At 54.9% G+C, this 57901-nt stretch overlaps 1 protein-coding gene across 1 annotated transcript; it reads left to right on the top strand.

Moving 5' to 3' along the window:
* The first annotated feature begins 21333 nt into the window (after positions 1–21333).
* Positions 21334–57659, top strand: SCN4A (sodium voltage-gated channel alpha subunit 4). The gene is made up of 24 exons (XM_055102143.2): positions 21334–21934; positions 22033–22151; positions 22278–22367; positions 22653–22781; positions 23250–23341; positions 26168–26500; positions 27979–28042; positions 28281–28422; positions 29847–30056; positions 30699–30852; positions 33100–33338; positions 35092–35265; positions 36998–37354; positions 42613–43089; positions 44999–45134; positions 45761–45915; positions 46464–46637; positions 47345–47467; positions 48866–49144; positions 49445–49498; positions 49695–49836; positions 50657–50757; positions 51425–51695; positions 52516–57659. Exons 1-24 carry the CDS (start codon positions 21662–21664, stop codon positions 53736–53738), a joined length of 5511 nt encoding a protein of 1836 aa, XP_054958118.2. The 5' UTR covers positions 21334–21661; the 3' UTR covers positions 53739–57659.
* Positions 57660–57901: the final 242 nt, after the last annotated feature.

The following is a 57901-nucleotide window of genomic DNA, read 5'->3' as shown; positions in this document are numbered from 1 at the left end:
AATTAGCCAGGCTTGGTGGTGGGCACTTGTAATCCCAGCTACTCAGGAGTCTAAGGCAGAAGAATTGCTTGAACCCAGGAGGTGGAGGTTGCACTGAGCTGAGATGGTGCCATTGCACTGGGCGACAGAGTGAGACTCTGTCTCGAAAAAAAAGAAAAAGGAAAAATTGAACGTTACCCAATATCTAATAATAGGGGGATGGTTGAGTGAATTAAGGCAATTCACTCAAAAGAATATTGTGCCATTATTAGAAACCATGGAACTGTGAAAATAAGCTACCTCCTCTTTTCCTCAGATGGAAATGGAGAAAAAAGGGCCCTTTCTAAGAATTCAAGTGGAAATTTCAAAGCTATTTTTGGCACAGTTGAGGAAGCATTGTTCAGAGAGTGACCCCAGCAAATCAGCCCTTTCCTTGGGTGCAGTTCCTAAAGATACACAAATTGGAAGGAGCTGCAATATCAAAGTTGAAGGAAAGGAACTAAGTATTGCTCTGCAGAATTATGTTATTGACTGGATATGCGGGAGAGAGGGAATCTTGAAAATTCAACAGTGAAGAAACCTCAATTTTCTGCCTAGAGGCTCTAGCTGCACTGTTTCTGCAAATTATGGTTATCCTGGTGAGATACTCGGGTGTGCTTTTGTCCAACAGACACCTGCAGGTACTCTGAGGACTTACAAGTGAGCGCATTGCATAGGTGGGATGCCCCGTGATGGGGACCTGGCTTTGAGGTCCCACTCCATTGGAACTGCACTGTGGGGTGGAGTACCAGAGCCTCCCCTCCCGGCCCCCTGGAGTCAGGGTGCCACCACCCATGGGGGAGCATCCTGATGCAGCTCCCAGGAAATCACCCCAACCAAACCATTCATGGAGGAAGCTGACTGAGCAGGCTGGGGTTGGGGTGGAGTGGGGTGTGACCAGGCCAATTCCTGTGTGTCAGGTTCTGAGATGTGGTTCTGTTTTGCAGAATTATTTTGTTTGTGGGTAACTGAAACTCAATTTAAACTAGGTTAAGAGAAAAGGGTGGGCTTTTTTGGCTCATGTGACAGGACAGTAATGAAGTTGGTCTATAGTTTAACTGGTTCAGAGACTCAGTGTCTTCAGGTCCCTCTCTCCTCCTTCCTTCCCTCCCTCCCTCCTTCCTTTCCTCCTTCCCTCCCTCCCTCCTTCCCTTCCCTCCCTCCCTCCTTCCCTTCCCTCCCTCGCTCCTTCCCTTCCCTCCCTCCCTCCTTCCTTCCCTCCTTCCCTCCCTCCCTCCTCCCCTTCCCTCCCTCCCACCTTCCCTTCCCTCCCTCCTTCCCTTCCCTCCCTCCCACCTTCCCTCCCCTCCCTCCCTCCCTCCTTCCCTTCCCTCCCTCCCTCCTTCCTTCTTTCCTTTCTTCCCTCCCTCCCTCCTTCCTTCCCTCCTCCCTCCTTCCTTCCCTCCTCCCTCCTTCCTTCCCTCCTCCCTTCTTTCCTTCCTTCCTTCCCTTACCCTCCCTCCCTCCCCCTTCCCTCCCTCCTTCCTTCCCTCCTTCCCTCCCCTCCCTCCTTCCCTCCCTCCTTCCCACCTTCCTCCCTCATTCCCTCCCTCTTTCCTTCTTTCCTTCCTTTCCTCCCTCCTTCCTTCCCTCCTTCCTTCTTTCCTTCCTTCCCCACCTTCCTTCCCCTTCCTTCCTTCCTCCCTCCTGACTCTGCCCCTGCCAGCCTGGATGCCAGCTTCCTTCCTTCCTTCCTCCTTCCTTCCCCTCCTACATCTCTGCTTCTCTGTTTGATGTTCCTGTTTCCTCCTCCTACAGACAAGCTTCCTCCACAGGTGGGAGACACACCATGGCTCCTTCAGACACATTTAGAAACTCCCAAGACCAAAGAGATTGTCTTTCCTCTAATCTCAGTACACATAACTCCCAGGGAAGGACTAGGATTGGTTCAGCTTGAGTCTTGTCCCCAGGTTTTGGATGAACCACTATGGCCCAAAGGATTGGCCAGAGGTGGGTAACATGCCCCTCCGTGTGTTAGGGGAGGGGGTCATCCTTTAAGCAGCAACTCCACAGAATCACATACTTGGATGGAGTAGGAGAGGAAGCCACTTCCCAAAGGAAGGAGTCAAGGGAGGGAAGCATTCGTTCCCCTTAGGTTGTGGAGAAGAAGCCATATTTAACATACAGCTTTTTTGTGCAATCATTCCCATCCCTAGTCCAAAGGCACTTTGTGCAAATTAGAAAAATTAGCCCCTTCCCCTAGGTGTTTTGCTGCCATCTTTCAGAACATTATCATCTTAAGTTATACTAATCTACACTGACTTCAAATGTGCTTGGTGCCCAGAATTGTGTAGTATGCAACCCATGCAACTGAATGTAGCAGCCCTGCCCGCTCGTATGTGGTAATCCCCTTCAATTAGTCCAATTGCTCTTTAAAAAAGGTCTTGCCCTGTAGCGCTTTGGGCAGTGGAGAGGCAGAAACCAAGGAGTAGAGCCATAAATGGGAATGACAGCAGCTCCTACCCCCTCTTCTCCCATGCCCACAGACAGGGAGCAGCGGCCCAGTGATTATCGGGGTGGTGACCAGCAGTCCCAGATGGTGACCAGCAGCAAAGTGAACTGAAGCCACAGCAGGGCTCAGGGTAATGAGAGGGCCCCCGAGGAGCAGCTTCGGGAAGACAGCATGAGAAGGAAATGGGAAAAAACATTTTCTTTTCCTCCGAACGCTAGAAGAAGCAGACCCTTGCAAAGAAGAGGTGGGGCTGGGCAGGCACTTGGATTACATCAGTGATGAAACTCCAGTGGGTGGGAGTGGATATGTGTGTGGCTGTAGTTGTCGGTATCTGGGCTTGTGCTGTGGTGTGTGTACACACATGGGCACTTGGTAAGAGTCTTGTGTCTGTGCAATATGGTGTTTGTGTTGCTGGGGGCACAAGTGTGCCTCTGGGCGCATATAGAAGCCGTGTGTGTGTGCACAAGCCCGCTCTGCAGGTGCGAGTGTGTTTGGGCGTGTCTCTTCAGTGAGCAGAACCAGAGGAAGAACCATGTGCATGTGCCCCTCCACTTACCATGGGCTCTGTCCCAATAAACCCATCGTGAAGTTGAAAAAATCCTAAATGGTCCAGGCACTGTGGCTCACACCTGTAACCCCAGCATTTTGGGAGGCCAAGGTGGGCGGATCACCTGAGGTCAGAAGTTTGAGACCAGCCTGGCCAACATGGTGAAATTCCATCTCTACCAAAAATACAAAATTAGCTGGGTGTGGTGGTGGGCACCTGTAATCCCAGCTACTTGGGAGGCTGAGGCACGAGAATCACTTGAACCTGGGAGGCAGAGGTTGCAGTGAGCCAAGATGGCACCAAGGCACTCCAGCCTGGGCAAAAAGAGTGAAACTCCATAAAAAAAAAAGAAGAAAGAAAGAAAAAGAAAGGAAGGAAGGAAGGAGAAAGAAAGAAAGAAAGAAAGAAAGAAAGAAAGAAAGAAGGATCCTAAATGGAACCATCACAAGTCAGGATTCTCTGCATAGAGAACACCAGTGTCACACCTAGGTTTAGAAAACAGCTCTGGGGGTGTGAGGCAACTCCGTGGGGACCACAGGCCACAGACAGAGGAGGGCTGGGCAGAGATGGGCATCGGGCCTGGCAGGAACTTCTTGAACCACGGGCAGGCCTGGCCCCCAGGAGGGGCTCGGCAAGGACTGAGGCTGTGTCCACAGGGTCTGGGCGGAGCTGCTGTGGGGACGGGGGGTGGGCAGCCCCTCCCCAGGCCTCCCTATGCTTCTGTCGAAGGCTGCTCTGACCTGGGCTCAGCTCACTCGGGGCCCAGGGCAGCTGCCGGAGCTCTGGGCTGCCAGGAAGGATGGTGGCACGGGACTGCCAAGGCTGACGGATTTGGGAGAACAACGGTTGGGCGACAGAACTCCCCAGGGGTTTCTCCAGCTGGCAGCCAGGGGGCACTTCATAGCGGCTCCACCAGGGGTCACCAGAGCCCCGGAGTGGAGGGAGGAGGTGAGGTCCATCAACCTGGCCCCCCAGCACAGCCCTCCCTCAGCCCGGGACGGATGTCCAGCCAGGGGGGTGGGCGTGGGGGTGGAGAAGGGACCTGGATATGTCTGTGTGGTCCAGCTAAACAGCTGGGGGCGGGGGTGTGCATGCACTTGTGTGCGTCTGGTGTGCGATGTGAGGGTACGGCTGTGGGTGTACAGATGGGCATATGCTTGGCGCACATCTAGTGACCATGCTAGTGGTACTTCTCCACGTGAATGGGAGCATGTCACATGCATGAAATCCATAAATACAGGGGCATGGCTGTGTGTGCGCGTGTGTGTGTGTGTGTGTGTGGAGTGGGTGTGGGTGTGTGTGGCTGTAGGAGTGGATGTGGCTGTGGCTGTAGTTGTGGGTGTGAGTGTGTGTGCTTGTGCTGTGGTGTGTGTACACACAGGCAGGCACTCGGTAAGAGTCTTGTGTCTGTGCAATATGGCATTTGTGTTGCTCAGGGCACAATGTGACTGTGGGCACAACTAGAAGCCATGTGTATGTGCACAAGCCTGCTGCGCGGGTGCGAGTGTGTTTGTGCGTGTGAGCTGGCGGCATGTGTGTGAACGGGTGTAACAGCAGAGGAAGCATCTGCGTGAACGTATGAAGGGTGATTTGCACATGACTGAGCCTGTGGGAGCACAGCTTTTGTGTGGGTGCGTCCGTGAGTGTGCACTCGAGTGACTGTGAGAGTGAGCCAGCGACTGTGTGAGTGTAAGCCAGCGCGTACCTCAGGAGTGCTTCTGGGAATAAGTGTGGAGATTCGAGTATGAGATGAGCCTGTGTAAACTGTCGAGGTTGGGAGAAGAACCACCTATGTGGGCTAATACATGTGTCCCAGTGAGTGAGTGTTTGTGTGCCCTTGTGAATGGGTGCGTGTGCCCGGGAGTCTGTCACTCCTGGAGCAGTGAGGCCGGAGCCCAAGCGGTCGCAGGCTGAGCCTAGAGCACACCCGGCGAGGGAACTGTGGCTGAGGCTCCCACCTGAAGATTGGCCCAGTCCTCAGGTTTCACTCATGACCCTGTGACATCAGCGGCAGCAGCTGTCCTCGCCGGCCCGGCCCCCCAGCCAAGTCCCCCAGAGTTCCAGCCCCAGCCTGAGGTGGGCACGGCGCTCTGGGCTTGTCAGCAACCGCTCTGCTCCCGTCCAATAGTGAGTACTGCACCCCCACACCCGCCCCAGGCCGGGTACCCCGAGGGGCAGGCCACCCCGAGGGGCAGGCCTCTCTGGCCCCAACCCCAGCCTGGCTCCAAGGAAGTCACCACTTTGTTCTGGGTACTGCTGACCGCCTGCCCACTCTGCGGCCCGACCCTGCTCTGTCCCGCAGCCTCTGCCGAATCTTCTGGTGCCTGGACCCTCTCTCCAGCCCCAGACTTGCCTCTCTCTGTCCCGTCATCAGTTCCCTCTGCCCCTGCCTGGCGAGCTGTCCTTGCCCTCAGCAAGGTTCCTTGTTCTGGTCACAAACAGCCCAAGGGCTAAGGCTCGGCTCCGGAGGGGCATGGGTGACCCAAGGGACACAGAACGGGGCTGCAGTTTCTTCAGGAGAGGAGAGCAAGGAGCCGAAACAGTGACTTTGCATGGCCTGTTTGCATGGCTCAGAGGCAGGGCTGTGGGGGGAGGAGTGCGGCAGGAGGCCGGGGTGGGGGGTGCTGGCGGCTCCTTTGCTCTGCTGAGAACAGGAATCTGCGAGATGCCAGCAGAGGACACATCCCAGGCTCTGCCCACGTCCCTGCCCCTCCCCCAGCCCACCCGGCACGGCTGGGCTCTTTTCCTAGAGAAGTCAAGAGCGCTGAGCCCTGCCGGGAAGGCGAGGGGGACATGGGGACGGGAGCCAGAAAGCCCAGCTTGAGGGGAAAAATATGTGACCACAGCAAAAAGGGTACTCTGGGGGACCAGAAAGGGTTGCGGGGGGGCGGTCTTAGGAGGAGACACAGGGCCGGAGAGTGGGGTCCGGGGGTCGGGGCTGGCACAGAACACAGCCCCCTCCCTTCCTCCCTGTTGGGGTGGGCCGTGGCTGGTGGAGAAGGCAGAGTGGCCTGAGTGGAGTTGGGGGGATGTAGTTTGGAGGCAGGGAGGGCTGGTTCTACCAGGACCCTCCGGATTCTTCTGGGCCATCCCCAAGTCCCCTGCCTGTGGCCAGTGGCCTCACTCTGTGTGGCAGTGGTATGGACAGCTATGGTCACTGTGCTAGCATTTGGAGCCACATCACCTGTGCGGGACCACGTAAATAGACCCAAGGGCCTTGGAACCTGTGTCAGGCAGGGCGACCGAGCAAAGATGAGCTGGGTAAGGGCCTGCCCAGCCCCCTGGCCACATGTGCCCTGCCCCCGGGCTCCTCAGCAGCCCTCCCCCTCTCCATCCCTGGCATCTCTCAAGGAATTGTGCTGGGATTTTAGGGGGCTTGGGGAAGGCAACGGAGGGTCCTTCCTAGGTGGCTCCCATCCCAGCCTGGCCCTGCTCATCATTTCTGGTTGGAAACCTGCATGGGGTGCGAGCTCAGCCTCAGGGGTCTTCTCCTCAGCTCCAGGCTGGCCTGAGTGTTGGTCGAGACCTGCTCTGCTGACTTACGTTGCCAGGGTCTCTGCCATGACCCCAGGCCAGGCCCAGGGAAGCCCCGAGTTTGATGCTGAAGGCATGGAACTCCTTGTCAAGTGTTGGGGTGGTTCTGAAAAGGTGTCTGCCTTTTGGGGGCAACTCTGGCCATCAGAAAGGAGGACAGATCTGATGGTGGTGCGGGTGGGGACAGTGCATCTTCAGGGCAGGGGCGGGGTTCTGAGAAGGCTCCTGGAGGAGGCATAACCAGAGAGGCAGGAAGGATTGGAACCTTCAGGGAGGGGTGGAAAGGCTCTCTTCAAACGGAAAATCTGGCCCTGAGGCCTCAGAGAGCAGCTTGGGAGAAGGGAGGGGACGCTGGAGGAGGGTGTCAAGGACCAGGGAACAGGTTATAGAAACAGTCAGGCCCTTGACTCCTGTCACTTCCCCGGGGCGCACAGCTCACGAGTGGACAGGGCTCTGTCCACAGAAGCCAAGGCCCCCGCTCCCTGGGGAGGAAGCTGACTGGTGCAAGGCAGGGTCAGGGCAGAGGGCAGTGGGTCTCATGGGCAGCCCTACGGCTGGGGCAGATGTGGGGCTCCCAGCAGTTCTGGTGACTTCGGCAGGGGTCCCCAGCCCTGCTGTGGCAGGGACAGGCCAGGTCCCCCGTGGCTCCATTGGAAGGTGCTCGTTGGGGCTGGGGGATCCCAGGTTCCCTGCAGCACCCTCACCCCAGCCTTTCATGCATTCTGGCCCCCATTCTGCCTCATCAGCAACAGCTATTTTTATTCCCTGCAGTTTTCAGTCAACAGCCCTTGTTGGGGGGATGGGGCTGCTGGAGGAGAGAGGGGGGCTCAAGGAACCCAGGGACAGTAGAGGTGGTGGGGAAGCCACAGTGCCCGGGCAGGGCCCTCTGCCAAGAGCCCTCGCGTAAAAAGAAAGAGTGAAACTCCAATAGTTGCTGGCCCCCATCCTGTTTTTGAACTGGATTGTGAAACCAGGCACCCCCACCTACCCCATAGGTGCTTGAAGGTCATGGTCCACCTCCTGATTAAGAGCCCAAGTTTCTTTCAAACCCTGAGGGCCAGGCTTCCAATCCCAGTTTACTATGTAAATACCATCTGGTGAGTTACTTAACTCCCTTGTCCCTCAGTGTCCTCATCTGTCAAAATCGGGGTGATAACAGGATCAGGGTGAGAATTTAATGTGCTCGTGGACATGTGAGGTGCCTGGAACAGTGCTTGGCATGTAACCAGCTCTACATACGTGTTCAACAGTATTATTGTGGCTATTGCCAGTCTGTGACCCTGACATAAAATGTCTCATCCCAGGGAAAAGAAGAGAGAAAGAGTTACAAGAAGGATGGCTTTGTTCAGTTCTGGGCACCCTTCGGAGCTGGGGGTCAGGGATGGGCTTTTTTTCCCTATCTGGTCTCCCTTGGGTGAGGGACCTTTTTTTTTTTTTTTCAGATAGAGTCTCACTCTGTCACCCAGGCTGGAGTGCAGTGGTGCAACCTCGGCTCGCTGCAACCTCCACCTCGCAGGCTCAAGTGACTGTCCTGTCTCAGCCTCCCAAGTAGCTGGGATTACAGATGACCGCCACCACACCCAGCTAATTTTTTTTTTTTTTTTTTTTTTTTGTATTTTTAGTAGAGATGAGGTTTCACCATGTTGACCAGGCTGGTCTCTAACTCCTGACCTTCAGTGATCCACCTGCCTCAGCCTCCCAAAGTGCTGGGATTACAGGCTTGAGCCACCATGTCCAGCTGGGTGAGGGTCCTTCTATAAAGTGGACTGCAGAGCCCCTTCCATGAGGACCTGTGGTTTGCAGATGTGGCCATGATGGCCATGACGCCAGAGCGGCAGAGCAGGGTCCTTCCAGCCCACCTTTCAGTAAGCTCTGCTGTCAACATTTAGCTTTTTTTGAGGTTGGCAAGTTCGTGATCAGTCTAGCTTTGGAGAAGGCTCTCCAAAGAGTAGCTGGGGAGGAAACACCCCTGGAGTACTTTCTGCAGTGGAGGACTTTCCCAGAGCGAGCAGCAGGGCGCAGCTCCTGAAGGGGGCGTGCTCGTGGTCGTGGGAGCAGGGGAGCTGGGTGTCAGCCTTTCCTTCCTCCAGGTTTCAGGCTGTTACTGAAAAGCCTCTTCTCTAGTGCTGGTGACTGTGCCCCCAGCTCCCCTGTCTCAAGTTGGGAGGACTCGAAGGCCACCCTCCCTGGATGGCTGGGGACAGATGGAGGGAATGGGGAGCCAGGTTGCCTGGAGTTCTCCAGGCCCAGGATCAGGTGTGAGCAGGCCTCTTGGTGGCCTCTCCGTGGACCCACTGCTTTGAGGAGCAAGCAGGGGAAGGGAGGTGGCTCTATGTTCAGGGGCGATGTGTCTAAGGGCAGGGGAGGTGGGCTTAGATGTGTGTGTAGAGGATGTACACACACCAGTTTGGGGGGCCATCATGCTCAGGGGCTCCTTAAAAAGATCTGATGCCAGGCATGGTGGTACACACCTGTAGTCCCAGCTATTTGAGAGGCTGAGGCAGGAGGATCAACTGACCTCAGGAGTTTGAGCCCATCCTGGGCAATATAGTGAGACCCTATCTCTAGAAAAGATTGTAAAAGAAAGATCCAAGCCAACAGAGGGCAGGAAGCCCTGGGCCTGAGTGGAACAAATTAGCCTCCCCACCCTTTTGAGCAGCTGGGAAATGACTCATAGAGGCAATGAGTGTGTGTGTGTGAGAGAGAGTGTGTGTGTGTGTGTGTGTGTGTGTACACTGGCGAGGGCATGTGCATGCATCTAAGTAGGCCATATGGGGGTCAGGGGATATATGAGGGTGAATTGGTGCAAATTGACCTGTGGTTCTCTTCCCCCCACTGACCCCTGCCACACACAGCTCCCAGCACAAAACCCCAGGAGGCCTGAGCACGACCCTGCCAGGGCCTACCAGATGCCGACCCCAGCCCACACCTCTCAGGGGCTTGGCCCAAGGATCTGGTCTGCCCTTCGAAGGGGATAGATGGTTGAGAGTCAGGCCAGTCCAGGAAGCAAACTGAGTGGGACCTCAACCTGGGCGGGCCCCGTGCTGAGGGAGGGCAGCTATGCCCAGCCGAGTTCCCCAAGGGGCTGGAGGGAGGCCGAGTCTGTAGTAGCAGGCGCAGGGGCTTGGCATGAGAGAGAGCTGCGTTCAAGTCCTGGCTCCACCGCTGGTTAGCTAGGATGATGAAAGCGAAGTCCCTGGGACAGTGCCTGGCACGTGATAAGCTCCAAATAAACATGTCCATGATAACTTTTCATCTAGAAATATTTCTTAAGCCTCCACCTCATGGGCCTGTGCACGTCAGCACTACAGGTGACTGCACGGAGATTTGGGGGCCAGAAACCAGCCCCTCCCACGCTATGGAAAATCTTTCCCAAGCTGACTGAAGCTCAGAATTCCACATCTTACAACAAATTCTTTTAACTTAAGGCTCAGACTTGGGAGGAGAAACCCACTCTGGAACCTTGTGTCTGGGGAGAAAAGGCTTCTGGGGCCGACAGATGAGCTGGGAGAAGTTAGTGGGAAGTGGGCACGGTGCCTGAAACCCAACCAGCATGTTTGTGGGCTTTTATTTCATCAGACCTGAGCCTGCTAGAAGCACTCTGGGTAGAGGAAAAGGGTCAGGTTTGGGAGAGGAGGAAGAAAGTTGGGGAAAAACTAACCAGTTGGCAGGGTGCGGTGGCTCATGCCTGTATTCCCAGCACTTTGAGAGGCCGAGGCAGGTGGATCACTTGAGTCCAGGAGTTCAAGACCAGCCTGGCCAACAAAAATTAGCCACGCATGGTTGTGGGCACCTGTAATCCCAGCTACTTGGGAGGCTGAGACAGAGAGAATCGCTTGAACCCGGGAGGCAGAGGTTGCAATGAGCTGAGATCGTTCGTGCCACTGCACTCCAGCCTGGGTGACAAAGTAAGACTTTGTCTCGAAAAAAACAAACAAACAACAAAAAAAAACTAACCACTGTTCTTGGAGAGCCTTTGGAAATTGTCAGGGAATGGGGCTGATCGTGAAAGGAGGGCCTGCCCATGCATCCTGAATAGGAAACCAACCATACAGTAGGTGCAAAATAAACATGGCCACCACTGTTACTCTTATCCCTTGGGTAGAACAAGTTATTAGGCCAGTTGAATCAGGAGCTTAAAACAGGGAGGCTTGTTCTGACCCAGTGAGCCCCCATGGAAAATGCAATCAGCTTTAGCCCACCCCTCACGTAGGAGCCCACACCCACATCACCCAAATTGGTTTCCGGAACTCTCTGGGCCTCTGGGTGTCTGGAGGTTTCCATCCGAGGCTCCTGGCTCCAGGCCTCCCTCCAAAGTCTCTCAGAGCAGATTTCCTCTGCAGAGTGTCAGGCCAGGAGGGGAGGGCCACCTGGGGTGACTTCCTCTAGGCCCCTGCCTGCCAAGGCACAGGCCACTCTTCCTCCTCTCCAGGCCCCAAGCGCTGGCAGAGAAACAATACAGCTACCCCCTTCCCGTCCCCACCCCCAGCCTGCCCCAGCTGAGAAAATGTTGTGACTTGAGACTTACAACCCGGGGGACATAGGGATGGATTTTTCACTCCTGGAGCTGGGCCATAGCAGGAACATAGGAATTTGGGAAGTGGGCCACCCGGATGCCCGGTGCTGTCTTTGGCCAGGAAAAAGAAGTCTGGTCTGTTTCAGACTCCCAGGAAGTTCCAATTCTGAGCCCCCACTGCAGGTGAAGCTTGAGGGTGGGGGTGGGGTCTCCACTGGCCACAGATGGCACGGGATCATTTTGCTCCCAATCCATAGAGAAAACAGCTAGATCCTTGTGGGTGGCTAGCAGCTTTGCTAGAGATGAAGAGCATGCTTGGTTGGCAAGAGGGGAGGTGGCTGGTGCCTGAGCAAGGCCAGCAAGCAACCCGCCACCTTTGCATCTGGAAAGATGTGCCCTGGAGTTAACAGGGAAGGCAGTGAGGGGCAGATTACATTCATTCTCAATCTTCCAAAAGAGTACTTGTATTAGTTTTCATGCTGTTGATAAAGACATACCCAGACTGGGCAATTTACAAAAGAAAGAGGTTTATTGGACTTACAGTTCCACATGGCTGGGGAGGCCTCACAGTCATGGCGGAAGGCAAGGAAGAGCAAGTCACATCTTACGTGGATGGCAGCAGGTGAAAGGAGAGAGAGAGACCTTGTGCAGGGAAACTTTCCATTTTTAAAACCATCAGATTTTCATGAGACTTATTCAGTATCATGAGAACAGCACAGAAAAGATCCACCCCCATGATTCAATTATCTCCCACTGGGTCCCTCCTAACATGTGGGAATAATGGGAGCTACAAGATGAGATTTGGGTGGGTACACAGAGTCAAACCATATTAGTACCTTACAATGGCTTTTTTTTTATTATTATTATACTTTAAGTTCTAGGGTACATGTGCACAACATGCAGGTTTGTTACATATGTATACATGTACCATGTTGGTGTGCTGCACCCATTAACTCGTTATTTACATTAGGTATACCTCCTAATGCTATCCCTCCCACCCTCCCTCCACCCCACGACAGGCCCCTACAGTGGCTTTTATATTCCAGGCTGGCAGAGGCATGGCTGAGACCACTTGGGGGATTTCAGGCTGATGCACTTCAGCTGGGTGGATTTCTGGATGTTTGAAGAACTCTTGCCAAAAGTGTAGTTGTCCCATGAGGGAAGGTTCTAGAAGGATATAATGGGGATAGGGAGGGAGATCTGTCCTGAGATTTGCCTGGCCAATAATTTGGGACAGGATCAGAGACACTTAGCTGTGAGGGATGGCCTTGAACTGAAGGAAAATCAAGATCCAGCTGACCTTCAGAGGACTGGAGGTGAAGAGGTGCAATGAGCAAAAGGAACTTAAGTAAAGGAAGATGTAAAATCTTGCACCTGGATTTATATTAACCTTGTATTCTGCAACCCTGCTGTTATCATGATTAGTACTAGAAATTTTCGTGTTGATTCTGATTTTATACTTAGACAATCACATCATTTGTGAACAAAGATAGTTTTATTTCTCCCTTCCCAGTCAGAATACCTTTTATTTCCTTTTCTTGTCCTATTGCATTAGCTAGGACTTCCTGTCCGATGCTGGAAAGCTGTGGTGAGAGGGGACAGCCTTGCCTTGTTCATGATCTTAGTGGGAAAGCTTTGAGTTTCTCACCATTAAGAGCAATGTTAGGCCAGGCGTGGTGGCTCATGCCTGTAATCCCAGCACTTTGGGAGGCCGAGGTGGGTGGATCACCTGAGGTCAGGAGTTCGAGACCAGCCTGACCAACATGGTGAAACCCGGTCTCTACTAAAAAAAAATACAAAATTAGCCAGGCATGATGGTGCATGCCTGTAATCCCAGATACTTAGGAGGCTGAGGCAGGAGAATTTCTTGAACCCAGGAGGCAGAGGTTGCAGCCGAGATTGCTCCATTGCATTCCAGCCTGGGCAACAAGAATGAAATTCTGTCTCAAAAAAAAAAAAAGAAAAGAAAAGAAAAACAAAGCAATGTTAGCTGTAGGTTTCCTGGTAAACACTCTGTTAACTTCAGGAAGTTTCCCTCTACTCCTAGTTTGCTGAGACTTCATCATGAATGGGAGTTGCATTTTGTCAAATGCTTTTGCTGTATCTATTGATATAATTATGTGATCTTTCTTCTTTAGCCTGTTGATGTGATGGATTACATTAATTGATTTTTTTTTTTTTTTTTGGGACAAGGTCTCACTCTGTCACTCAGGCTGGAGTGCAGTGGTGTGATCACGGCTCACTGCAGCCTTGACCTCCTGGGCTCAGGTGATCCTCCCACCTCAGCTTCCTGGTTAGCTGTGACTATAGGTGGGCGCCACGATGTACAAAAAGTACACCCAGCTAACTTTTTGTACTTTTTGTAGAGTTGAGGTTTCACCATGTTGTCCAGGTTGTTATTGAACTGTGCTCAAGCAATCTGCCCGCCTCAGCTTTCCAAAGTGCTGGGATTACAGGGATAAACCAATGTGTCCAGTCTGATTTTCAAATGTTGGACCTGCCTCGCATACCTGAGATAAATTCCACTTGGTCATGGTGTATAATTCTTTTCATACATTGTTGGATTCAAGATGCTAATATTTTGTGAGGTGCACATGGGTTTAAAAGAAAAAAATCAGTTGCACAGTGCATAAGAAGGGGAAGATCTAATTAGATCACAACTCATGAGGAAAAGACCTAGGAGTGACTGCAAACCCCACCTTTGTTTGGGCTGCGGAAGAAGTGATGCCATCCCGGAATGAATGAACATAAAGGGTGTTCAGGCCAGGGAGAAAAGGCCTCTGTGATCAGACTATATCTGGAATTGGGTGTTCCGATCTGGCTGCACCACAGAGAAAGACAATGCAGGGCTGGACCCACTCCAGAGAAGAGCTGCCTCGCCCTCCAGCGTCCTCAGCCTCGGCTCCCTGCCCGCAGACAGCTGGCCCCAGCCTGGCTCTCTAATTCCCAACCCCTCCTCCCCCCACCATCCCTGTCTGCTCAGCACTTCCAGGCCCCCAGGACAGCCTGAATTTGCCCACCACTTCCGCCCAAAGGTCCATTTCAATGGAGGTTCCATGGGACTTTTCGCTTGTGAAACGGACTCCAGCCCTGGCTCCTGAGGAGCTGGGTTTGAGTCTTGGCTCAGCCTCTCATTTATCACTCTCTAAAATTATCTTATTTGCTTCCCTATTTACTGCCTGCCCCCTCCCTCTGGAATGCAAGCTCAGTGAGGACAGGGACTTTGCCACTGCTGCAGTCCGCCCTGGCACCCAGACCACAGCCCAGCACACTGTAGCAGGTGCTCAGAAAATGTTTGTTGAATGAATAAATATGTGAGCTCTGGGTGGGTCCTGGTCCTCTCTGGGCCTTAGTTTCTCCATCTGCAAAATGTTGCTCTCAAGTCCTTGTGACTCCAACATTCTTTTTTTTTTTTTTTTTTTTTGAGACAGAGTCTCACTCTGTCATCCAGCCTGGCATGCAGTAACACAATCATATCTCACTGCAGCTCAAGTGATCATCCCACCCCACCTCCCGAGTAGCTGAGACTACAGGCGCGTGCTACCATCCCTGGCTAATTTGTTTCATTTTTTAGTAGGGACGGGGTCTTGCTATGTTGCCCAAGCTGGTCTTGAACTCCTGAATTCAAGCAGTCCTCCTCCCTCGCTTTCCCAAAGTACTGGGATTACGGACGTGAACCACCGTGCCCGGCAGACTCCAACATTCTTAAATTCACTGGGAGGAGGTTGCTTGGAGCTCCCCCAGACCCTCAGCTGCCACATCTCAGGGGATAACCCAGGGGTGGAGGCGAGTGGAAGGAGAGCGGGAGCCGTCATCTTGGCCCCCATTACTCCTGCCTGTGGCCTAGGGACCCACATGGAGATGGCCAGCCCATCACCTGCCTTATCTCTGGGAGCTTTGTTGGTGCTTTGTCCCTGCCAGGAAGTCACGGTTCGTACATCCCAGACGTCCTTCCATTCCTCCACTGCTGCCTGTTGAAACAACACAGCTCATGCTCTCTATTCTAGACACACGGAAATTGTGGGCCAGCGGACCACACATGCTGCCAGTGATGGCACCACCCCAGCCCACCTGCCCTGTGAGGGGCTCTCCGAGGCTACAGGTTGAAGTCCAGACCCTCAGGCCTTCAGCAAGCCCTGGCCCAGCTGCCATCTTCCCTGCCCCCAAGCCCCTAAACAGCTTCTGTGCTACACATGAGTGAGTTCCCTGCGTCCTGCCTCTGTCTTTGCTCTGGCTCTTCTTGTCCCCTGGGATGTCCTTCCCCTCCATTTCCCTGTGTTCTTAACTCACTCATCCTTTGAGGCCCAACTGAAAAGCCACATCTTTCCTTCCCCTACTTGGAAGTAACCCTCATCCACTCAAACTCCCAAAACACAGTCAACTCCCCTCTTGAGGGCAGGCCTCACCTTCTCCTTGTGTCTCGGCCGCCGTGTGCCACGTCCACCTCCCCCAGGACTGTCAGCTGTGGCAGCTTTCTGTCCTACTCATGCCCAGCTCAGCTTCCAGCCCACAAACAGAATGAATAAATGGGTGGATGAATGAATGAATCAACAAAACATATCAGAATCCATTGTGTCCCTGGAAAGGTCTGTATCCAAGGCCCCATTCACTCATTCATTCAACAGACACTTATTAAGTGCCTACTGTGTGCACAGTGTTGGGACTGGCCAGGGCAACCAAGACAGATACAGTCGCTGCTCTCCTGGCATTTCAGCCTAGTGAGGGTGAAAGAAAAATACACAAGGCAAATAAGCGAGTGATTACAAATTATGATATATGATGTCAAGGAAAATACAGGGGCCTGTGACGGGGAGTAAAGGAGAAGGAAGGCCCCTTGGAAGAGGGGTCGTTTGAGCTTAGCACAGAGGGATGAGAAGGAAAAACCACGTGAAAGGGGAGAGGAAAGAGGGACCTGGGGGGAACAGGAGCTGGGTGGAGGCCAAGAGCAGGAGCCAGCGCAGTGGTCAAGGAGCTGGAAGGAGGCCAGTGGGACTGGAGTAGAGAGACGAGGGAGCAGATCAGGAGACAAAGGTGAAAGGTTCGATCACCAGGCCAGAGAGGCCACTATGGTAAGGTTAGGTTTACTCTACATGCAACAAGAAATTACTGGAGAATTTTATTTTATTATATTTTATTTTGTTTTTGGTTTTTTTTTTTTTTGAGACAGAGTCTCACTCTGTCACCCAGGCTGGAATGCCGTGGTGTGATCTTGGCTCACTGCAACCTCCACCTCCCAAATTCAAGTGATTCTCCTGCCTTAGCCTCCTGAGTAGCTGGGATTACAGGTGCCGCCACCACGCCCGGCTAATTTTTGTATTTTTAGTAGACACGGGGTTTCACTATGTTGGTCAGGTAGGTCTTGAACTCCTGACCTCAGGTGATCCACCTGCCTCAGCCTCCCAAAGTGCTGGGATTACAGGCATGAGCCACCACGCCCAGCCTGGAGAATTTTAAAAGGAGAAACAGCATGACTAGTTTTTGTTTTTAAAAGATCAATAGCTATTTTAGGGGACTGATTCGGAGGGTGTGTGTGCAAAAGCAGATAGCAGGAAACAGGCTATTGTAAGAGACTATTGTGGTATGGACCCAGGGAGATGGAAAAATGTCAAATATAGGAGTATGTTGGAGATGATATTAATAGAACTTTGGACAGGCTGGGTGTGGAAGGTGAAGAAAAAGGAGAATTCAGGGAGACACCTTAATTTTTTATTTGAGCAGCCAATAGCAGTGATGCCATTTCCTGGGTTGAAGGGTGGAACAGTGGAAAATGCAAACGTCTGATTGCAGTAGGGAGGGTGTGAGCCATCCCGGTGGAGCCGTCTGGGGGCAGTTGAATATACCAGCCTGGACTTCAAGGGAAACGTTTATCACATTCCCATGACATTACTATTATTTTATTCATGAACTTATTATTTTATAATTAATTTATTATTTTATTGTATTTATTGATTTTTAGAGACACGGTCTTGCTCTATCGCCGAGGCTGTAGTGCAGTAGTGCAATCACAGCTCACTGCAGACTCCACTTCCGTGGGTTCAAGTGATCCTCCTGCCTCAGCCTCCCGAATAGCTGGGACTATAGGCACACACCACCGCACCCAGCTAATTATTTTGTTTTTTGTGGAGACAGGGTCTCACTATGTTGCCCAGACTGGTCTCCAATTCCTAGGCTCAAATGATCCTCCCACTTTGGGCTTCCAAAGCACTGGGATTACAGGCGTGAGCCACCGTGCCTGGCCCCATGACATTATTTATTGTCATAGGAATGATGCCACCCTGAACCAGCTCGAACCCTGAAAAACATTAGAGATTGGGGACAGAAATCAGGACAAGCAGAGGAAAGTGATACGGAGCAGCCAGGGATGCGGAAGGGAAACAGCAAGCAGCTTCCATGGAGGCTGTGAGAATCAGGTGCTTCCAGAAAGGGGCTGTGGCCAACTGGGCTGCATGCTTCTGAGAGGCTCTGGGAGCTGAGGACAGAAGCGTGTTCACTGGACTTGGCAGCAGGAAGGGTGTTAGTGACTTGACAAAAGTAGTTTCAGTTGAGGGGGAAAGGGAAGCCAGGTTGGAATGGATTGGAGAGAGAATGAAAGGTAAGGAAGTCAACACAGCGGTGTAGATACTTTCCAAGAAGTTTTACTGTGAAGAGGTAAGAAAAATAGGGCAATAGATGCAGGGAGGTGTGGGGCCAGGAGAATAGTTTTGTCACCACTGCCATTGTTTTTAAAGTGGGGGACACTAGAGTCTGTTCACAGATGGGGAGAGGTGGATGGGCAGTAGAGAGAGGGCACCTGGAGAGGTCTTTGAGAAGCAAGAGGGGCTGGGGTCCTGAGCCCCAGGAAAGCCTGACCCGTGCTTCTTATTATTATTCTAACAGGATAGAGGAAGACGGGGTGGGATGGGGAGATGGTTCTGTGGATTTGACAGTGTGTGTGTGGTGGTTCTTCCTTCCTCAGGGAAGACCATCAGCTGGGAGGCTCATGGGGAGGAGCGCGGAGGTCTGAGGAAAGAGGAGAAGGCATGAAATAGTTGTTTTCAAAAAGTGGAAAAGTGAGCCTACCAGAAAAATCCACACTACAGGGCTGGCAGGATTGAGGACAAACCCAGAGTATGTGACCATGAATTTAAGGTGAGCTCAGCCTAGTCATACCATTTCCCCAGCCACATTTCTCCAGCTCAGGGCTGACTTTGGAAAAGCAGAGCTGGGGACATGCAGTTAGGGGTTCCCCAGGACTGTGTGATAGAAGGAGAGAGATCCCTCCTTCTGGGATCTCTCCCTGGGAGCTGTGGAGGAGGGACCAGAATGATGATCTTCTAAGTAAGCCTAGATGAGGAGGGACATGAAGTCAGAAGCAGGTGGAAAGGGAGAAAGTGCAGGGTCAAAGAACTGAAAGTGCCCAAAGATTATAGCAACCAGGCCCCTGAGCCAGGAGCTGAGAAGGTGGCAGGTGCAAAGGAAGAGTTTGAAGTGGTGATTTCAGAGGAGATATGGTTTCTGGTTATGATTTAGGTTCAGGGTATGCTTAAAGGAGAAAAGAACTAAGGTGGAGTGTCCCTGTAATTCACTCACTTATTCATTTGATAAACTTTTATTGAGCTGGTGACACAAACAAGGGGAGAGTTCCACCCAGCCAGGGTACCCAGGGAGGGCTTCCTGGAGGAGGTGGTTCTTGTGTGGGTTGAGTCTAGAAAGATGAATGGAAGCTCTCCAGGGAGACAAAGAAGATGGGTGCTCTGGGAGGAGAGCAAACCACAAGCAAAGACATGGGGGTTAGGGCAGTGGGGTGGAAAACAGCTTGGCCCATTTGTGAAAATGGAGGTAGCATGGCCAGAGGATGCGGGAAGGGTAGGCAATGAGGCAGGGATCTGATCATGGAGGGCCTTGGGAGCCCTGGGTAGGGCTTAGGACGTACTCCTAAGCAGTGGGAAGCCATTGAAGATTTAAGCAGGGGGTGAAATTTGTGACTTTACAAATATTTATGGCTGTCTAGGGGACAGCCTGGTGGGAGGTGTTTTTTTGGTTGGTTTTTGAGACAGGGTCTCACTCTGTCACCCAGGCTGGAGGACAGTGGCACCATCATGGCTCACTGCAGCCTCGAACTCCTGAGCTTAAGGGATCCTCCTGCCTCTGTAGCTGGGACTACAGGAGCATGTCACCACTCGGGGAGGTTATTTGAACAGAACAGGTGAGGGGTGGAGGGTGGAGAGGGCAGTGACACTGGAGAGGGAGCATCAGTAGGGTGTGGAACTGGCCAGATCTACCACCAAGATGCTTCGGGCAGCCACCAACCAAAGCCAGCTTCAGCAAGTGGAACCAATGAGGACATTCTTCCCCTCACATTACAAAACAGCCAGACCTCAGGGGTAATGGAGGAGTAGGAGAAGAGGAAATTAGGAGGAAGTGAACATTTTGAAGGGAGAGGTGTGTGCTGTGCAAAGAAAACAGGCTGCAGAGCAGGCCCCAGAGAAGAAGCATCTTCCAGGGGCAGGGAAGGGGCAGGTCCCAGAGCAGAGCTGGGGAGAGTGGCCGGACGCACAGGTGATGTCCTGCTCCCAAGAAGAAAGGTGGTGTGCAGTGTGGGAAGCTCAGGAGGGCCAGCGGGGAAGAAAACACTGGATCTGTCCCCTGGGGAGCTCTGGTGACTCAGGTGAGAGTCATTTCCTCGAGTGCTGGGGTTGGGAGCCAGACTATGTGTCTGTGGGCTTTTGTGGCCCTACTTGGGCTCCTGTAATGAAAAGAGTGAGCAGTATCAGGACAGGAGGATCACCACAGCAGGGACTGCAGACTGGGTGGGTGCACAGCAGCCCTGGGGTCTCTTCAAGGCCATCTGGCTGGTTGGCGCCTTCTGTGTAGTGACAAGCAGCATGTGGGGGTGTACGTGGAGTGGTTGATGGGGAGGAAGGTGGCAAGGTATATGACAGAGCTGTGAGATGCAACTGGGAAGGTCTGCACGTGGGGTGGCTCCAGGCCAGGTGTGCGTGCATGTGCCTGTGTGTGCAAGTGTGTGCACGTGCACGCCCACGCTCACGACGGGGGCCAATGAGCAGCTGAGGGCAGGGTTGGCAGGAATAAGCAGAGTCATCCCCGTGGAAACACGACTCCCTGGGTGCTGTAGGGAGCAGCTGGGGAGCCAGGCACAAGGGCGTGGCCAGCTCTGCCCAGTGGCTCTGGCCTCTCCCTGGCCACCCTCCCCACCTGTTGAGCAAGCCTGAGAAGCGCCCGTGCTGACCAGGGCGGGGGCGCTGCTGCAGGGGTCAAGGCCCACTGGGAGAGGGCCACCCTCAGGTGTGGCTTTGGGGGTCTCTAGGGGTCTGTCCAGGTCTCTGTGGTGCAGGGGTGGCTGCAGGTCTGTCCATGTGGGTCTGGCAGTGGCTGCCTGCGGCTGGTCTGCAGGGGTCTCACTGCAACTGCCTGCTGATGTGGTCATTCCCCCAGGGCCATTTGCAATAAGTGATCCCCCTTCCCTTCCACAGGGAATAGGCTCTGGAGGGCTGGGCAGAAGGGGAGAGGGGCCAGATGGGGCCCAGACCACACAATGCTCACAGGCATCAAAGGCTCCTTGCGGATGCCCCTTCCCCCAATCCAGCTTGTGCTGGGACCACCAGCCAAAAGCAGTCCCCAGGAGCTCTAGCCCTGCCCCCACCATTGGAGTTGTCCATCTCCTTGTCCCTGTGACCTTCCCTATACGTCTTCTCTTCCACGTTAGCACCTGCAGCTCTCCAGATGCAATGTTCCTCTCCCAGTTCACCCTGCCTGCCCAGTGGGCTAGGGCCCCCAGGGCTGTGGGAGGGAACTGCTAGGAGACCCCTGCCGGGCCCAGGGCCCTTTCTTCTTCCCTCTCCCAGCCCAACACCAAGTACCCCAAAGGCAGGAAAGAGGAATCCACACCCACCCCCATCTTTCTTTTCCCTTCCCTCCAGGCCAGGGATGGCAAACACAGGCAGAGGCACCACGGTCTTCCTCCTTGCGCCCCTGGCAGACATCACTAATCAATCACAGCAACCTTTTTGCACAGAGCCTGGCTGCCACCTTCATGGTCTCCACCTACATCTCCAGGTGGCCAATATCAGGATCCACGTCGGCCCTCAGGGTGAAGTCCCTGTGCCAGTCCCACTTTGATCTAACCCCCCAACCAGGCCCCTCATCCTGGCCTATCCAGAGGTCGCCCGAGCACAGCCAGCTGTGGTTCTCTCTCTGTCCCATTAGGCTGAAGCCACACAGTTTCCGGAGCTTGGGCCCAGGAGGCAGTCGAAGGCACTGGGGTGTTGGCCCCAAGTCCCAAGGCCACAAAGAATCTGGTTGGTTTGCCGTCGGTCCTGGGGGCAGCCCCTGCCACTGCTGGGGAAAGTGTGGTGGGGGGCCAGGGGTGATGCTCTGTGCCCAGCACCTGTGCAGCAGCAGCACCTTGCAGGCACATCTCCCAGTCCTGATAGAGTCTGCACGCCCACCTCCCCGGCTCGGCCACTGGGCAAGCAGGAGGTGAGGAGTGGACGGCCCGCCCAGGGAGGGGCGGCCGCCCAGCACCCCGGGGCTGCGCACTGCAGCTCCCCAGGCCACCCGCCACCCTTCTGGTCTCTGAGCCCAGGATGCGAGGATGGCCAGACCATCTCTGTGCACCCTGGTGCCTCTGGGCCCTGAGTGCTTGCGCCCCTTCACCCGGGAGTCACTGGCAGCCATAGAACAGCGGGTGGTGGAGGAGGAGGCCCGGCTGCAGCGGAACAAGCAGATGGAGATTGAGGAGCCCGAACGGAAGCCACGAAGTGACTTGGAGGCTGGCAAGAACCTACCCATGATCTACGGAGACCCCCCGCCGGAGGTCATCGGCATCCCCCTGGAGGACCTGGATCCCTACTACAGCAATAAGAAGGTCTGGGCCTGGGAAGGCTTCCTCTGTCTGTCTGCCATCCATCCATCTGTCTGCCTGTCTGTCTGTCCCTGGGTCTCACAGCCTCTCTCCCACCTTAGACCTTCATCGTACTCAACAAGGGCAAGGCCATCTTCCGCTTCTCCGCCACACCTGCTCTCTACCTGCTGAGCCCCTTCAGCGTAGTCAGGCGCGGGGCCATCAAGGTGCTCATCCATGCATATCCTGCCCAAGATGGGAGAGGCGGGAGGGGTTAGGGATGGGCGAGATGGGGTGCTCTGGCCCAGGAGACCCTCTATCACCTCCCATCCTAGCTGCTTCCTCACTTTCCTTGACCCTGCCCCACGCTGTTCAGCATGTTCATCATGATCACCATCTTGACCAACTGCGTATTCATGACCATGAGTGACCCGCCTCCCTGGTCCAAGAATGTGGAGTAAGTCTCCCTGCTCCCTGAGCTCCCCAGCCCTGGGACACAGCCCATCTCAGGTGTCTGCACCTCTGTGTGGCTCTGCTCTTGTCTTTCAGGGAGACACACTGTCATTGTGACCCCCATCCACACCTTGAGTCCCTGGGGTGGCCACGCTATCACTCGCTAGTGTCCTTAGCCACCTGAGTGGCATATTTCATTTCTGTGTCCCTCCCTTCTAGGGGTCTGTCGTTGCCACACTGACCCCTACCCAGGTGACATGCCTGCCCCGGCCGGCCCTCTCCCCCCCAGGTACACCTTCACAGGGATCTACACCTTTGAGTCCCTCATCAAGATACTGGCCCGTGGCTTCTGTGTTGACGACTTCACATTCCTCCGGGACCCCTGGAACTGGCTGGACTTCAGTGTCATCATGATGGCGTGAGCAGGGGCCCCAGGACATCCTGAGGCTGCGGTTGGTGAGGGGAGGGGGCCAGGCCTTAAAGAGGGAAGCTGCCTGGGCTGAGGGCTGCAGGGGACATCGGTCAGTTGTGCAGATAGGGAGCTGCACAATTCTAGAAGCTGCCATTCTCAGGGTCTGGCTCAGCACTCTCGTGATGGACTCCTGATAATCACATGAGGCAGCCCTGACCCACAGACCCATGGGTCCTCACCTGCTGGGTGAGCCGGGCTATCTTTGCCATCCCCACTCCCCCAGAGCTCCTGCACTGTCCTTCCCAACCCTTGGGCTCCCAGAGGAGATTTGGGGGTGTCTGCCCTGCCCCCCAGACCCTGTGGTACCCCCAATTTCTTGGGAATCCTCATCCCAGGCCTGGAGGAGCACTGATTTCTGTCCTACCACCCACCCCAGGCTCTGACAGTCCCCACCCCCCTCCACCCCCTACCCAGGTACCTGACAGAGTTTGTGGACTTGGGCAACATCTCAGCCCTGAGGACCTTCCGGGTGCTGCGGGCCCTCAAAACCATCACGGTCATCCCAGGTACTGGGGAGGTGCAGGGACCCTCTGCCTGAGCTGAGAGACCCCCGTACCATGCGCAGGCCTGGAACCTGACTCAGTGTCACAACACTCCCAGGCTGATGTTTTTGTAGAACTCACAGCAAAGCCTGGACATAGAGGGGCGCACGTAACCAGAGGGCAGATGGGGGTCCTACATGGAAGGATGGGCGTTTGAGAGGCAGCATGGCAAGTTGGTTAAGAGCACAGACTCAGCCGGGCATGGTGGCTCACGCCTATAATCCCAGCACTTTGGGAGGCCAAGGCAAGTGGATCAACTAAGGTCAGGAGTTTGAGACCAGCCTGGCCAACAAGACAAAACCCTGTCTCTACTAAAAATACAAAAATTAGCCTGGCATGGTGGTGTGCACCTGTAGTCCCATCTACTCAGGAGGCTGAGGCAGGAGAATCACTTGAACCTGGGAAACAGAGGTGGCAGTCAGCCGAGATCATGCCACTGCACTCCAGCCTAGGCAACACAGTGAGATTCCATCTCAAAAAAAAAAGAAAGAAAATAAATTAGCTGGGCCTGGTTATGCTCTCCTATAGTCCCAGCTACTTGGGAGGCTAAGGCGGGAGGATAGTTTGAGCCCAGGAGATCAAGGCTGCTATGAGCTGTAATTTTGCCACTGCACTCCAGCCTGGGAAAAAGAACAAGACTCTGTCTCAAAATAAAAAAGCACAGATTCTGGAGCCTGACTGCCTGGGTTCAATTCTCACCTCTACCACTTCCTAACTTTAACTTTGGGCAAGTGCCTCGCCCTGTCCATGTCTCAGTTTCCTTCTCTGTGGCATATGGAGACTCATAGTACCACTCCTTGGATCGTTGTAAGGATTAAATGCCTTAATATCTGTAAGGCCCTCACAGCCCCTGGCCCATGGTTTGTGATATACACAATAAAATAAATAAATAAAATAAAATAAAATAAGCAGACAGAGCAGAGCAGAGAGAGACACAAAAAGGCTCCATGAGGAAAAGTCCAAGCTCTGAGAGCTCAATTAGGAACACACCAGGCACCTGCTGAGCAATAAGGTCAGAGCAATTCCAAAGTAATGCATCAACAAGCATGAAATCAATAGAATCCGAACATTCAGACCTGCAAAAGAGCATGTGGAGAAACTGGAGATTCTCTCCCAGTAAAGGAGAGAAAGAAAAAGGATAGAGATCAGGCTCTGGGAAGAGGGGAAATTGTTAAATCCTAATATGAGAAAGTACCTGAGGCCAGGTGTGGTGGCCTACACCTGTAATCCCAGCACTTTGGGAGGCCGAGACAGGTGAATCACTTGGGGTCAGGACTTTGAGACCAGCCTGGCCAACGTGGTGAAACCCCGTCTCTACTCAAAATACAAAAATTAGCTGGGCGTGGTGGCAGGTGCCTGTAATCCCAGCTACCTGGGAGGCTGAGCAGGAGAATCACTTGAATCGAGGAGGCAGAAGTTGCAGTGAGCCGAGATCACACCACTGCACTCCAGCCTGGGTGACAGAGCGAGACTCTATCTCAAAAAAAAAAAAAAAAAAAGAAAAGAAAAGAAAGTAAGAAAGAAAGTACCTGAGCTCTCTTCTAGTCTAAAGCCCTCTGACTGCAGCCGAGGAAGGTGTGAGACCCAGGAGAGGAAGCACTTCCCAAATTCCACACTGTACGTTGGCCACTGAGCCAAGATGGCATTGCCTTTCCTCTGTGCCAGCTGCCAGCATCCTCGGGGCGCAGGAGGGCTTTTATAAGGAGGCTGCCGAGCATTTGTTTTCCATATCAGGATAAGAAAAGGAAATGAAGTCATATTAACGCAAGAGGCACTACGATTAGGCCCAAGGAAGAAGTTACGGCTCTTCCATAGGTAATGGGAATCTGCCCCTGGGATTATTTCAGCATCGTTTATGCCTTTGTCTGTCTAAAGAATATAATGATGTTTCAAGGTGAGTCTAGAGCTTCTGCTGTTCCTCGGGTGCTACTAGGCATTTTAAGGAAAAGGGTTCTGTGGTCAAATATGTTAAGGATATGTGAGATTAAAGTTTTTGTTTAATAGGCCAGGTGAGGTGGCTCATGCCTGTAATCCCAGCATTTTGGGAGGCCGAGGCAGGCTGATTACTTGAGGCCAGGAGTTCGAGACCAGCCTGTCCAACATAGCGAAACCTCATCCCTACTAAAAGTACCAAAAAAATGAGCTGGGTGTGGTGGCACACACCTGTAATCCCAGCTACTTGGGAGGCTGAGGCAGGAGAATCACTTGAACCCAGGAGGCAGAGGTTGCAGTGAGCCAAGATCACGCCACTGCATTCCAGCCTGGGTGACAGAATGAGACTCTCTCTAAATAAATACATAAATACAAATAAAGTTTTTGTTTATTTCTGCAGGACTTTTCAGAGCCTTTGATAGGATCAACTACATAATGACTCTCCAAGAGCAGAATCTAGAACGCAGCTTTTCCCAAACATTATCAACGCCCCCTTTTTAAGGGCACAGCATGGGAGATTAGCGTTCTGTTGAACACACTTTGACAGCGCTAACCTAGTGACATGTATTAAGCTCTGCTGTATGCCTTTGTTTGCTCTGTAGGTCAGGCAACAGCCCATCAGGTCTTTATAGTTCATTCTCCTAGTGGCTGAGCATCTGTGGCCATTTGAGGGCTCCAGACTGAGGATGTGAACAGAGAAGGGTGGGGTTAATTTCAGAAGGCTTCGGGGAAGTAGTGGTGCTCAGTAAGTCAAGCCTTGAAGATGGAGTAGGAAAAAGCTTGGCGGTGGGGGCCGCGGGGGCTCTGTTATCACCCTGCCCTGCCCCCTGCCAATATCCTTGCCCTCTCTGCGGTCAGGGCTGAAGACGATCGTGGGGGCCCTGATCCAGTCGGTGAAAAAGCTGTCGGATGTGATGATCCTCACTGTCTTCTGCCTGAGCGTCTTTGCGCTGGTAGGACTGCAGCTCTTCATGGGAAACCTGAGGCAGAAGTGTGTGCGCTGGCCACCGCTGTTCAACAACACCAACACCACATGGTACAGCAATGACACGTGGTACGGCAATGACACATGGTATGGCAATGAGATGTGGTACGACAATGACTCATGGTATGCCAACGACACGTGGAACAGCCATGCAAGCTGGGCCACCAACGATACCTTTGATTGGGACGCCTACATCAGTGATGAAGGTAAGAATGGGGAGGGTGACGGGCAAGGGGGATCCTGTCCCAGTCCCTAGGGTAGCCTCTGCCTCCACATTTTCTTTTTTTTTTTTTGAGACGGAGTCTCACTCTTGTCACCCAGGCTGGAGTGCAAAGGTGCCATCTCAGCTCACTACAACCTCCGCCTCCCGGCTTCAAGCGATTCTCCTGCCTCAGCCTCCCGAGTAGCTAGGATTACAGGCATGTGCCACCAGGCCCAATTAATTTTTGTATTTTTAGTAAAGATAGGGTTACATCATGTTGGCCAGGCTGGTCTCGAACTCCTGACCTCATGTGATCTTCCCACCTCGGCCTCCTAAAGTGCTGGGATTACAGGCGTGAGCCACCGCGCCCTGCCCTGTCTCCACTTCTTATGAGACAAATAGTATGGCGAGGACCTGAGCTTAAAGCTAGCACTTGGCAGCCTGTGTCACCTCTGACTAGTCACTTGATCTCCCCAGCCCTCCGAATCCTCACCTATAAAATCAAGATAACAATACCTTCCTCAAAGGGTTACTGCAGCAACAAATGGCAAACTGTTTTAAAAACCCTAAAGTGCCAGGCACGGTGGCTCACGCCTGTAATCCCAGCACTTTGGGAGGGCAAGGCAGGCAGATCACCTGAGGTCAGGAGTTCCAGACCAGCCTGACCAACATGGTGAAACCCCGTCTCTACCAAAAATACAAAAATTAGCCAGGCGTGGTGACGCATGCCTGTAATCCCAGCTACTCCAGAGGCTGAGGCAGGAGAATCGCTTGAACCTGGCAGACAGAGGTTGCAGTGAACCGAGATCATGCCATTGCACTCCAGCCTGGGCAACAAGAGTGAAACTCAGTCTAAAAAAAAAAAAAAATCCTAAAGCTCTCACTATGCAAAGCAAGAGTCTATAGTTCCTACTCCCTAACCTGTGCACCCCCTGTCCTCCTTCATCACACCACATTTTCACATGCTCACATCCTGGCAGGGTCACCATCACCCACCCACACACCCACATCCTATTCACATATGCATCTTCACAGGCACACATGCCAGAAACACACACATTCTCACACAGCCACTGTTAGTCTACATAGCGCCTTCTTGCAAATTAGGAAAAGGTAACCCTTCTCACCCTGGCACCTGGATTCCAGCCCCCACTCACCCTTCACTCAGGGGCCCTACACAGGTACACAATAGCCCCATGCACACACGTACACGTTCCGTCTCTGTGCCGCTGCTGCGTCATGACTTTTCGTCCACACTGGGCACTGGGCTGACAGGGCTCAAGCTGAGCTCCCTGCCGAGTCCCTACCCAGAGACCTTGGAACTTGGAGCTGTCCTTAAAGGACAGGGAAGAGGCAGCCAGGGAACATCCATTTGGTTTATGTGGTACGCGCAGACCTGTCCACAGGTGTGCAATGGGCGCAGGTGCTCACACTGTGTCCATGTGGGTGACTTGCCTCCTTTGTGGCCTCTGACTCCCAAAGGGAACTTCTACTTCCTGGAGGGCTCCAACGATGCCCTGCTCTGCGGGAACAGCAGTGATGCTGGGTGAGTGATGCTAAGGGATGCAGAAAAGGCGCCCCAGGGGTCTTGGAAGGTGGGAGCTGATTAGAGATGAGGACCTGGGGGGGGATGGGAGTGCAGGGAAACCTGTGGGCATGGATGGAATACTTTTCTGTTTGGGGGACACAGGCAGAACTGACGGAATTTTTCCCTTGGGGTCCCTATCTGCCCCCAGCTGGAGTGCTCCTCCCACCCTAAACCCAGCCCCCTGTCCTATTCCTAGGCACTGCCCTGAGGGTTATGAGTGCATCAAGACCGGGCGGAACCCCAACTATGGCTACACCAGCTACGACACCTTCAGCTGGGCCTTCTTGGCTCTCTTCCGCCTCATGACACAGGACTATTGGGAGAACCTCTTCCAGCTGGTACAGCTGCCCCCACCCTGCCCCCCCACCCTACAGCCACTCCCCCTCCATCCCTGCAGCCTCTTCAGGGCCTGATGGGGCCTACCACACGATGGCCAACCCCCCAACTGGGCCATCTCCTCATGGACTCCCGCAGTGCCCTTATAGGAGCTTGTGCTCTCTGAAACTGGACACCTGCCCCGAGCCAAGCCACCGCTTTAATTCTTTCCACACCTTTGCTTTCAGAGCCAAGGTCTGGACCTAGCACAGGCACAAGCCCAGGACCCCCTAGGCCTCATGATAGCCAGTAGGGCAGCTTAGAAATCCAATGCTGCCTGCCGGGCGCGGTGGCTCGCGCCTGAAATCCCAGCACTTTGGGAGGCAGAGGTGGGCGGATCACGAGGTCAGGAGTTCGAGACCAGCCTGGCCAACATAGTGAAACCCCATCTCTACTAAAAATACAAAAATTAGCCGGGTATGGTGGCACGCGCCTATATTCCCAGCTACTCAGGAGGCTGAGGAGGGAGAATTGCTTGAACCCGGGAGGCGGAGGTGGCAGTGAGCCGAGACCACGCCATTGCACTCCAGCCTGGGTGACAGAGTGAGACTCCGTCTGAAAAAAAAGAAAGACAGAAATTCGATGTTGCCCATACTTTATTTGCCTTCTACTGTTTGCAGGGAAGGCAGGCTGAGCCTGGAGTGACAGTGCCTTCTGATGCCATGTGATGTTTCTAACATTGATGGTGTTGATAACAATAACAAAAATAATAACAGCTACTGGCTGGGTGCAGTGGCTCATGCCTATAATCCTAGCACTATGGGAGGCCGAGGCAGGCAGATCACTTGAGGTCAGAAGTTTGAGACCAGCCTGGCCAGCATGGCGAAACCCATCTCTACAAAAAATACAAAAATTAGCCAGGTTTGGTGGCAAACACCTGTAATCCCAGCTACTCAGGAGACTGAGGAAGGAGAATCACTTCAACCTGGGAGGTGGAGGTTGCAGTGAGCCGAGATCACACCGCTGCACTCCAGCCTGGGCAACAGAGTGAGACTACGTCTAAAAATAAATAAATAAATTGATTAAATAATAATAATAGCTACTATTTGTTGAGTTCTTACTAGGTGCCAGGCACTATGGCAAAGCTAGAATTCAAGCTGACCCCAAACCCATGTTCACCAATTTTCTATCCTGGCTCTCTGATAACAGGATGCCTGGCTTCGGTCCTCCTCTGAGCCAGGAGACCAGAAACGTTTGAGTCCCAAGTAGATATTTTGAAGTTCCCCAGAACATGGCTCAGCATGCCAATGACGGCCATCAGTCCCCCAGGCTCTGTGAGGGAGGGGCTCTGCTTACCCTTCCGGGCAGTGGATGTATGGAAAGGGGCACTGGGTCAAAGGAGGTGGACGTCATGGGACCCCTCCACTCCCTCTCCCTCCACTCCCAGACCCTTCGAGCAGCTGGCAAGACCTACATGATCTTCTTCGTGGTCATCATCTTCCTGGGCTCTTTCTACCTCATCAATCTGATCCTGGCCGTGGTGGCCATGGCATATGCCGAGCAGAACGAGGCCACCCTGGCCGAGGATAAGGAGAAAGAGGAGGAGTTTCAGCAGATGCTTGAGAAGTTCAAAAAGCACCAGGAGGAGCTGGAGAAGGTCTGGACTCAGGAAAAGGAGATAGAGGACCCAGGGTTCTACCTGCCCTCAGCCGGGGCTGCCACTGGCTTCTCCCTGGGGGGCTGAGGGTGAGGGAGGGTACAGGGGTAGGGGTTTTGAGGCAGAAGGAGCAGAAGACCCTGGGCTGGGAGCTTTGCTGGTGGCAGGGGGATGGAGGGATCCAAGCAGTAGAAAAAGCATTTCTCTGCTCTGTGCCTCAGTTTCCCTGTCTATAACAAGGAATCTGGAGTAGCTAAACCTGAAGTATTCTTCCAGCTCAAATATTTCTGATTTTATTATGCTTTCTGGGTAGTGGATAGGTCCATACTGAGGGAAGGGCAGGTCCTGATGAGGCCGCAGGGAGTGGCTGACCAGTTTCTCATTCTGTCAACAAGTGGAGGGTTAGTCAGGGCATCAGAGTCAAGGGTCTTCAGGGCAGAGGGTCTTTAGTCACTTTGGTCCCTACCCTGTCACCCCCACCACCATGGAGGTTGGTCCCTCCCCCACCTGCACTAAGTTTGACACAGGCTAGGAAGAGGGGCCGCCACCCTGAAGGACTCTGGAAGAAGCTCTGAGAGTCAATTAGTCCATCCCTCTGGCTCAGAGCTGGACTTCCTGCTAGTCACTCTTGCTGGTCTACAGGCCAAGGCCGCCCAAGCTCTGGAAGGTGGGGAGGCAGATGGGGACCCAGCCCATGGCAAAGACTGCAATGGCAGCCTGGACACATCGCAAGGGGAGAAGGGAGCCCCGAGGCAGAGCGGCAGCGGAGACAGCGGCATCTCCGATGCCATGGAAGGTGAGTGCCTTGTGCCCCCATGCCCACTTAGGTAGGGGTGGATCCTGGCTGGACTGGATTCAGGAGGATAGGGATGCCATGGAAGGTGAGTGCCCGGTGCCCCCTCTACCCATTCAGGCCCCTGAGGTCAGGGTGGGGCCTGGCTGGACCAGCTTCAGGACAGTAACTTAATATTGGCATAGAAGAAATGGCTATATTTATACTATATTTATCACAGCCATTTCTGGCTGTCATAAATATAGTCCTGTCTTAACCTGGCCCAGTTCTAGCTGCAAGGCCAGGCTGCTATGGGAACTGGGGGCTTCCGGGAGGGCCTTGGGGGCTGCCCAATGGGAAGCACAGGCTAATAATACTAACCAGAAGGCCCAATGTTCCGGAAACTGGACATCCTGCTCCTCAAGTGTTCTCTGGGTAAAAGTTAAAGGCCAAAAGTCAAATTCTGCCCAAACAGAGTGACAGACTCCCCAGTCCCTGTGCCACATGCTGAATCTCAGAAGAATAAGGATGTCATGATGAGAGAGGGTGAATAGACACGACACGACAGATGGGTGGACAGATGGATGGACGGACGGACGGATGGATGGATGGATGGATGGATGGATGAGAGGGAGGGAAGTGGGGAGGCAGGAGGGAAGGAGGAAGCACAGGAAAAAGGGACAATAGAGAAAAGGAATTCTGACACACAGAGATCTGGTTCCCTCCCCAGGTCGGCTTGCCTTGTGCCAGGGAGTTGGGGGCCCTGCAGGACTTTGCAGATCTCTAGAGGTCACCATGTCACCTGACCTTGTATGACAGGTATCCAGGTGCCCATATGCCCTGCCAGAGGGTACCCAGGGAATGCTGGGGGAGGAGGCCTCTCCACCCTGCTGTTCCTGGGACCACTGTGAGAAGTTTTGGGCCTCAGACACTGTTTGGGCACCTGCAGAAGCACAGGGTAGGGGTGGAGGTGCAGACTGGGGAGGCTTTGAGTGACACTCAGTGTGCTAATTACTGGGTGTGGGAGGGAGGTTCAGCCACCCTCCCCGGCATGAATCCAGGGTCTCCATGGGGCTGCCACCCACTCCAGTCCCTTTTCTTTGTCTTTGAAATGGGAGGCACTGATTGTATTTACCGGGAGGCACTGATTGTATTTATCTGCTGTGATGAGTAAGTGAGATCATGCCTGGGCCAAGGACACTCCGCATGTGTCCCCACCGTGCCCCATATTTCCACACAGCCAAACAGCCCACCAAGGCCAGGAGGAGGAGGAACAGCTTTGTCCCACGGTCCTTACAAAGCACTCGTGGCTTTGGGGTGGCAAGAACAGGGGATGTTTCTTGAAGGCCACTGTGGTGGGAAAGGATGGACCGTCTGGGGACACTTTGGAGGGGCCGGTATTACCGACAGTGCATCCCCGAGGGATCTGTCAGTGCAGAGTGGCACTAGCCAACAGCTCATGGGGCTGGAACCCAAGCCCCTACAGTGGCCTCCCGCCTCTCCCTGGGAACTCGGACCCAGACAGATTAGGGCATCTCACAGGCCAGGCTCGCAGCCCTGAGCCTCTGGCAGGGGGTGGGCGTCCTGTCCAGCTCCCTGAGGGGTGGGGCTTTGTGGGGTGAGTCAAGAGGGCGGGGCTTGAGGCAGGGCATTGAAAGGCGGGGCTTGGGGAAAAGTTTGCTGAGGAGGTGGGCCTGTGAGTTACTGCACTAAGGGGCGGAGCTTCGGGAGGAGGCGGGGCTTCCTCAGGAGTTGGGAATGTGGGCGGGGTTTAGAGGGGCCGGACATGAGGATGCGCTCTGTGAGGCGGAGAGCTTGGAGCCGGGGGTGGGGCTTTGAGGAGGTGGGGCTTTGAGGGGCGGGGCTGTGGGCGGGGTTTAGAGAGGTGTGTCCGGAGGGTGATGCAGTGAGTGGTGGTGGAGCTTGAGGTAGGGGGCGGGGCGCTGAGGACGCGGGGGTTCCAGGGGTGGGGCTGTAGGCGGGGGTTAGAGGGCGGGATCTGGAGGGTGCTCACTGAGGCGGTGGAGCTTGGAGCCGGCCGCGCTCAGAGCGCGGGGCTTTGGGGTGAAGCCATGTGGGGCGGAGGTTACAGGGGAGGTGACAGCAAGGGTGACGCAAGAGGCGGTGGAACTTGGAATAGGCCTTGCTAGAGGGTTGAGATGTGGAGTGCTAAGGGGCGGGGCTTGGAAGGTGGAACCAAAGCTCTAGGTGGAGCCGGGGGCACGTGAGGGGATAATCCTCACTAGATACCTGCTACCACCCCTCTCCCAGAACTGGAAGAGGCCCACCAGAAGTGCCCACCATGGTGGTACAAGTGCGCCCACAAAGTGCTCATATGGAACTGCTGCGCCCCGTGGCTGAAGTTCAAGAACATCATCCACCTGATCGTCATGGACCCGTTCGTGGACCTGGGCATCACCATCTGCATCGTGCTCAACACCCTCTTCATGGCCATGGAACATTACCCCATGACGGAGCACTTTGACAACGTGCTCACTGTGGGCAACCTGGTAGGGAGGGGCGGGGAAGGGGATCATTCATGGGCAGGATGGGAAGGAGTGGGGCCCAGTGGAGCTGTCTGGCTGTATGTAAATATAGGGCACGGTGGGGGACACATGCGGAGAGCTGAGGTTATTTTCCTAGCATATGGGAGGCATGAGTTGATGTGGGGGGGTACTTGGGGTGATCTGTGGCACACAGAACTAGGGTTTCAGGACATTTGGGGGCAGGGAGATGGGGGTGAGGCGCTGGGCTTCTTAAGGTCCAGATTCTTGGGGATCTGGGATCCAGACCATGCCCTGGAAGCAGGGGTAAGGAAATGGGGGTGTGGAGATAGGGGTGAAGGGGCTAGCTGACAAGTCTGTCCACTTCCAGAAGTTGTCATGGGCCTGAAAGGAGCCAAGGGATCTGGCAGTGGGACCTATAGCCCTGGCTACCCAGGACCAGTGGGCTGCAGGGGTTACTCCTCCAGCCCTCACCTATTTCTCCAGCGTGGCCAGGCTTCTCCTCTCTCCAGCCCTTTCCTGCTCCACTATTGTTGACACCACTGATCCGCCCGCTTATCCAGGCCCATTAGGAGCATTATCACCTCATTGCCAGCCCCAGAGGAGCCTGACAAAGGGAAAAGCCGCCTCCTCCTCCAGCCCTGCCCCACCCTTCCCAATTCCCTTTGCAATTTTTCCAGGACGGCAAATGGGCGAGATGCTCCCCAACCCTGAAGGTTAGGGGAAGCCAGGGAGAGTAAGATTTGGGGTCTGGGAGAGAACCGGGGCTGGGTGGGTGGCACGAGAATCAAACCCTGGGCTCCCCAGCCTTCAAGGCAGGCACGTCTGTCCTATAGAGGTGCCGAGGCAGCCATGGCCAGGCTGGGCTGGAGGGGTAAGGGCGTGCTCTGGACTCGTGGCACAGCTGCTGGAATGTGCGTGATGGACCGGGCCTGCCCGCTTGCCCACCCCCTGCCCACACTATGCTGCTGTCTTGGCACCTGCTGTGGCCAGGGACAGCCTCTGGGAGGGGCTCAGCATGTTCCCGGGCAGGCTGTGGACCCAGGGCAGCTGGTGCCTGGCAGGAGGGGGGCCGTGCCCAGGGAGCTTTCAGGGACTATGCAATCCTCAGACCCCATGTCCAGGGTTGGCAGGGGCAGCTGTGGTCTTCTTCTCACTGATTTTGCTCCTTTTGGTCCCTGCCCTAGACCTGTGAGTCTGCCAAGATTTGCAAGATCCTGAGAGTGGTCCCTGTGGAGAGGCTGTAGGCATAGAGGCAGGAGGCTGAACTGAGCACCTGAGAACTGGGCTTGAGATGTGGCTCGTTCCCATGTGGGTGCTGTGATACCAGCTAGCTGCCCAGCTAGCTGAGCCTCAACTGCTCATGTGTGGAATGCATGTGAGAATCCCTCCCAACATTGTAGAGATCAGGATACCAGTGAAGTCACAAAGTGAACCACAGAGCACCCTGCAAATATTGAATATTATGACAGGGTTGGGGCTCCAAGCAGTAAAGTGCCTTGCCCACTGTCACGAGGCCAGAAATGAATGGGAACGGGTCTCAGAGTTGTACCCACCTAGGCCCCTTTGGCTTGGCCTTTGCCTCCATCACTCACTTATACACACACGGGCCATGCGTGCCACTCCTGCTCCTCTCAGGGCTCTGGACCCCTTCCCCTCAGCCCCCGCAGCCTCTGCCAGGAGGTGGGAGTTGGATGGGAGACTCCCAGGGCCCTGGGCTCCCCGAGGCTCTGTGACAGGGCCTCACCCCACCCCCTAGGTCTTCACAGGCATCTTCACAGCAGAGATGGTTCTGAAGCTGATCGCCATGGACCCCTACGAGTATTTCCAGCAGGGTTGGAATATCTTCGACAGCATTATCGTCACCCTCAGCCTGGTAGAGCTAGGCCTGGCCAATGTACAGGGACTGTCTGTGCTACGCTCCTTCCGTCTGGTACACAAAAGCCCCAGGGCCAGGGGCTGGGATGGGGGTGGGCTGAGGAGACTAAGGAGGGTGGGCACAGGGATGGGAGGAGAAAACCCAGGAAGCTAGAGGGCTGAAAATGAGGCCTCCTCTGCCTTGTGCACACCTGTTACCTCTCAGAACCTTTCTTACCTGTAAAACAGAGAAAAGGAGAGCCCTGTCTTCTTTCATAGAGCTGCTGGGGGGACCAAAGTGACAGAGGCCAACACTGGGTTTGATTCCTTAATGACCTTGAGCAGCAGTGGAGCAGGAACTCCAGCCCCGTACTGCAGACCTGAAAGCAGAGGCTCTGGAAGTTCATTAGGAGTAGGATTGGGACCTCTGAATTTCTGTCTTTTCACCACCCCATAAGGAGCACTATTATTCTTTTTAAAACTTTATCAGCTGGAAGCGGTGGCTCACGCCCGTAATTCCAACACTTTGGGAGGCCAAGGCGCGTGGATCACCTGAGGTCAGGAGTTCAAGACCAGCCTGGCCAACATGGTGAAACTCCATCTCTACTAAAAACACAAAAATTAGCTGGGCTTGGTGGCAAGTGCCTGTAATCCCAGCTACTTGGGAGGCTGAGGCAGGAGAATCACTTGAACCCGGAAGGCCAAGGTTGCAGTGAGCCGAGATCGCACTACTGCACTCCAGCCTGGGTAACAGATTGAGACTTTGTCTCAAAAAAAACAACAACAACAAACTTTATCAAGGGATCTTTTCATGCATGCACAAAAGTATAGAGAAAGTATAATGAACCTCCATGTACCTATCACCCAGCTTCAACAACTATCAACATTCTACAATTCCTGTTGCATCTGTCCCCCAATTTTTATTGTGAAAGCAAATCCCAACATATAATTTCACTTGTAAATACTTTAGTCTGTATTTTTTTTTAGACAGGGTTTCTCTGTCACCCAGGCTGGAGTGCAGTGGTACAATCACTGCTCACTGCAGCCTTGACCTCCCCAGACTCAGGTGATTCTCCCACCTCAGCCTCCTGCATAGCTGGGATCACCACGCCTAGCTAATAATTTTTGTAATTTTTGTAGGTCAGGGTTTCGCCATGTTGCCCAGGCTGGTCTCCAACTCCTAGGTTCAAGTGATGCACCTTCTTCGGCTTCCCAAAGTGCTGGGATTACAGGTGTGAGCCACTGCTCCCAGCCATAGTCTGTATCTTTAACAGATAATGACGTTTTTCTTTTTTCTTTTCTTTCTTTCTTTTTTTTTTTTTTTAATGGAGTTTTGTTCTGTATCCCAGGCTGGAGTGCAGTGGTGCAATCTCTGCTCACTGCAAGCTCCGCCTCCCTGGTTGAAGCAATTCTCCTTCCTCAGCCTCCTGAGTAACTGGGATTACAGGCACTTGCCACCACGCCCGACTAATTTTTTGTATTTTTAGTAGAGACAGGATTTTACCATGTTGGCCAAGCTGGTTTCCAGCTCCTGAGCTCAAGTGATCCACCCACCTTGGCTTCCCAAAGTGCTGGGATTACAGGCATGAGCCACCGTGCCTGGCCTGGACTTGTTTTCTTTTTAACACAAGAAGGGCCTGAGGTGGTAGAATGAGTGTTCCTGTTTAGCAGAAGGGCAAACTGAGGACTCAGATTGTGTGGGGGGCTGGAGATTCAAGCTACTCGACACTGTTCTTTCTCCTAAGGCTGGGGCTGCCTTGGGTGGTGGTCCCTGGGCCTCATTCACCCTTGCCCTCCCTGCTTGGCAGCTGCGGGTCTTCAAGCTGGCCAAGTCGTGGCCAACGCTGAACATGCTCATCAAGATCATTGGCAATTCAGTGGGGGCGCTGGGTAACCTGACGCTGGTGCTGGCTATCATCGTGTTCATCTTCGCCGTGGTGGGCATGCAGCTGTTTGGCAAGAGCTACAAGGAGTGCGTGTGCAAGATCGCCTTGGACTGCAACCTGCCGCGCTGGCACATGCATGATTTCTTCCACTCCTTCCTCATCGTCTTCCGCATCCTGTGCGGGGAGTGGATCGAGACCATGTGGGACTGCATGGAGGTGGCCGGCCAAGCCATGTGCCTCACCGTCTTCCTCATGGTCATGGTCATCGGCAATCTTGTGGTGAGTGAGGCTGGCTGGGTGGCCCCTGCCCTCACCCGGGAAGCGTACAAGATGTACCTGATATTTGACTGTTTTCTATCTCCCCAACACATCCTCTCCAAAATGGCAATTTTATGTGGTTTAACCCAGTAGTTCTCAAATTTTAACCTGTGTAAGAATCACTTAGGAGTTACTTAAAACATAGATCCCCGGCCCCACCTCCAGAGTGTCTGATTCAGCAGCTCTGGGCCTAGGCCTGGGGACCTGCATTTCTGACAAGCTCCGAGGTGATGCTGATCAGTGGATGCTGATGGTGGTTCTGGGACCATGCTATGAGTAGCGCTGTTGGAACCTAGTGTTTTGAGTAAAGCAACATGATAATGAGTCAGACAGACCCACATTCCAGTCCCAGCTCCTTTGCCATCATCTGTGTGACCTTGAGCTAACTGCTGCTCTCTAGTCAAGCTGGGTTCTCTAACCCTCACATAGAAGAAAAACAACAGGGAGTTCATGAGGTCACTGCAAAGATGATGCCATAGTGTGTACAAAGGCACAGTTTTGTGGGGGAACCTGGGCCTCCTGGCCTTCTCCCACCCTCTTGACCTCCTCTGCTCCAGGGCCTATGGTCCAGGCTCCGAAAAAGAGAATCAGGCTGGATGTGGTGGCTCATGCCCATAGTCCCAGCACTTTAGGAGGCCAAGGCCAGGAGTTCAAGACCAGCCTGGGCAACATAGCAAGACACTCTTATCTCTACAAAAAATGGAAAAATGAAAAAAATTAGCTAGGCATGGTGGCACACACCAAACCCAGCTATTTGGGAGGCTGAGGCAGGAAGATGGTTTGGGCCCTGGACTTCAAAGCTGTAGTGAGCTGTGATCCTGCCACTGCACTCCAGCCTGGTGGGGCAGAGCAAGACCCCATCTCTAGAAAACGAAAAAGAAACAGGTGCATATATTGGGAAAATGCAGAGATGGCATAAACTGCATCTCTTCTGCCACTTGCTGTGGTTCAGGGCTTGGCATGAGGGGCTGGTGCAGAGGAAGGGGCCAGGAGGTGAGAGCCAGGGTATAGGGCCATGGTCCAGCTGGCCAGCATTTCTGCGGCTAGGGCCTCTGGAGGTGACCCTGACTCCTCCCCTTCTTGGGGTGGCAGTGGAGGTCACTCCTGCCAGAGCCCTGCAGTGCTGTGCCCAGCTGCCCCCTGCAGTGGCTGGTGCTGCCCTGGGCAACAGGGACTGGGAAGACACCTGTCCCCATGTTCCCCAAAGGCCTATGGAATCCCTGAGCTGCAGGGACAGAGCTTCTCAGATATTGCTGATCTCTGGCTGGGGGCAGCACCAAGAGAGGGAAGGGGGTGTCACCTCAGCTGCAGAAGAAGACTATGCTGCAGCTACAGAGGAGAACCCAGGCCTCCTGTCCCTGAAAGGAGGGTCTTAGGGAGTGGGGAGAGAGAGGGAAGGTGCCCGGGCCCAACTTTGGGGCAGGATTGGGGATGGGGAGAGCAGACCCTGAGTAGGAGTTTGTTGATGTAAGTCTAAGGACTTGGGGGTGACTGAGTCTTCAGGGAGTTGCTGTTTCTATGTGTGGAAACTCAAAAACGTTTTAAATCCCCACTTTGCCACTCACTGACTGGGAAACCTCGAGCCCATTATTTAACCCTTTGGGCCTCAGTTTTCCCATCTGGAAAACGGGGATGAAAATGGGGATGACTCACTGGGTGGTTGCAAGGATTATGTGACGCATGCACTTACAAGTGCTTACCAAAGTGCCTGGCCACGTGGCTGGGAGTGCAGGTGTTGCAGGCGTGCGGCAGGGCAGTGCTGGTTTAGGTTCCCGCCACCAGGGCGATGCTCCTGTATTGGCAGTGGGGGGCCTACTGTATGTCAGTCCCTGCCAAAGGGAGTTACTGGCATTGCCCCTAATTCTCTCAGCCACCCCATGAGACAGGTAACGTTATTTCCACGCTCTCGAGGAGGAACTGCCCAGAACCACACAACTAGTGAGAAACAGAGCTGGTACTGGAACTGGGTCCATATAACTCCAGTAACGATAACATCAATGACAACAGTATCATAATAATGATAACGTCAGCATCAGCAGAAGCATGGTGACAGCTGACATTTATTTAGCATTTACCTAGCATTCTGAGTGCTTCACGTGTATTCATTTCACCTCATCCTCACGCCCACCTGTGAGGGGAGCGCTGGTTCATCTGTTTTATAGATGAGGAAACAGGGGCTCAGGGAGGTGAGTCTGTCCCGTGTGTGGGACGGGAGCCCCTGCAATCTGGCTGCAGAGTCTGGAACCAGTACAGGCCCTGCTTCTGTGTGCCTGTCACCCCTATCACACAGACATGCACACATGAACACACCACTGACATCCTTTCCCGGCCCAGCTCTGTGGCTCTCCCAGTTTGCTCAGAGGGAGTAGAACGGCCCAGGGAGGTGGCACTGTCAGCTCCTTGGGCACTGTCCCCTCCCACCACCTCCCCAGGCTTCAGAGAAGCAGGTGTCTACCAGAGGCCACCAGGGCACCCTGCCAGAGAGTGTGAGGACCCGCGTCCCCTGCACCTATGGCACTTGGTCACTTCCTGCGGGTAACTGTGAAGAAGAAGAGGAAGTGACTAGGTAACCCAAAGCACAGAACCCCCAGGGAAATTGATGTCGGCCCCCTCCCCTCCTCCCTTCCCCCATGCCTGGGGCAGCTATTTCTGTCTTGGGCAGGAGCCGTGTGCAAACCCTGCTGACCCAGAGAGCAGCTAATTCCCATCTCAGATGTGTTTCTGGCAACTGGATGCCTCCCCCCGGAGAGGGAGAAGAAAGACTAATGCGTTTTGGTGGGGGGCAAAGGCAGAAAAGCCTCCAGGGGACATGGCGGGGAGGAAGGGAGCCGTGGAAATTCCCCCAGCACATTCTCTCAAAGAGGGTTTTCAGATATTTTTTAAAGAGAGTATTTAACATGATTAGCAGAATATAATCAACAGAATGCAGTGAAGACAATGACGAGAAGACCTTGGAGGAGGCTGGTGAGAGCCAGGAGTGAGACCCGCCGAGGAGACGGCCAAGGGTGGCGGATCTGCAAGTGCAGGCTCCCCAATTCCCCATGCCCTCTCACTCCCCCAGGGCTCCGAGGAAGGACCTGGCTATGCTTCTGGCTGATGGGAGCCGGGACCCTCACCCCAGCCAGGATTCTCCTTCCTCCCACTGCCCAGGGCCAGGCAGACTGGTAGAAGGAAGGGTGACCACATTAAAGACCTTCAGGGCTGCCATTCACCTTGTAGGCTAAGTGAAAGATGCCTTCTAAAGTTATACAATGACTAGAATCCTGGTTCGAGTCCTGGCTATGCTCTGTGTCCTAGGGCGGGCCACGCCACCTCTCTAGGACTCAGTTTACTCATCTATAAAATGCTGAGCTGGCCTCAGAGTTCACCACACTCTTCCTTACACCTTGTATAACTTTCTTTCTTTCTTTTTCTTTTTTTTTTTTTCAAGGCAGGGTCTCGCACTGTCACCCAGGCTGGAGTGCAGTGGTGCAATCTGGGCTCACTGCAACCCCCGCCTCCCGGGTTCAAGTGATTCTCCTGCCTCAGCCTCCCAAGTAGCTGGGATTATAGGTGCGCCACCACGCCCAACTAATTTTTGTATTTTTAGTACATGGTTTCACCATGTTGGCCAGGCTGGAGCACCTTGTATAGCTTTCTATTATTTCAAACATAATAACAGCCAACATGCGTTGAGTGCCTACTGTGTGCTCTACTTGTATTGATGGGTTTTTTTTGTTTGTTTTTTGTTTTTTTGTTTTGTTTTGTTTTGTTTTGAGATGGAGTCTCGCTCTGTCGCCCAGGCTGGAGTGCAATGGCGTGATCTCGACTCACTGCAACCTCCACCTCCCGGGTTCAAGCGATTCTCCTGCCTCAGCCTCCCAAGTAGTTAGGACTACAGGCGCATGCCACCACGCCCAGCTAACTTTTTGTATTTTTAGTAGAGACGGGGTTTCACCATGTTAGCCAGGATGGTCTTGATCTCCTGACCTCATGATCCGCCTGCCCCAGCCTCCCAAAGTGCTGGGATTATAGGTGTGAGCCACTGCGCCCGGGCTTTTATTGATCTTTTAATCCTCACAACAATGGGAGGAACACTTGGATAATCTCCTTTTTACAGAGGAGGAAACTGAGGCACAGGGCAGTGAGGCAAATTGCCTCAGAGCACACAGCTAATAAACTGGGGTTCAGAGCCCTGCAATGTGGTTTCAAAAGCTGTGCACTCCAGTCTCTGCTGCCACCCAAACCCACAGTATTGCATGTGTTTGATCTGCTCTCTGTCTCTGCTGGTCTGTGAGCTCCCTGAGGCCATTCATGCAGTGACGGGGGCTCAGGAAATGTCTATCCACTGGAAAATAAAGTGGGTGGGGGTGCTGGGGGGGAGCAGCAGTAGCCTCCTAAGTCTCTTTCCGTAGGGATGTGGGACAAGAACCAGAATAGATGGAGTCGGAAACCCCAAGAGGAGAAAAGAGGGTAAATAGTAGGTCAGATGTCCCTTCCAGAGTAGCAGGGGCCAAGCTTCTGCACTCCAGGAGTGCGGGGTCTATAAGGTCCCACTTAACAGAGGTGGAGAAGAAGGCACAAAAGATAAAGGTTCCCAGTAAGTCCTGGAAGCTCGGCGACTTGAGCCCAGTTCTTTGTTCCGCATCCTCCAGAAGTGGAGGTAAAGGACAGTCATGGGCCAGGCACCGTGGTGACGCCTCTAATCCCAGCACTTTGGGAGGCCGAGGCAGGCAGATCACCTGAGGTCAGGAGTTTGAGACCAGCCTGGGCAACATGTTGAAAGCCCGTCTCTACAAAAAATACAAAGATTAGCTGGGCATGGTGGCACTTGAACTTGGGAGGTGGAGGTTGCCGTGAGCCGAAATCACCCCACAGCACTCCAGCCCGGAGTCTGGAGGCAACAGAGGGAGACCCCTCCATCTCAAAAAAAAAAAAAAAAAAAAAAAAAGGACAGTCATGGAGAGAGTTCCTGTCCCCCAGCAGGCCTCCCTAAACCCTGCCTCTGCCCTGGGTAGCAGAGTCCTCTCAGAAGCCCAAGCCTCAGTTTCCCCATCTGCAGAAGGGATAATAACCATCACCTCCATGAGCAGTTGTGAACACCTCTTAGGTGGCGTTCTTTTAAATGCCCAACATGTGGTAGTTTGGATCTGTAGACTGAGGACCCCTGTGCTGGCTGAAGGTGGCACCCTCTGGGTCCCGGGGACTGATGTGAGGCTCCCCCTGACCCCATGCCCCAGGTCCTGAACCTGTTCCTGGCTCTGCTGCTGAGCTCCTTCAGCGCCGACAGTCTGGCAGCCTCGGATGAGGATGGCGAGATGAACAACCTGCAGATTGCCATCGGGCGCATCAAGTTGGGCATCGGCTTTGCCAAGGCCTTCCTCCTGGGGCTGTTGCATGGCAAGATCCTGAGCCCCAAGGACATCATGCTCAGCCTCGGGGAGGCTGATGGGGCCGGGGAGGCTGGAGAGGCGGGGGAGACTGCCCCCGAGGACGAGAAGAAGGAGCCGCCCGAGGAGGACCTGAAGAAGGACAATCACATCCTGAACCACATGGGCCTGGCTGACGGCCCCCCATCCAGCCTCGAGCTGGACCACCTTAACTTCATCAACAACCCCTACCTGACCATACAGGTGCCCATCGCCTCCGAGGAGTCCGACCTGGAGATGCCCACCGAGGAGGAAACCGACACTTTCTCGGAGCCTGAGGATAGCAAGGTGAGCCGGGGCCAGGGCTCAGACAGACCCGGCTTCAAATTCTCCTGTGACCTGGAGCAAGCCCTAAGTCCTCTCTGAGCCTCAGTTTCTCCAGCTGTAAAATGGGGGTGGTGCCCTATGGCATTGTTGCAAGCATTATGTGAGACGCTGTATGTAAAGCATGCAGTCCGCGCCCTGTGAGTGGAGGCAGTCACTATCGTTATTGATGTGGTTATTATGATCAACCCTGTCTGTCCGGAAACCCTGATTCCCTCGGACCAGAACACCTGGGCCCCTCTCACCAGCAGGTGGTGCCCTTGGACATGCTGCTTTTACCTGGGCACCGCAGCTCCAGGACCAGGACCTGAGAGGCCTCTCTTACATATTCTCCTCTGGGTTTGAGGCCCCTTGCCCAGTCCTCACACTTATCCTCTATCTCTGTTTAGACCCCACCTGGGTCTGCTCCCAACCTCCCAGTGTGGGCCAAAGTGCCAGATCCAGGCAGGGGATTCAGGAGAGGAGCTAGGGGCCAACGGGAGTTGGGGACAAGGAGGACAGAAGCCTCAGGCAGGAGCCCTGACCCCTCAGCCATGCAGGGGGTGTGCTGCTGGGCTCAGATGCCCCTCCCCACCCCTCCACTGCGAGGGTGAGGAAGGGACAGGAATGCAGCGGTGGTCACCCCCAGCAGCTGAGGCTGAGGCTGAGGCTGAGGCTGACCCTGCCTGGGTCTTGAGCCCCCTTCCCCCCCGTCCAGCTCTGGCAGGGAAAGGACTCATACAGGAACTAGGACGGGGGTCCCTGCCCACCCCTGCACCATCAGCCTGAGCCTAATGAACTTTGCCCTGAAAGCTTTTGACTCCTTATTCCCCCCAAATATGCTGGCTTACCAGGGAGCGAGTGCCTGTGAGCTATAAATACCCAGGCAACTGTGGCACAGACCTCGGTATGAGGCACTCAGGTGGCGGGGGAGCTGGAGAGCACCAAAGTCCCAGGCTCCCCGGGGCCGGGGCCGGGGCCTGGGGACTTGTTCAAGGAAGGCGAGCACAACTCCAAGGGAGATTTAGGGAGTTGGGTGCACAATCGGGGCAAGCAACTCAGTGGATGCCCTGGCTGACCTAACACTCTGTGCCTCAGTTTCCCTTTTAGTCTACTGAAAACAAGGACCCCTCCCCCCCCGCATGGTGGTTTTCTGGTCACCACTCTGGATACAGAGCTGCCCCCCAAGTTGCCCTCTTCTTCCTTCTCTTCAAGGCCTCACCCTCAGCCTTGAAGGGGTCCCCTGCCGGGTGGAGGCTGGGGCCGGGAAGCTGGCCTGGCCCAGCAGGAGGAGGTGGGAGGAAGCCTGGCCTGGCCGGAGCACCCGCCTCCCCCACTCCCGCTCCCAACACTGATCAGGTTCCCTTGGCACTGGATGGAGGCTTTGGCTGGGGAACATTTTCCACCCTTTCTGGATTCCTCAGCCAAACAGACCCTGCGGGTGGGAAGGCTCAGACACTAGTGGCACCACACACCCATGTTCTGAGGGCTGTGATAGCCTAGCTCCATCCTGACCCCGTTTCATACCCCTGCCCCCTCAGAGCTACCTTCAGGCCCCCCATGCCTCCCAGACCCCCTACTCGGGCCGGGGTCCCCGCCTCCTCCCTTATCTGAGGCCTTCGCATGTGTCCTCATGCCCTCACCGTCCCTTCCCAGGCATCAGCCCTGCCCCACTCCTTATATAAGTGTCATGCGGGCATGACCAGGGCCACCTACGTCCCCGTGGTTCCTCGACCATCCAGGGCTGGATGAATGAATGAATGAATGAATGAATGAGTTTGCTCCTCCCTCTCTTCTTCCCTTCCCTTCTGGTCTCCCATCCTGCCCCATCTGGTAGGAGGATGAGGGGGTCTCTCAGGGACCCAGATGTCATGTGACCCTGTGGCCTCCGCAGAAGCCGCCACAGCCTCTCTATGATGGGAACTCGTCCGTCTGCAGCACAGCTGACTACAAGCCCCCCGAGGAGGACCCTGAGGAGCAGGCAGAGGAGAACCCCGAGGGGGAGCAGCCTGAGGAGTGCTTCACCGAGGGTGAGGGCACCCCCCACCTCGTCTGGGTGTCTCCTCCAGGCCTGCAGCCCCTGCAAGGGGCAGGCTACACCAGGACCAAAAGCACACGGACCTGGGGCTGCCTGGCCATCCCCGTGCCTCACGTGTCTAGGGGTGGTGGCAGTGCATGCCCAGAACTGTGGTGCAAGATCCATGCAGAGCCCTTGGTGCAGACCTAGCTTGGAGCGAACGTGCAGGAGTGTGGGTGTCAGCTCCTGAGATCCTCCCCTCCATCTTCAGGGAGCAAGGCCTTCAGGACATGGCACTGGAGAAATGTCGTTGTCCATAGAGCTTGCTGGGCTGTGCAGGATGGAGACCGCCTGGGCGAGGTGGGGGGTGGGGCAGCACTGGGGCTGGGGGCCAGGAGGCCTTTCCTCTGCATGCCCATCCCCAGCAGCCATTGTCGCATGTTGGATCCAGCTGTGAAGGGAGGTCCTGAGTCCCGCATGTGAGCCAGATGGAGCTGGGTGAGGGAGGAGGTGGGGCCCTGGGTCTGGGAGCTGGAGAGGGGCATCCTGGGATGCCATGGGAGGGCACTGACTGTGCACCCCAAGGCAACCCCAGGCCCATGATGTGGTGCCTGTCCCTGTCCCCCCTCACCCCATCAGCCTGCGTGCAGCGCTGGCCCTGCCTCTACGTGGACATCTCCCAGGGCCGTGGGAAGAAGTGGTGGACTCTGCGCAGGGCCTGCTTCAAGATTGTCGAGCACAACTGGTTCGAGACCTTCATTGTCTTCATGATCCTGCTCAGCAGTGGGGCTCTGGTAGGCACTGCCTGGGAGCACGGGTCAGGGGCAGGGGCCAGGCCCACAGCAGGTCCTCTTGGGGCTCCCTGTCTCCACACACAGGAAGAGCCATGCTCTGGTCAGTCCCAAACCCTGAGAATCCTAAAGGAACTCGCTGTGCCTCCGGGATAGGTTATAGGATGTGCTGACTTTCTCAACATGGCAGAGGTGCCTCCCTTATTACGTGGGTGCTGACTTTTGTGCACTCTCTGCTGATAAGGAGGCAGGAGACCCCTGGGAACTGGGGGCGCAGGACTGAAGATGTGTCACTGTGGACCTGCCCAGCAGATGATGGCAATTTGCTGTTGTTGGGCTTGGAGAAGGGGGTCTGAGGGATTCTCCCCACTGGGAAACGCTCTCATCCCCATGATGGGTGGTGGGAGTCCAGGAGATGCGGACAGCCTGTCCCTTGGGCTGGGCCCCCACGGCAGACCCCCGGGAACCAGCAGCATAGAGCAGGGCAGGGGACCTGGCTGCCACCCCAGCCTGCTGGACCCCAGCCACCCTGGTGGTGCTGGTGCCCCCAGGCCTTCGAGGACATCTACATTGAGCAGCGGCGAGTCATTCGCACCATCCTCGAATATGCCGACAAGGTCTTCACCTACATCTTCATCATGGAGATGCTGCTCAAATGGGTGGCCTATGGCTTTAAGGTGTACTTCACCAACGCCTGGTGCTGGCTCGACTTCCTCATCGTGGACGTGAGTCCCCCCACGCTGGCCCCGTAGCTACATCCAGAGGCTGTCAGTGTGGCGGGGACCTCAGGAAGCCCACGCCCTGAAGGGGAGGACCTGCCCGAGGCCACCCCCAGAGTCAGACCCTCGATCAGCACTGCCCTTCTCAGACACAGCTGCCCAGGGAGGGGTAGGGACTGGGAGGCCTTCCCTTCTCCTCAGGGAAAGGAGGCCTTGGGGGAAGACAGCAGGCAGGAGGGCTACCTACCATCCCTGCCAATAGGAGCGGAGGAGTTTCTTACTTCATACATTTTAGTTATTTATTTTTAAGATGGGATCTTGCTATGTTGCCCAGGCTGGTCTTGAACTCCTGGGCTCAAGCAATCCTCCTACCTTGGCCTCCCAAAGTGCTGGGATTACAGGTGTGAGCCACCATGCCCGGCCAGGAATGGAGGATTTTCTTAGCCTCTTAGATGGGCTCACAGGCCTCCCGAAGGAGTCGGGTACCATCCCTCCTACTCACAGTCATCCCCAGTCACTGAGGTGGTGCCAGGCTCCTACAGGTACTGGGACAGGTCCCAGGGCTGCTCTTCCCACCGGACAGGACCACCCACTAGGGAGGGGATCTAAGGGAGACAACCAGGAGCTGTGAGTCCAGGAAGACCCCCGTGGCGTGGGCTTGAGGGGAGGCTGGGGGCCTTGCACGCACTGACCCCCTCACCCCTCCCCTGCAGGTCTCCATCATCAGCTTGGTGGCCAACTGGCTGGGCTACTCGGAGCTGGGACCCATCAAATCCCTGCGGACACTGCGGGCCCTGCGTCCCCTGAGGGCACTGTCCCGATTCGAGGGCATGAGGGTGGGTGCTGAAGGGGCCTCTGGGGTGGGCTGGGGATGGGGGACCGGCCACCTTCACTGCAGGGTGGAGGGTGCATGTCTATACTCCAACCACCACCAGAGGGAAGCAGAGAGCTTTGACCCACGGCCCTGCCTGAGGCCAGGTCTGGCCCCCACCTCCCCTAGCTGTCCTCCCCGCAGGCCATCTTCTGCCTGCCCCATTCCCACTCTCAGCCCCCGATCCAGCCCGCCCTTAGCTTACCTCTGCCACTACTTGAGGGGAGCAGAGACTGCAGAAGCACCCAGGAGGGCCCCACGGCCAGGGAAGAGGAGGAAGGAAGGCAGGTTTATGTGGTGTTTATGGGTGGTTTATGAGTGGGTTTATGGGTGGCCCTCCCCAGCCTCAGACTGAGCCACCCAGGGCTTTGAAACAAGGTGCCTGCACCCTGGCTCTGAGCCTCCCCCTCACCCCCCACTGATGAGCTTGGCGTCACGGTTGGGGCCATGCCCTTGAGCTTGGGGTCACTTTGGGGAAGATCCACTCAGGCCCTGGAGAGCGGAAGTGGCAGGTAAACACAGGGTTGCGGGGGGCGGGGGGGCAAGAAAAATGGGACTTCCCCAGGAAGAGAGGTCGGCCGGGAGCAAGACCTGCTCCAGCGGGACAAATTTCTGCAAATCTGGAGGCCATGGCGAGCCCACCCAAGCGGCCCCTTCCTGTCCCTGCAAGAGGCCAGCCGAATGCTGGGCCCTCTGACCCCCCAGAGCCAGGGAGCCCTCCCGTTGAGGGGAAACAAGCTGCCTGTGGCCATGCAGCTGGTCAGTGCCCCAACCAGGAACAGCTCCCCTGGGCACACCAGGCTTGTGCCACCCACTCTAGAGGTCATGAAATGGCTCCTCCTTAAAAAGAGAGGGGTGTCAGATCCAGCCCAGTCTGCAGTGGTCAGGTGGGCTGTGTGACTAGGGCTGGTGGGGATGGGGCTTCTGTCCCGAGTTCCTGCTGCTTCAAAGACCCTGGTGCCCTCTTTTCTGTGCCTGTGTCTGGGGCTCTGGGGCTGAAAACCCATGAGCAGGGGCTGGGTCACGTGAGCTGAGTTTCCTATGGGGGCTGAGCAAAGAGTGTTTGTCTCCTGCCTGGTGACCTGTGACCAGGCTGCTTCCAGAGAAACCCAGCACCCCTACTCTGGGCTGATGGCTCCAGTCAAGCAGAGAGCCCTCTTGACCACCAGGCCTGCAGCTCCCTCCCCCTCCCCCTTACCACCCCCAACCTGCACACACACAGCCCAGCAGGTCGGCCCTCCTCTAGGAAGCCCTCCCTAATTGACAATGCCCAGCTCTGCCTGGTCCCCTGGGTGGCGTAGAGATGTGGAGCCCTCTCTCAGAGGCTGGGAGAGGCACTGGCAATGGACCCCCTGGCCCCCAGGTGGTGGTGAACGCCCTCCTGGGCGCCATCCCCTCCATCATGAACGTGCTGCTTGTCTGCCTCATCTTCTGGCTGATCTTCAGCATCATGGGTGTCAACCTGTTTGCCGGCAAGTTCTACTACTGCATCAACACTACCACCTCTGAGAGGTTCGACATCTCCGAGGTCAACAACAAGTCTGAGTGCGAGAGCCTCATGCACACAGGCCAGGTCCGCTGGCTCAATGTCAAGGTCAACTACGACAACGTGGGTCTGGGCTACCTCTCCCTCCTGCAGGTGGTGAGTGTGACCCACCACCCCTGCCGGGAACCTGGATGGAGGTGCCCCCCACCCCGGTCCCTCTCGTTGTACCCAACCCCAATGTCACTCCTGGTTAGGGGACCGCCCACCCTGCTTCCAATGCTGTGGGATCCCCAGGCAGTGTCTAGACCTCTCTGGTCTTTATTTGATGCTAGCCCAGTGGGGCTCTGGCAGGCGGCCTCTGGCAGGGGAGGACCAGGTTGGGCGGGGGAGGGAAACTCATGGATGATGAAAGCAGGGAGCAGCCCCCCGGCTCACTCCCCAACCACACTCTCTCAGGCCACCTTCAAGGGTTGGATGGACATCATGTATGCAGCCGTGGACTCCCGGGAGGTGAGTCGGGGTCGCTGAGATGTGGCTGGTGAGCGAGCCAGGGAAGAGGACTCAAGACAGGAGGGAGACTCGGCAGCACGTTCTGTCCCCGAGACTTGGCAGCCCTGGGGGTGGATGGGTCCTGCCCTCAGGGCTGTGGGGGGCAGGGAGAAGCCAGCGTGCAAACCCACGCCGTCCCACCCTGTGGCTCCCACAGAAGGAGGAGCAGCCGCAGTACGAGGTGAACCTCTACATGTACCTCTACTTTGTCATCTTCATCATCTTTGGCTCCTTCTTCACCCTCAACCTCTTCATTGGCGTCATCATTGACAACTTCAACCAGCAGAAGAAGAAGATGAGTATCAGCCCAGCCCCCGGGCCCTCCCCGTGCCGGGCCTCCCTCCTGCCTCCCTTATCCACTCTCCATTGCACAAACCCACAAACGCTGCCTGAGCACCTACCAGGTTGTTGGTTCAGGCAGCTAGCTTGGGTCCCAGTCCCACCAGGCCACCTTGAACAAGTGGCTTGGCCTCCACGAACCTCGGTGTCCTTATCTGTAAAATGAGACTGCTGGGACAGGCGCGGTGGCTCATGCTTGTAATCCCAGCACTTTGGGAGGCCGAGGCGGGCGGATCACAAGGTCAGGAGTTCGAGACCAGCCTGGCTAACGTGGTAAAACCCTGTCTATACTAAAAATACAAAAAAAATTTAAAAAAGAAATTAGCCAGGCATGGTGGCAGGCATCTGTAATCCCAGCTACTCAGGAGGCTGAGGCAGGAGAATCGCTTAAACCCAGGAGATAGAGGTTGCAGTGGGCCGAGATCGCGCCACTGCACTCCAGCCTGGCGACAGAGCGAGACTCCATCTCAACAACAACAAAAAAGACGAGGCTGCTACAACCTGCCTTGTGGGTTACTCTAGGGCTCAGCGAGATGTTGATGAAAAGTAGCCAGAAACAGGCTGCAAGACAGCATTGATCCCCACTCCCCTTCCCTCCCTTCTCCTCGGTCCCGCATTCTCCCCTTGTCCCTCCATCTCTGACCCTCCCCCTTCCTCCAGGCTGATCAACAGGGGCGGGGGCTGCCTTAAAGGTGAGGTGCCCCACTGAGGTGGGGGGGTCCTAGAGGCAGGAAGGGGAACTGCACCTCAACCTGACAAGCCCTATCCCACTATACTTAGGGGGGAAAGACATCTTTATGACGGAGGAACAGAAGAAATACTATAACGCCATGAAGAAGCTTGGCTCCAAGAAGCCTCAGAAGCCAATTCCCCGGCCCCAGGTACAGACCTCTGGGCCCCCTGTCCTGTGTGTGCTGCCAGGCTCCTGCCTAGGGGACTGATGGGGGTAAAAGATTTCCTGCCTTCCACCCACCAGGCTGTGTCCCTGGGTGAGGTTAGGCCCACCCCAGGGGCACGGGACTTGGTCTACCTGCAGGGAGGGACGCCTCTTTGTAGTGCCACAGAGACACCATATGCACAGAGCCTGTCCATGAAACTCCAGTGACTGCTTTACCCTCACCTGGTCCCGCGAAGCTCCTCAGTGCCCATCTACCTCCCACCTGGGACCCCAGTGGCCCCTGGGGCAAGGGCTCCCACAAGTGGAAGGAGGAGGGTGTCCAGACACCCTACCCAGGAGCAATGACTTTGGAAGAAAGGGGAGGAGCATCTGGGGGATCTTGAAGGGGGTCCCCGGGGAGGAGGGAGGACCATGAACCCCATAAAATGACCTGGTCCCAGACCTGTCATGATCTGATGGGTCACCCCTCCTCCCCTGGCTGACTCCACCACAACCCCCAACACCTCCTTTCTCTCTCTCTCTCTCTCTCTCTCTGTCATCTCTGTCATCTCTGTCATGCTGTGGTGCCATCCTGTGTCTCCTGCCTGTCCATGTCCTGTCTGGGCCTGGCCACCCCAACTCCCCCACGTCCACTCCCACCCATGCTGCAGAACAAGATCCAGGGCATGGTGTATGACCTCGTGACGAAGCAGGCCTTCGACATCACCATCATGATCCTCATCTGCCTCAACATGGTCACCATGATGGTGGAGACAGACGACCAGAGCCAGCTCAAAGTGGACATCCTGTACAACATCAACATGATCTTCATCATCATCTTCACAGGGGAGTGCGTGCTCAAGATGCTCGCCCTGCGCCAGTACTACTTCACCGTTGGCTGGAACATCTTTGACTTCGTGGTCGTCATCCTGTCCATTGTGGGTGAGCGGGGCGTGCTGGACCGGCAGGGCAGCACTGAGCTGAGGCACTCGGGAAGACCCATCCTCACACGGACACACCTGCCCCTGCACCCTCACACGCTCACCCAGACACACGCCTGTGCGTGCCTGCCATTCACTCTCAATGCACAAAGGCACACGGTGTGCACACAGGCAGATCGTCACCCGCGCACACATGGATGCACCTCAGGACACACAACTGACCAGAAGACGCGCACTCAGGTGCCCACATACTGAGCGAAAAGTGTAAAAGATGGTTCCATGTCTGTGTGCACTGAGAAGTGCACAGTCATGTGTGTGCTTATGATAGAAAGTAGCTGCCATTTATTATCAACTGTGCTGTGCGCTTGACAGGTGTTATCTCACCTGTTGTTCATAACAATGTCATGATCAGGAACTGTTGTTCCCATTTTACAGGTAAGGAAATTGAGGCACAAACAAGTGAAGTGGAGACCCAGAGTCACGCAGCTGTTCTGTCTCCCTCTCTCTCTGTCTCTCTCTCTCTGTCTCTTTCACACACACACACACACACACACCCCAGTGGCATTTGCAAACAGCCTTGGGAATGGGCCTTACACTCCCCCACTTCAGGGTATCCCACCTCCAGTTCCATCAAGACAAAGCTGCAGCCCCTGGCCCCAAGACCCGTGGGAGAGCCCAGCCTCACCTGTCAGTCATCTGGGCTGTGCTCTGAGACTTGAGCAGAGCACACCAGGCCGGGCCCCCTGAGCCCCGCATGCTCCCCACACCCTGTGCCGGCCCCCCTCCCCAGTGGCAGCGTCCTCACTAGCTTCTCCCCGCAGGCCTTGCCCTCTCTGACCTGATCCAGAAGTACTTCGTGTCACCCACGCTGTTCCGTGTGATCCGCCTGGCGCGGATTGGGCGTGTCCTGCGGCTGATCCGCGGGGCCAAGGGCATCCGGACGCTGCTGTTCGCCCTCATGATGTCGCTGCCTGCCCTCTTCAACATCGGCCTCCTCCTCTTCCTGGTCATGTTCATCTACTCCATCTTCGGCATGTCCAACTTTGCCTACGTCAAGAAGGAGTCGGGCATCGATGATATGTTCAACTTCGAGACCTTCGGCAACAGCATCATCTGCCTGTTCGAGATCACCACGTCGGCCGGCTGGGACGGGCTCCTCAACCCCATCCTCAACAGCGGGCCCCCGGACTGTGACCCCAACCTGGAGAACCCGGGCACCAGTGTCAAGGGTGACTGCGGCAACCCCTCCATCGGCATCTGCTTCTTCTGCAGCTATATCATCATCTCCTTCCTCATCGTGGTCAACATGTACATCGCCATCATCCTGGAGAACTTCAATGTGGCCACAGAGGAGAGCAGCGAGCCCCTTGGTGAAGATGACTTTGAGATGTTCTACGAGACATGGGAGAAGTTCGACCCCGACGCCACCCAGTTCATCGCCTACAGCCGCCTCTCAGACTTCGTGGACACCCTGCAGGAACCGCTGAGGATTGCCAAGCCCAACAAGATCAAGCTCATCACACTGGACTTGCCCATGGTGCCAGGGGACAAGATCCACTGCCTGGACATCCTCTTTGCCCTGACCAAAGAGGTCCTGGGTGACTCTGGGGAAATGGACGCCCTCAAGCAGACCATGGAGGAGAAGTTCATGGCGGCCAACCCCTCCAAGGTGTCCTACGAGCCCATCACCACCACCCTCAAGAGGAAGCACGAGGAGGTGTGCGCCATCAAGATCCAGAGGGCCTACCGCCGGCACCTGCTACAGCGCTCCATGAAGCAGGCATCCTACATGTACCGCCACAGCCACGACGGCAGCGGGGACGACGCCCCTGAGAAGGAGGGGCTGCTTGCCAACACCATGAGCAAGATGTATGGCCACGAGAATGGGAACAGCAGCTCGCCGAGCCCGGAGGAGAAGGGCGAGGCAGGGGACACTGGACCCACTATGGGGCTGATGCCCATCAGCCCCTCAGACACTGCCTGGCCTCCCGCCCCTCCCCCAGGGCAGACGGTGCGCCCAGGTGTCAAGGAGTCTCTTGTCTAGCAGGCAGCGTCGGGGTGGCCCGCTGAGTCTCGGCATAGTCCCCAGAGCTCCCCCGTGGTGCCTGCACACAGAGTGAGGGAGGAGGGCTTTGAATCTGGGACTGTGCCTGGCTCCCTGATGAGGGACAGGATTTGGCCACACTGGGGCTGACACCCAGGCCCGAGCGCCTGCGTTCCCAGACCATGGGAAATGGGAATTGCGCTCAGGGGCTCCATGCTGGGTCTGAGGCCCCTGCCTCCAAGATTTAACCTGCAAGTTGCTCTGACCTCCTCTGGGCCCTGTCGCCCCTCCTTTCGGCCTGGGGGAGGTCAGAACATTCGAATCTCTGCCCCTCACTTGAGGAGGAGCTGGCCTGAGGTGGAGGGATCAGTTGCCCCCCATCACCAGAGTCTTAAGGGTCACTGGCCTCTCCCCAGGAAGTGGCTCAGACCCCTCAGCCCCAGCCCAGACAAAGATGTCTTAACCTCAGGGAGTGCAGACACCTAACCCCAGGGCACTGCCAGCCCACCCCCTTTGACTCTGGGGTGCAGCTTCACCCACCAGGCCAGCTCAGGAATTCCCTGGAAAAGGGAAATGTGACTGGTTCAGAAATAGCTCCTCAAAGCCTCAAAACCTGATTGGCCACTGGATCCTACTGCTTTGGGCTGGGATGGTGACTCCTGAAACCTCTTCCCAGGCCACGTCCAGGTCCGTAGCTCCCCTGGCTGGCCCCTAGGGGAAGAGCAGAAGGAAGGATGCCACTTGGGAATGAATTGTCCTTTTCTAGGAAGCACGGGGGAGTGAGACAGGCTGGGTCCTGCCAGCTGGATCGCTGCACATGGCCTGAGCATCCAGACCTGAGCGGGGGTCAGGGACCTGCTGCTCAGTAAGAAGATTCTCGCCCCTTCCCTCTCTCCCTGCCTCACTCCTCCGTGAGCACCACCAGGGCTCCAGGAGCCTCATCCAGCCTCAGAGATCTCCCTTCTCATCTCCCCACGCCCGTCTCTTTCTCACCTTTCCCACCTCTCTCCCCAAAGTGATCCTAAGAATGTACAGTTGAGCTCAGGTTAGATATTTCGACCCTGGGGCGTGCAGCAGGGAAGGCCCAACTGGTTCAGGCTCAACCTTCCAACTTCCTGTGGCCTGAAGAAGCACTTCTGCTGCATCGCTGTTCTGGGCATGGCAGGGCCAGGCCTCTGCTGGCTCCTGGAGAGCAGAGGCTGTGCCCGGAGGAGGAGGGGTGAGAGATCTGCTCAGGCGTCGCTGGATTTATTCACTTGTGTGTGTACCTGTGACTGTGTGTCTGCTTGTATGCTTTTATAGGCCTGTGTGTATAGCTGTGTGTGTGTTCAAGTGCGTGACTATACATGTGTGTGTGAACCACTGTGTACTGGAGCCTGCATTATGCACGTGTCTGGGTATCTTTGTATATATGTGTATATATGTGTGCCCTGGACTGTTTCAAGGTCCATGGAGTACGGCTGGTGTGTCATACTGTGCAGGCCTGTCCCTGGGAGTGTTCCCGTGCCTGGGAGAGTGGACCTGTGCTGTGAGTGTGTGGATGGGTGTGAACGCATGTGGTAAGGTGTGTACTCAGGGCATTCTGTTGGCCTAAGTGCCTCTTCTTTTTCTTCTTGTTTCTCATGAAAAGTTTGATTAAAATTCAGGAAGCAGCAAAACCTTCAAAACAAGACATGTATGTGTGCTTGAGTGTGTGCACACGTGTGTGTGTGTGTGCACATCTACATGCCATGCCTATGGGCCAGAGTTGTCTTTATTGTCCACCATGCTCTCTCACCTGCCAGCACATTGGCCCTCTGCCTTGCCCTCCTGGGCCCTGGGCTGGCACAGCCCCTGGAGCCTCAGAAATCTGTTTGATTGGATATTCTCCTCGGACTGTGTGCAGGTTGCAGAGGAAGAGTAGATGAGCCGGGTCCGGCCTCTCCCTGCCTGTGGCCCCTCCCCTGCAGACGGATGCCCATTCCTGCCTGGTCCAGTGGGGAACAGGTCCCACGCCAGGCCAGCAGGCGGGCTCCTTTGTACAGTTCTTACAATAAACCCTCCTTGGTGCCTCTGGTGTGTGGCTTTTCCCTTCTGCATGTCAGCATGTGGATGCGGATGGGGGCTGAGGGCAGTGAGAAGCAGAAAGGGTCGGTGGGGATTGGAGCCAAACGTGGAAGACACGGGAGCCTCTCAGGGGGCCGGGCAGGATAAGGAGGCCCCAGCTCCCCGCTCTGGCCCAGTCCAGCTCTCTCCAGCCTCCTTACAAAAGCCCCTTAGCTGGAATCCAAGAGACCAGATAGGATCAGGGGTCAAGACCCGGCTCCCACAACAGGCAGCACCACACTCCCTCTCTTCCAGGTGATCCATGTTGGGACTCTGTGTCCCCAGCTCCTCCTCTCCAGAGGCCCCTTCACTTCTCTGCCCATCTCAGAGGCCTCAAGGTGCCTGTGGGGTACACAGCACAGCCTCTCCCTCTCCTCAGAGGCACTGACCCCAGGACTGACTTCTGACCCCAGATAGCCCAGGGTCACGTGGACCCGTGACTAAGAATATTCTTATGCGGCAAGTTTAGCCCACAGCCCCCAGAGAGTGAAATATAATCTTGTATGTAATTTTCTTTTTCTTTCTTTCTTTCTTTTTTTTTTTTTTTTTTTTTTGAGATAGGGTCTCACTCTGTCACCCAAACTGGAGTGCAATGGTGCAATCATGGCTCACTGCAGCTTCGAACTCCAGGGCTCAAACAATCCTCCCACCTGAGCCTCCCGACTGAGCCTGGGACTACAGGCACACGCCACCACACCTGGATGGTTTTTTATAGAGATGGGGTCTTGCTCTGTTGCCCAGGCTTGTCTCAACCTCCTGGCCTCAAGTGATCCTCCTGCCTCAGTCTTCCAAGTTGCTGGGATTACAGGCATGAGCCACTGCGCCCAGCCTGTAATTTTATTTTCTGTAACAACTTCTGACTCCCAGGGCTGTATTCTTCCAGACAAGTAAGCACTTAATTCTTTTCAGGATTTCTGCACCCTCTCTTCCTGGGTCCTGAGGTGATGTAGCACTGGCGTGGGGGATGGGGAGTGGCCCTCAGGCTGCCCCCCAGTGTCGTTCCATTGTCTCTGCGGCACCTTCCACCTTGCAGCTCTCTGTGCGTGAGTGCGAGGGGAGGTGTGGAGAATCTCTACAGGGTTGTCTGAGTGCTCCCAGGGTGCTGTCTTCCCTCCCTGGAGTGGGAGCTTCTTCTTACTTATTTTTTCAAAATTTTTATGTCAATAGTTTTGGGGGTACAGGTAGTTTTTTTTTGGTTACCTGGATAATTTCTTTAGTGGTGATTTCTGAGATTTTAGTGCACCTGTCACCTGAGCAGTGTACACTATACCCAATATGTAGTCTTTTGTCCCTCACCCCTCCCTCAATGTTCCCCACTGAGTTCCCAAAGTCCATTATATCATTCTTGTGCCTTTGCATCCTCATAGCTTAGCTCCCACTTACAAGTGAGAACATATGCTATCTGGTTTTCCATTCCTGAGTTACTCTACTTAGAATAATGGCCTACAGCTCCAACCAGGTTGCTGCAAAAAGATGTTATTTCGCTCCTTTTTTTTTTTTTTTTGAGACGGAGTCGCACTCTGTCGCCCAGGCTGGAGTGCAGTGGCGCGATCTCGGCTCACTGCAAGCACCGTCTCTCGGGTTCACGCCATTCTCCTGCCTCAGCCTCCCAAGTAGCTGGGACTACAGGCGCCTGCCACCACGCTCGGCTAATTTTTTGTATTTTTAGTAGAGACAGGGTTTCACCTGGTTAGCCAGGATGGTCTCGATCTCCTGGCCTCGTGATCCGCCCGCCTCAGCTTCCCAAAGTACTGGGATTACAGGTGTGAGCCACAATGCCCAGCCTATTTCACTCCTTTTTATAGCTAAGTAGTATTCCATAAAGAGATGTATATATACCACATTTTCTTTATCCACTCATAGGTTAGTAGGCACTCAGGTTGGTTCCATATCTTTGCAATTGTGAATTGTGCTGCTATAAGCATGCGTGTGCATGTGTCTTTTAGAAAATCAAAATTATATCAAGTATCTTCTCCAACCACAGTGGAATAAAACTAGAAATCCACTCCAAAAGGAACCCTCAAAATTATACAAATATATGGAAATTAATCTGTTCTTGAGTGATTTGGGGGTTAACA

This window comes from Pan paniscus, chromosome 19 (assembly GCF_029289425.2).
Source record: "Pan paniscus chromosome 19, NHGRI_mPanPan1-v2.0_pri, whole genome shotgun sequence".
Classification (NCBI taxonomy): Eukaryota; Metazoa; Chordata; class Mammalia; order Primates; family Hominidae; genus Pan; species Pan paniscus.
This window is presented reverse-complemented; position numbering and strand designations above follow the sequence as displayed.

Coding starts and splice junctions, on each gene's coding strand:
- SCN4A (XM_055102143.2), top strand. CDS start 21,662: ATGGCCAGACCATCTCTGTGCACCCTGGTGCCTCTGGGCCCTGAGTGC. Junction 49,145..49,444: donor ACCTCTCCCTCCTGCAGGTG/GTGAGTGTGACC, acceptor ACACTCTCTCAG/GCCACCTTCAAGGGTTGGAT. Junction 49,499..49,694: donor CAGCCGTGGACTCCCGGGAG/GTGAGTCGGGGT, acceptor TGGCTCCCACAG/AAGGAGGAGCAGCCGCAGTA.